Raw genomic sequence first — 54,313 nt, 5'->3', positions numbered from 1 at the left:
TTTGGAGTTCAAGTGATTGTCTTGACCAGGATCACACCCCTAAATGCATTGAAGCAACTGCCATGTGATTGGTTGATTAGATAATTGCATTAATGAGAAATTGAACAGGTGTTCCTAATAATCCTTTAGGTGAGTGTATATGTATGTACAGTATATTCATACAGATTATAGCTGTACTCACTCAATCAACTTCATGAGAATTTACTAAATTAAAAGTTACGTTGTGAGTTACATAGTCCCAACTGTGATTTTAGTAGCATTGAGATATAGATTCGCTATTATACATAAAACAGATATATAAAAACAGTCTGGTAATTATAAAGTCACAATTACACAGAATATAAAATGACAATTGTGAGATTAGGTAGCAATTAATTTTTTTTAACTCTAATTAAAAGTCATCTGGATCAAGTATTCAAAAAAATAATAGTAAAAAAAATTGTTTTCTAAAGAAATGAATTTTATTTTAACTAATAAGCAAGTGCTCAGTAAATTGACCAAAAGTGACAAAAATTATATTTCAAATAAAACATCCTGGAAAATTTCCACAAAAAACATTAAGCAGCACAACTGTTTTCAATACTGATAATAATCAGAAATATTTATTGAGCAGAAAATCATGAGACACTGAAGGCTGGAATAATGACGCTGAAAATTCAGCTTTGCAATCACAGGAATAAATTACATTATAAAATATATGAACATAGAAACAGTTTAAATTGTAATAATATTTTACAGTATTACTGTTTTACTGTATTTCCGATCAACTAAATGCAGCCTTTTTTTATAAAAAATTGTACTGAACCCAAACGTTTGACTGCTATGTACTTTCAAGCATTTAAAGCATAAAACATTTTGATCAGTAATGTTTATAAGACCATGAGAAACAAATTCAAACAAATGCATCCACACTTTGACTGTTAGCATACTGCACCTTTAATATAATACAATGCTAGTATAAGCATCATTAGCTGAGAACACAGGTGGCATCTTCAGCATGAGGAATGGACATATGTCTAATGGACATAGATGGCAAGTCCTCGTTGTGTGTGTGTGTGTGTGTGAAGGGAAAGCAGAGGCTCTTAAGAGACGCTGCTGTGGTGGGGCGCTGCCTCAAGCTCTGTAATTACCCACCGAGACCCGGCTCTGCCCTTAGCCACAATTTGCGGTGCCATGAAATAAATACATGCTCTTCAACAATAAACAACTGCCTTTTCAAATTATAGCACCTCCTCCGGTTTACCCCCACTGTTTTCTCTCTCTTCTCATGAGTCGCAAGTTTCATAACGCAGGCCTCGCACGTCCATGAAGGGCACCACTGTCTGAGAAAATACTGCCATGGTTTTTCACGAAACGCTGCATAAAGCACTGGAGTTTGTTTTGTAAATGTACTGCCAGACTTCAGAGCAAAGTGGTAAATTACAATATTGCACAAGTACACAATTTTAGTTGTTTTAAAAAAAAAGTGAAGAACATGTCACTACTTTAAAATATCTTCTGTTGTTTCTCTGTTTCCATCCGAAGTTGCGAATTTAAAGTCCCCATGAAATCAAAATTGAAGTTGTTTGGCTTTTACCATGAATATGTTATCCTTACTGTTATCTATAAGCTGGTGTGCTCCAAAACAATGACAAAATTCACATTTAGCAGATTTAAGCATTTAAAACTTACTGAATTTTACAAAACTTACAAAATTCTGAAATCTCAATAAGAACCCAAATATTTCTTATTAAATTCTTTCTCACCTCCACCAATATGGATCAATATTTTGATGACATCACTCTGCACTTCAGCTTCTCATCAGATTTTCTGTCCAATCAAATGCTCTCTAGAATCTTAAGTGTCCTGCCCCCACCATTGTAAATAGACGCTGAAGCTGAGGCTAAAATCAGTCACTTGTTCACACATTTAATATTTTCTACATGGTGAATGGCACATAGTACAGAAAACGTATCGGACCCATTAGAATTTTGCACAGAATTCTATATTGTAAAGCGATATGGAGAAGATTAGGAGGAAACTGCAGCTTTACCGAGCTCAACGGCTCTGGCCGAGCTGTGATATAAACACTATAGCACTATTGGCTATTTTAAAAAGGGGAGGAGCTGTTCGATGTGTCCCGCCCTGTCTTCCTGTTTGAGTGGAAATGATGTCAACACATTGAATAATGCTGGTGCTTCAAGGCACTTCAGTGGGCCTTTAAAGGGAGAGTTCACTTAAAAATAAAAATTCTGTCATCATTTACCCACTCTCAAATTGTTATAAACCTGTATAAATGTATGTGTTCTACTGAACACAAGGGAAGATATTTGGTACAATGTTTGTAACCAAACAGATCCCAAGTCCCATTGACTACCATAGTAGGAAAAAAAATAATACTATGGTAACATGGGTTACAATGGGTCCTTTGTGCGTCACCACCATTTAACTATGAGGAATTGCTTCATCAGCCCATTTCACGGCATGGTTTCAGCTGCCACAGAGTTAAATTCGTTAAAGGATTAGTTCACCTCAAAATGAAAATTTCCTGATAATTCCTGATCACCCCAATGCCATCCAAGATGTTCATGTCTTTCTTTCTTCAGTGGAAAATAAATTAAGTTTTTTGAGGAAAACATTTCAGGTTTTTTCTCCACACAATGGACTTCAACGGTAACCAAATTGTTGAAGTCCAAATTAATGCAGTTTCAAAGGGCTTTGATCCCACGATCCCAGCTGAGGGATAGGGTCTTATGTAGCGAAACGATCAGTCATTTTCTAAATCAAATGAAAATTGATATACTTTTTAACCACAATTGTTCGTCTTGTGCTGGTCTGCGACGCGCCAGGCATTACGCAATCACGTTGGAACGGTCACGCTGGACGTAGCGGTCTCCTCCATCTGCCTAAGGTCTTCATCTGTGTAATGTTACTCCGGTTCAAAAAGGTAGGATAGAGCGAAAAAACTCTCATTTTCTCCTCCAACTTCAAAATCGTCCGACATCATTGTTTTACCTTTTTTGTTAGAGGGTTTTTGTATTAGTCTTCACAAGTTCGCTTTGTAAACAATGGGGCGGTACTTCCGCCTACTTCCAGCGTGACCTTTCCAACGTGATTACGTAATGCCTGGCACGTCGCAGAGCAGCACAAGACGAACAATGGTGGTTAAAAAGTATCTACATTATTTTATTTAGAAAATGAACAATCGTTTCGCTAGATAAGACCCTATCCCTCAGCTGGGATAGTGCAGAGCCCTTTGAAGCACCTCAAAGCCCTTTGAAACTGCATTGATTTGGACTTCAACAATTTGGTTACCGTTGAAGTCCATTGTGTGGAGAAAAATCCTGAAATGTTTTCCTCAAAAAACTGAATTTCTTTTCCACTGAAGAAAGAAAGACATGAACATCTTGGCATTGGGGTGAGTAAATTCAGGAAATTTTTATTTTGAGGTGAACTAATCCTTTAAAGCGGACATAAGGCCAAACGAAATCCAAGTTTTGAATACTGTATCAGTCTTTTTATAGACACTTGAACTTGGCAAATAGGATGCACACAGTCGTATTGTGCCATCATCCCATTTCACGGCAGAGTTTCTGGGCTGTCACAGAGTAAGTGTTAAAGCGGACATAAGGCCGTGATATTAGAGGTATACGGCCCTAATGGAAACCACATTTTGAGCAAACAGATCTTTATTAATGAATGCACATCCATACTCTTGTATTCTTCATAGTAACATGGCAGTGACGCACAAAGGGCATAGGACAATGGACAATCATCTCTAACAAAGTGTAGACATTACACAAATAGAGATTCACTGTGTAGTCAGATTCACCGATTAATATAACAAAACTTTTTGAGACAGTGTTCATTGAATGAGTGACAGCTTTTTAGTGATTATAAAGGAGCGTTCTTTGTGCGCTGTCAAGGCCATAGGATAATTAATAGAATATATTCATAATTTGAATAAAACTATTGTTTGCCATGCTTGACAAGAGACCACACATTTCAATACATAGCATAGACCCAGCCACAAATAAATGTGGGATTCGCTCTCAAAATGTAAATGACTGACACTCGGCTAAAAAGATCTCAACAATGTCTTTTCTCAAGTTTGACTTAACTCAAGCCTGCAATCAAAATTCTGAAATCTCAATAAGAACCCAAATATTTCTTATTAAATTCCTTCTGAGATGACACATCCACAAGCCATTTTACTTTCATAATCCAATAATCTATTGTATTTCAGAGAGAAACACATTTAACAAGAAAAATTGTGAGGCAGCCGCAGGATTGCAAGTTCTCATATTTTGATTTAAGATTATAAAAGACAAACTATTTTTTAATCTTGCATGATTCAGGCTGACAAACCATGTATGATAACACAGGAACATTAAGAGCAATATGAAAATATATAATTGGGTAAATAAGGTAAATTTTGTTTTCATGATGCCTTTAAAACAATGCCTATTTTTTTTTTTTTTTTTTTTTTTTTAGAAGAGCGACACAAAACGAAATAAAGAAAATTAAATAAATGGGCATTCATTGAGGCTGTTGCTCAATGCAACTGACATTCAAGTTAACAGATGAAATGCTTTACATGTAATGCTCAATAAATGTCAATTCAGTATAATAAACACACATTTCCTGGAAAGGTCTGACTTGGGTCACGGAGGCCTCTAACCAACAACTGTATTATCAGAAGACTTTCATAAACAATTCATACATACATACAGACCACAAACCACTGGCTCTCCAGGCCACAACAGCAGGCTGGTGGTTGGTACAATATGCTGTAGGTCACATAAGTCTCTTTTTTTTTTTTTTTTAAGTTGAAACTTGCTTTTAGACACAGTAGAATTTTCTCTGATTCTAATGATTCTCATTTGCAATGTGCTCATATGGAACGCCTGTGATCACACAAACCACAGGTCACTTTCAAGTGCTTCTGATGAAAGAAAAGCATGTTGTGATGCTTCAGTTATTTTGGATATTTATAGTCTAGAGATATTTACAGAAATTAAGACGGTAATATTCAGTCACATTATATCAAGATTTATGTTGGAAATTAGAGCTTATTTTTTTGAGTGTAGCCTACTTAAAATGATTCACAGAATCCTGCACAAGAACTCCCCCTAGTGTCGACTGATACACTTGATTTTGGAGTTATTATTCAAAGGTGAGAGGATATTGTTTGATATACCAGGTTATTTTTTTAATAGCCTATAACTGATTGTGTTTGGCTGAAAGAAGAAAGTCATACACACCTAGGATTGCTTGAGGCTGAGTAAATGATGGGATAATTTGGGTGACCTAACCCTTTAATAGCAGTGTTTCCAATTAGTCAAAACAACAGCAAAAAATATTGCACTTATGCTAAGATGAATGTTTGTTTTTCAATGTTTTCACAGGTGCCGTGAACCAATTTATCTGCCCAGTCACACTGAGCCGAACCAACCAAAACAATGTTCTGAATTAAACATGAACATGGCATTTCTTTTCACATGCAGAAAGCTACAAACTCTCTTATTGAATTGCACCCAAAAAAAGAGAAGAAAATCAAGTTTCAATACATTTATTACAATGACTTTTTCCATTGCCGTGCTAAATAGGGGTAAAAAGAAAACATGCTTAGAATATGGAGCAAGAATGTGACTTAAAAGTTGGAACGAAGAGAGAGAAAATGGAGAATGTGATCTTGAATTTAATTATGTGGAGATCAGCAAAACTCTTAAAGATTAAGCAAAATGACAGAAATTGTCACTGTCAGACTAATTTATTTGAACAAGGTATAAAAAAAAAAAAAAGATGAAAAAAAAAAACTAAAAACAAGAATAATGAGAACTACAGCTGTAATCTTCAATCCCAAATCAACATGTGACAGACACACGTAACTTCGCCATTATTTAGTTTGTCCCCTATTTCACAGCCTAAAATAAAAATAAAATAAAATAAAATAAAAGAAACACCTCCCGTTTGTTCATGGGGGACCTCAGCTTAAATATTAATGCTAAAATAACCCGTTTGATAAGAAAGCAAATGCTTTTAAGGCACTCTGGACTGTCAAGGTACCAAAAGTAATGACGTTTAAAGCCCAATACAGCACTAGTGTGACTATAGTCTGCATAAGAGCCTATGCAGTCTCAACTAAAAACTGAGGAAAAAGTCCTAAATAGTGTAATGCACAAAAGTAGCAGATGTGTTTGTCTGGGGTACACTAGGTAAACATTAGTGTTTCTTTGGTTAAGTGTGTCAGAACAGCACAACGAGGTCTTACGAGTTTTCAAATGCATTGCGACAAGAATATTGCTTGATCAATTCATTATCATACTTATAATAATAAAATAAACAAAAATGTGCATGCTGTCCTACAAGAAAATGTCATGAGGTGGAAGATATGACGAACCGTCTCAAACAGCCAACTTCCTTCTCTTCCGCTGAACCAAGAGCAAGAACGTTAAATAAAAGAGGAAGCGACGAGCCGATCAACTTTGAGCTGACGGCATGAAAAGTGCCAAAGCCAAGGCAAGAGTTTCTTGTGTCTCAGAGCTCTTGCCGAATATACACAGAAAACCACATGATGTTCTGCTTTATGTGGAGCAGCATGACACAATCTACAACTGAAACCTGCGTTTGTGATCACATGAATGTAAAACCATGTTCATATTTATAGATAAATGTAAATGATATCTATATGACAATGACAGGCCATTAGAAAATACCATGAATCATCAATACTTTTAGCAACACGACACTGACTCCACTCATCAAACATCTACTCTTGGGGAGGGGGGACAACATCCACCATGGTAAAGTGCAAGACTGCAAGAAAATCAAAAAGGAGAACTGAAAATAATTTATCATGAGTTTGTGAAAGATTCAAACAATTGCTCTAACCCTTTGCAATACTGATATGCCCTCACAGGTCTTGAAATTAGGGCCGTTTGAGAGAAGCAGCCGGGAAAAACATCATTATTCCGATTAGAAATGACTACAAACATGATGAATGAACAGTTGGAGTGTGTTTGAGGTGGTGGAATCAAATCAAAACACACGCAAAATTAAGAAGCTAATTTTCCCTGAATGCCCTTTTCTCTCTCTCTCTATGTAAAAATCCACATGTGGCATAGTATTATTCTTTGGTACGATTCTCCCATCCTCATTTTGAGGGTTTGTGACCTCAAATGCAGTGTGACAGTCATTCTCTCAGGATGAACTCAAATGTCAGACCAGATCTAAGGCTCTTCTTTGGGGTTGGTGGTGTTGGCACAGGAAGAGAGAAGAGAGCGTATGATATGAGAGGCCGTGTAAACCTCAGCAGACGGTGATGCGGCGCAGCGAATCTCTGGCACTCTGCACCACCCAAACCTCACCTCAAAAGAGACACTTTTCCCATAGTCCCGTCTGCTTTGAAACCCCGCGAGGTTCAAAGCACTCTGGCCTCAAGAGAGCTTTCGTAAGATGCTGATCCACAATACTGGTCCTGACCTACAGATTATCAAAGTGAAGATTAGAGTCCCTACAGTCATGCAGTCAACTCCCAGAGTTCTTAGGGAGAGGAAGAGAGGCTAGTGTGGACTCAAGGTTGCCAGTCTTTGCCTCGATGATAGGGAATGTGCTTGTAGCGACACCTATCTCCAAAATGACAGCCGGTGGTCCTCCAGAAGTAACACTCATCTCCGTTGACAGGACCTCTGCGTCTTGGCCTGGAAGTAGTACAGAGTGGTGTGGACATTTCTTTCAAATCTTCTTGAAGAAGAAAATAACTGCATCAAAATATATTACAACTTTTGAAACCTCAATTAATGGAAAGTTCACCCAAAAATTACAATTCTGTCATCATTTACTCACCCTCAAACCTGTATGAATTTCTTTCTTCTGCTGTACACACACACACAATATGTATTTAGAAGAATATGTGTAACCAAATGGTTATTAAGCCCCATTGACTTCCATAGTATGTAAAGAAAAGAAAATACTATTGAAGTCAATAGGGACGATCAACTGTTCGGATACACATATTCTTCAAAATATCTTCTTTGTGTTCAGCAGAAGAAATAAACTTGTACAGGTTTGCAACAACATGAGGGTGAGTAAATGAGGACAGAATTTTCATTTTTGGGTAAACTATCCCTTTAATAGCATAGAGACTGAATTACCCAGCAGCCCCTGCAGGTTGTTGAATGGCAGGTGTCGGGAGGACTTTCTGAATCCGTCGATCTGGATATCTAACCACTAGCCGGGTATTCTCAATAAAATGTCCCTGTTTTACAAAAGGTTTTGCATTCAAGTATATAAACAATACATGGGGCTCAAAAAATGGCTTGATTAAAATACTACTACTACTAATAATAATAATACTACTACATTTTTATAAAATATACAGCTAAAAAAAGGCTCGTTTACAATTTTATTTACTGTAATTATTATTATTTGTAATAGTATTTTAAACAAATTCAAAATCAAAAATGGCTTTACTACAACTACAAACAATCCTATAATACTAACAACTACAAACAATAAATAATAATGAATTATTATAAGTGTTTCACTCACATTGAGGTTCTCCATTGCACGGGAGGCCATGTTGGCATTCTTAAAGTTAACAAATGCACAGAAACGTTCATGCAGAACCCGAATGCTGTCGATTTCTCCGTAACTGGCAAACATCATCATCAAAAATTAAAACCAAATTCATGGGAAATCATTTTAGAACTAAAATATTGCAAAAGCATCAGATCTCACGATTTGAACAGGTCCCGCAGATGTTTCTCTGTCAGTTCTGTGGTCACGTTGCCCACCCACAGGGAATTACAAGGACTTGTGGAGGCGAGTGAGAGAATGAAAAAAGAGAAAAATGAAGATAGGATTAGAGGGAAAGAACAACAAAAACAAATATGAAAATAAACACTGCTATCAGCTTACCTCGGCAGGAGGAGAGCACAGTCCTGATTTGAAGCTGTAAAATATATAGATTTGTTTATTACAACATGATAAATTAGCTTTGAGAAATTAACCATTTAACTGCAGAGTTATCACATATAATGTATAATGTGAAGCCAAGTTTAGTTGTTTATGTTGGCAGAGCAACATGCTCAATAATATAGACTTAAACTGATTTATAAAATAATTGATTTTAGTTGTACTCAAGTCGCACAAAGTTAAGCTTCTTTTGCATTAAAGCCAGACTAATTAATCATTTGTTATGAATAATTATCTTTTGGTTTATATCCATCTGGTTTGAAATAAAAAGAGAAAATAAATTAGATAAAGCAGATTTTATTTGTAAAGATTTTTTTATTATTATTTACAGTATTTACTATACACAGTACTGTATAAAACATAATATACACTTTTTTATTGTATATTGTTTTTATATTTTAATGAAATGAATACTTTTATTTAGCAAGGACACATTAAATTGATCAAAAGTAAAGACTTTTATAATATTAAAAAATATTTCCATTTCAAATGAATGTTTTTCTTTTGAACAATTCAAATTTATTTTCATCAAAGAACCCTAAAAAAAAGCAGCACAACTGTTTAACATTAATAAGAAATTATGTAATGATGAAGTAATGTAATGATTAAGTAGCTGAAGTAATAATGCTGAAAATTCGACTTTGCCAACATAAATAAATTACCTTTTAAAATATATTAAAACAGAAAACATTATTTTAAACTGTAATATAACTGAACCGTTTCTACAGTACTGTGTGTGATAAAATGACTTGTACTGTGAATTCTGGTCATTCATGGCCCATTATTTTTAAACTAAATTGGCTTGTAGCAACAGCACCCTCAAGTGGATAATTTCAATGAAAAATCAGACAGTAAGACAAGGAACTCTTACCCTTCGCTGCAACAACAGCCTGCACTGTATTGTATTTTTCCAGCAATTGAATACTCTGCTCCTCATCATATCCAAAATCCTAATAAGAAAGGAAAGAAGAAGCCTGAAATGATATTCGTTTCTTTTGCATTATTCATGGATTGCATTATTTTAGCTTCCAAAGAAGTACTTTTAAAGCTAACCCCGTTCTAAACCGAAGATCAAAGGAATAATTCCCTCAAAAATTAGAATGATTTACTCATCCTGTTGTTATTCAAAACCTGTTTGACTAATTTTTTTTTCCATGGAACAAAAGCTGTTTTTATTCCAACCAAAGTTATGCAGCTCTAAAAATAACATTTGGATGAGTCATACTGAAATGCTAAATTTTTCCATTGGTGTTCCACTTAAAATAAGAAAAAACTAAAATAAGTAAATGATTTAGGACTAATTATCTTTCGCTTTTATGTGTTTTGTCATGACAATGATCTACAACTTTGTGCATTCAAAATACACATTTTTTCAATACGTTTGGTAGTGTGTTCCATGGGAATCGATCCAAAAACCTTACTAATAGCTCAATGGTATACCAATTGAGATACAATAAGAGATCCAGTCCTTACCGTAAGTTGTTGCACTTTAGAGTACAAGAGGTCATTGACGGCTTCTTCACAATCTCGATCTAGTTTTAACACCTGTTCCATGGCTTTCTCAGCTTCACTGTACCTCTATTACAAACAAACCCACATGCAAAGTTATTGACTCATCTAAATGCAGATTCACTCCAAATGGAGAAAAAATAAATATGCCAATGGGTCGCACCTTAAGCCCCATAAGTGCACTTCCCCTACGGTAATAGCCTTTGGGCCAATCAGGAGCCATGTGAATGGACTTCTCGGCATCTGCGAGGGCCAGAGGGTACTGCTCCAGACAACAGTAGCAGTAGGAGCGATTCCCAAAAAACCTGTTATCAAAATAGAGTGAATTCATGAAAACAACAAAAATGGAAATACATGTGATATGGTTTCAGTCAAATCAAACACTCACCTGTAGTCTTTCGGGTCACATTTGATGGCCTCTGTAAACAGACTAACAGCTTGTGTGTACTGGCCCTCCTGAACTAATCGAATCCCTTTTTCTGGAGTGAAAAGAAAGACAGACTTATATGGAGGAGACTGCATTAGTAAAGAATAAAAAGCACAAATGTTTAAAAATGATTAACTGTGAAACTCGAGAGTGAATACACAGTTCACCTAAAAACTAAAATTTGGTCATTCACTCAACCTCATGTCAGTCCAAACCTGTACTGACTGTAGCTGACTGACTTCCATGGAACACAGTGTGAATGTGGACTAGGGCTGTCAAGGTCCAAAGTAAGGAGCCCCTAATGGGACATGGTGAAGGGGGGGAAAAATGAGATGGAAAGCTTTTGTGTTGTCACGTAAATGTTTTGCGTTTCCCAGAAATACACTGAATTTCCTTGCAAAAGTTGTGTGTTCCCAAGAAAACTTTGAGACTTTCTCAGAAACGCAAAAAGAAACGCAAAGGTTTTGTGAGGGGACGCAAAGGTTTGCCGAACAAATGCCATTTTTCTCTGGAGAACGCAAAGGTTTTGCTAGGAAACCCAAAGTTTCTCAGGACAGTGCAAAGGGTTTCTCAGGCGAACGCAAAGGTTTTGCGAGGAAACCCAAAGTTTCTCAGGTGAGCGCAAAGGTTTTGCGAGGAAACCCAAAGTTTCTCAGGTGAGCGCAAAGGTTTTGCGAGGAAACCCAAAGTTTCTCAGGTGAGCGCAAAGGTTTTGCAAGGAAACCCAAAGTTTCCCAGGAGAATGCAAAGGTTTTGCGAGGAAACCCAAAGTTTCTCAGATGAGCGCAAAGGTTTTGCTAGGAAACGATACTTGGTTACTCACGTAACCTCGGTTCTCTCTAGAGAGGGAACGAGTATTGCGTAAGCTCTGCTTACGCAGCGGGAAAAGCCTTCTTTTCTCGAGATACTGAAACCAAAAATTATCCTTAATTTCATATATTGTCAACGCAGTGCGGCTGCAGGCAGCTGAGCTAGAGCGGCATACTGCGCGCTCATTGGCTGCCGCGCGGCAACTGCTTAAGCCTACCAGTGAGCCTGGCGTGACGTAACGCCCAATGAGGGCGCGCACGACCTTGCGCGTCATAGCCCGCCAGAATGGGCGGCGTCAGAGCGTATATAAGGAAGGCTCGTAGGCTATATTCTCTGTTTTCTGTCGACTGAAGCGACGCGAGCGATAGGCTCAGCACGGTCAGGGAACGCAATACTCGTTCCCTCTCTAGAGAGAACCGAGGTTACGTGAGTAACCAAGTATCGTTCTCTTACGAGAGGTTCTCTCGTATTGCGTAAGCTCTGCTTACGCAGCGGGAACCCTTTGTCCACGCCGTGCGAGCCTAACAATCACATATGACTCATAGAAAAACATAGAGGTGATTAACAGGTGGCCAGCGGTGCGGGCCAACACATGTTCATAAGCACACATAGGGAAAAAACACAGAACGGCACTGCCGGTTCATGTTAACTGATACCCTGAGCGTGCAGCTCAACAGACAAGCTAATCGGAAATACAGCCTGACCCTTGGGCAGGACACGAATCACGACTAGACTGACAGAAGTTTAGCCTGCATAGCGGGAACTTCCAGGTTATAAAACCTAACAAATGTGGAGGGGGACGCCCAGCCCGCCGCCTTACAAATGTCATCAATGGAAATCCCACTGGACCATGCCCACGATGAGGCCATGCCTCTGGTGGAATGAGCCCGTATGCCTAACGGACATTGCAGGTCTTTTGACGCATAAGCTGCTGCAATAGCGTCTACTATCCATCTGGACACTGTCTGTTTCGAAGCGGCGCGACCCTTGGTGCGCCCGCCAAACGAAACGAAAAGCTGCTCTGAGAACCTGAAGGCTGCAGAGCGCGTCACATAACACCTTAACGCCCTGACCGGGCAAAGGCAGTTGACCCCTTCCTCACTGCTGGAGGACGGCAGAGCCGATAGGGTAACGACCTGAGTCCTGAAGGGAGTGCCTAACACTTTGGGGACATAGCCGTGCTTCGGTTTGAGAATGGCTAACGAGTCGTTAGGTCCAAACTCGAGGCACGACGCGCTGATGGACAGCGCGTGTAAATCTCCCACACGTTTAACTGAAGCCAGAGCTAGCAGAAAAACGGTCTTAAGCGTCAAGTATTTCAACTCCACTGAGTCCAAAGGCTCAAAGGGATGCGCTCTTAAGGACTCCAGGACCAGGGACAGGTCCCAAACAGGAACCGTCGGGGGCCGTGGAGGGTTCATTCTCCTGGCCCCGCGTAGAAAGCGGGTAATGAGTTCATTTCTGCCCAGTGCACGGCCGCGCGCCGACTCAGCGAACGCTGCTATGGCCGCGACATAAACCTTGAGCGTGGAGGGGGACCTGCCCGCGTCCAACATCTCTTGGAGAAATTTCAGAACCTGTGGAACTCCACAGGTTCGAGCATTAGAACCCTTATTCACACACCACTTATTAAACACTGACCATTTAGACGCATAGAGCCGCCTCGTCGAGGGGGCTCTGGACTGCGTGATCGTGTTAATTACCCCTTCTGGCAAGCCAACGAGTAATCGTTGATTATCCACGCATGCAGAGACCAGTGCTCTGGATGGGGATGCAGAATCGAGCCTCGGGCTTGAGAGAGGAGATCTCTCCTCACCGGAATCGGCCATGGGGCTGTGTCTGCCAGTCTCATTAGCTCGGGGAACCATGGTTGGTTTTCCCAACGCGGGGCTATGAGGAGCACTGCGCAGTTCAAACTCCTGATCCTCGCTAGCACTTGAGTTAGCATCGAGATCGGTGGGAACGCGTACAGCGGGGCGCTGGGCCAGGTCTGGGCCAGCGCGTCTTCCCGTTTCGAGAAGAACCTCTGGCACTGAGCGTTCTCGCTCGTGGCGAAGAGGTCGATTTTCGCTTCGCCGAAACGACGCCAAAGCGTCTGTATCGTCTGGCGGTGTAGAGACCATTCCCCTGGGGGAACGTTGTCCCTGGACAGTCTGTCCGGGCCGTCGTTCAAACGGCCGGGTACATGAGCTGCCCTTAGGGAGCGCAACGGGCCCTGAGCCCAGGATAGGAGACGCTCTGCGAGCGCGCACAGGGTTCTGGATTTGATTCCACCCTGGCGGTTCACGTACGACACCACTGACATGTTGTCCGAGCGAACTAGCACATGGTGTCCCCGTATAAGCGGTAGAAAGTGCTTCAACGCTCTCTCGACCGCCAGCATCTCTAGACAGTTTATGTGAAGGTCTTTCTCCGTATTCGACCACGGGCCGCAAATCGGACTGCCTTCGTGAGTCGCTCCCCAACCCATGTTGGACGCGTCTGTCGAGATCACTTTGCGGTGTGCGATGGTTCCCATCGACACTCCCCGCTGATACCATTCGGCCGTCAGCCAGGGCTGCAGGGCTGTAACACAGCGCTGAGTCACTCTGATTGGAGTACGGCCTGAAATCCATGCTTTGCGGGGCGTTTCCGTTTTTAGCCAGCGTTGAAGCGGACGCATTCGGAGTAAACCCAGCTGCAGGACAGCTGCTGCTGATGCCATGTGGCCCAGCAACCTCTGAAAAGTTTTCAATGGAAAAACTTTTCCCTCCTGAAAGGAGGCGGCGAGGTGTCGAACACAGCGCGCGCGCTGTGCGGACAGTCTGGCTGTCATTGCCGCCGAGTCCAGGTCTATACCCAGAAAAGTGATAGACTGGCTGGGGGCTAAAGAGCTCTTGTCCCAGTTCACGGAAAGACCCAAGCTTTGCAGGTGACCGAGAAGCGCTTCTCTGTGGGAAACTAGTTCCTCCGCCGAGTGCGCTATAATCAGCCAATCGTCCAGATAGTTCAGGATTCGCATTCCCCTCGATCTCAGGGGTGCGAGAGCCGCATCCATGCACTTCGTAAATGTACGGGGTGCCAGGGATAGGCCGAACGGCAGGACAGTGTACTGATATACCTGGCCGTCGAAGGCGAATCTCAAGAATGGCCTGTGACGGGGTATAATCTGAATCTGAAAGTACGCGTCTTTCAGGTCGAGAGATATGAACCAGTCCCCCGGGCGAATCTGCGCGAGGATTTGACTGGTTGTGAGCATTTTGAACGGCCGTTTCATAAGCGTTTTGTTCAAATATCTCAGATCCAATATAGGTCTGAGTGCTCCGCCCTTCTTGGGTACGAGGAAATAGCGGCTGTATACGCCTGCCTCGGAACCCGGAGGGAGAACCCGTTCTATCGCCCCTTTGCGCAGCAAATTCGCTATTTCTGTGTGAAGCAGATGCGCTGCATCCGCTTTCACTGTAGTCTCGGCCCGAGCGCGATAGCGCGGAGGGCGGCGAGCGAATTGAAGCGAATAGCCCTTTATCACTGTGTTCAGTACCCACTTCGACACACCCTGGATAGCTTTCCATGCATTCGCACTCATAGCTAGGGGTCGAATCGCCTCTGACTCTCGCTCGTCGCGCAGCGCGGGACGGGGAATCTGTGGCGGTGTAAGCGCGAATCGCGCAGTGGCAGTGAGGGGGAACGGGGGTTCGCAGATGGCGGCAGCCGGCTGAACAGCGCTGTGAGAGAGCGCTTTGTGAGACGGCTCGCGGCGCAGAAGCGGGGCGGGCTCGTGGATGTTTATCGGAGAGTGTGCGTGCTGTAAAGCGGGCACAGAGCTCTTTATTATTACACAGCCGGTGGCTGACTTGTGCGTGTTTACATGAGGGTGCGCGCGCTGTGTAGCGGGCACAGGGCTCTTTATTAGCACACCGTCGGTGGCTGGCTCGTGCATGTTTAGTTGAGAGTGTGCGTGCTGTGTAGCGGGCACAGGGCTCTTTATTAACACACAGCCGGTGGCTGGCTCGTACATGTTTAGCTGAGAGTGTGCGTGCTGTGTAGCGGGCACAGGGCTCTGTATTAACACGCGGCCAGTGGCAGAATGTTCCGTTACCCAAGCGTGTGGGACAGAGCGAGCACTGTGTAGGTGTGAGCACTGAAGTGTGGGCACGTGACCTACAGTTATCACTCGAGCGGCCGTAGCGCGCCTTATGTGAGTGCACTCTGTGGTGTACACAGGGGAATTTGTGCTTGTGTGTAGTGATGAGCACTGGGAAGTGGGCATATTTACTACACTCATAACACTGACGGCGTGAGCCGTCTGACCAGACATTACGCTCTTTATTCGATTTATCTGGGTCGCCGTAAAAACGGCGTTTGTGTGCAGGCGAGAGAGTTGCGAAACTGGCTCGTTGGCTGCTGTGGGCACTACTGCAGTAGCCTTTGACAAGGGGACTGGCAGAGGGATACATCTTAGTTTCGACGGTGGTCCGGCCGCGGCGGGAGCCGCCCGTCTTTTCCTCCCGACGGGTGCTAGGAGGACTTAGCAGGCTCGGGCTTCAGCGTTACCTTAGGCCGAGGCCCACGCGGGGGCGGCGGCCTGTGCTGGCTGGTGGAGCGGGACCTGGGGCGGCCGCGCTGGCGCTGCTTAGAGTCTGGGGGTCGAGACGGCCGCTGTGCGGAGCTGCGTGCAGGAGGCTGGCTAGAGCGGCCTGCAGCGGAGCTCGAGCGGCGGGGCAGGAAGAGGTTCATGGCCTGTGACGCTTTCTGTACCTCAGAAAAACGGTCCACGAGGCCGCTCACTGCCGGGCCGAAGAGACCAGTAGGCGAGAGCGGGGCGTTCAGGAAGACGGATCGCTCTTGTTCCCCCATATCGGCGAGAGTTAACCAAAGGTGGCGCTCGATGACGGTCAGCGAAGCCATGGATCGTCCGATCGCTTGGGCTGCTGTCTTGGTCGTGCGAAGGGAAAGGTCCGTCGCACTGCGCAGGTTGGTTAGGGCCGATCTGTCCAGTTCTCCCTCGTCAAGCTGGCGGAGGAGGTCCGCCTGGAGAACTTGAAGGACCGCCATAGTGTGCAGGGCTGAGGCGGCTTGCCCAGCGGCGGAGAAAGCGCGGCTGGCGAACGCCGAAGTAGTCCTGCAGGCTTTGGACGGGAGGGCAACCTTTGAGCGCCATCTCGCGGATGGGGGGCAAAGATGCGCTGCAACCGCCTGTTCGACCGGTGGAATCCGGTCATACCCCTTCTCCGTAGCTCCGTCCACGCGGGAGAGAGTCGATGAGGCCGGAGAGCGGAGTCTGGCCGAAACTGGAGCGTTCCAGGATTTAGAAAGCTCGTCGTGGAGCTCAGGCAGAAACGGCGCCGGTCTAGACGCTGGAGCCTGGCGACCGGTGGTCAGGAAGCATCCATCAAGCCTGTTAGGCGGGGGTACCTCCGGTGCAGACCACTCGAGGCCCAAACGCTCGACCGCCATAGTGAGGAGGTGGAGAAGCTCGGCCTCCACTCCGGCGGGAGCCCTGCTGGAAGCTCTGGTGGAGGAGGTGGATCGGGCGGAGCCGGACCACGCCTCGCTGTCCGACGCTAACAAGGAGCATGTGTCCAGCCGATCGTTGTCGTCCGCTTCATCCGCTGTGTCGACGGCATCGAGGGCGAGAGCCGTCGGCTGCGCGTCGGGGAGCGGGGGCGGAGAGGGAGAGAGCGAGGCTCGCGGGAGAGGCTCCGGCGAGGCCTTGGCTCGTGTCTCAGGCTCCGGTGGGCGTTGTGAGCGGCGTTTTTTCTTACGCGGCCCAGCAACGGCAGGAGCGGCGTCTGAAAAGAGGGCGAGTCGAGCCCGCAGGGTCGACATCTGCAGCTCTTCACAGCATTCGCAGCCGCCCGAGGAAAACGCGACGGCTGCATGATCCCGTCCCAGGCAGAGAGCGCAGAGAAGATGGCGGTCTCCGTCGCTGAGCGGTGAGCGGCATGAGCCGCACGTGGTGCGAGGCATTTGAAACAACGCCTCGTGCTCTTTTAGAGTGCTGCGGAGAAAAGCAATACACACAAAGAGCTTAACACGGAAGGATATGTATCGCCGGATAGCTGAGCTGGCACGGCAGGCTGAAGGCGGCGAAGAGATCGTCCGGCTTCCTCAGGCTGTCCTAAGCTGGCTCGTTAGCTTGATCCAAGAAGGCCACGGCGACGGTTTCCTCTCAGAGACCAGCGATGCGAGTGCTTCGCTGAAAAGACAGAAATCAGAGAATATAGCCTACGAGCCTTCCTTATATACGCTCTGACGCCGCCCATTCTGGCGGGCTATGACGCGCAAGGTCGTGCGCGCCCTCATTGGGCGTTACGTCACGCCAGGCTCACTGGTAGGCTTAAGCAGTTGCCGCGCGGCAGCCAATGAGCGCGCAGTATGCCGCTCTAGCTCAGCTGCCTGCAGCCGCACTGCGTTGACAATATATGAAATTAAGGATAATTTTTGGTTTCAGTATCTCGAGAAAAGAAGGCTTTTCCCGCTGCGTAAGCAGAGCTTACGCAATACGAGAGAACCTCTCGTAAGAGAACCCAAAGTTTCTCAGGACAGTGCAAAGGGTTTCTCAGGCGAATGCAAAGGTTTTGAGAGGAAACCCAAAGTTTCTCAGGTGAGCGCAAAGGTTTTGCAAGGAAACCCTAAGTTTCTCAGGAGAATGCAAAGGTTTTGCGAGGAAACCCAAAGTTTCTCAGGAGAACGTGACGGTTTTGCAAGAACACCCAAAGTCTCTCAGGCGAACACAAAGGTTTTGCTAGGAAACCCAAAGTTTCTCAGGACAGTGCAAAGGGTTTCTCAGGCGAACGCAAAGGTTTTGCGAGGAAACCCAAAGTTTCTCAGGTGAGCGCAAAGGTTTTGCAAGGAAACCCAAAGTTTCTCAGGTGAGCGCAAAGGTTTTGCGAGGAAACCCAAAGTTTCTCAGGTGAACGCAAAGGTTTTGCAAGAACACCCAAAGTTTCTCGGGAGAACGCAAAGGTTTTGCAAGGACACCCAAAGTTTCTCAGGCGAACGCAAAGGTTTTGCGAGGAAACCCAAAGTTTCTCAGGCGAACGCAAAGGTTTTGCGAGGAAACCCAAAGTTTCTCAGGCGAACGCAAAGGTTTTGCGAGGAAACCCAAAGTTTCTCAGGTGAGCGCAAAGGTTTTGCGAGGAAACCCAAAGTTTCACAGGAGAAGGCAAAGGTTTTGCGAGGTAACCCCAAGTTTCTCAGGACAGTGCAAAGGGTTCCTCGGGAGAACGCAAAGGGTTTTGCGAGGAAACACAAAGTTTCTCGGGAGAACGCAAAGGTTTTGCGAGGAAACCCAAAGTTTCTTGGGAGAATGCAAAGGTTTTGCTAGGAAACCCAAAGTTTCTCAGGTGAGCGCAAAGGTTTTGCGAGGAAACCCAAAGTTTCACAGGAGAAGGCAAAGGTTTTGCGAGGTAACCCCAAGTTTCTCAGGACAGTGCAAAGGGTTCCTCGGGAGAACGCAAAGGGTTTTGCGAGGAAACACAAAGTTTCTCGGGAGAACGCAAAGGTTTTGCGAGGAAACCCAAAGTTTCTTGGGAGAATGCAAAGGTTTTGCTAGGAAACCCAAAGTTTCTCAGGTGAGCGCAAAGGTTTTGCGAGGAAACCCAAAGTTTCACAGGAGAAGGCAAAGGTTTTGCGAGGTAACCCCAAGTTTCTCAGGACAGTGCAAAGGGTTCCTCGGGAGAACGCAAAGGGTTTTGCGAGGAAACACAAAGTTTCTCGGGAGAACGCAAAGGTTTTGCGAGGAAACCCAAAGTTTCTCAGGTGAGCGCAAAGGTTTTGCAAGGAAACCCAAAGTTTCTCAGGTGAGCGCAAAGGTTTTGCGAGGAAACCCAAAGTTTCTCAGGTGAACGCAAAGGTTTTGCAAGAACACCCAAAGTTTCTCAGGAGAATGTGACGGTTTTGCAAGAACACCCAAAGTTTCTCAGGCGAACGCAAAGGTTTTGCGAGGAAACCCAAAGTTTCTCAGGCGAACGCAAAGGTTTTGCGAGGAAACCCAAAGTTTCTCAGGCGAACGCAAAGGTTTTGCGAGGAAACCCAAAGTTTCTCAGGTGAGCGCAAAGGTTTTGCGAGGAAACCCAAAGTTTCACAGGAGAAGGCAAAGGTTTTGCGAGGTAACCCCAAGTTTCTCAGGACAGTGCAAAGGGTTCCTCGGGAGAACGCAAAGGGTTTTGCGAGGAAACACAAAGTTTCTCGGGAGAACGCAAAGGTTTTGCGAGGAAACCCAAAGTTTCTTGGGAGAATGCAAAGGTTTTGCTAGGAAACCCAAAGTTTCTCAGGACAGTGCAAAGGGTTTCTCAGGTGAGCGCAAAGGTTTTGCGAGGAAACCCAAAGTTTCTCAGGTGAGCGCAAAGGTTTTGCGAGGAAACCCAAAGTTTCTCAGGACAGTGCAAAGGGTTTCTCGGGAGAACGTAAAGGTTTTGCGAGGAAACCCAAAGTTTCTTGGGAGAATGCAAAGGTTTTGCGAGGAAACCCAAAGTTTCTCAGGACAGTGCAAAGGGTTCCTCGGGAGAACGCAAAGGGTTTTGCGAGGAAACACAAAGTTTCTCAGGAGAACGCAAAGGTTTTGCGAGGTAACCCAAAGTTTCTTGGGAGAATGCAAAGGTTTTGCGAGGAAACCCAAAGTTTATCAGGACAACGCAAAGGTTTTGCGAGGAAACCCAAAGTTTCTTGGGAGAATGCAAAGGTTTTGTGAGGAAACCCAAAGTTTCTCAGGACAACGCAAAGGTTTTGCATGGAAACACAAAGTTTCTCGGGAGAACGCAAGAACACCCAAAGTTTCTCAGGAGAACGCAAAGGTTTTGCGAGGAAACCCAAAGTTTCTCAAGAGAATGTGAAGGTTTTGCAAGAACACCCAAAGTTTCTCAGGCGAATGCAAAGGTTTTGCGAGGAAACCCAAAGTTTCTCAGGCGAACGCAAAGGTTTTGCGAGGAAACCCAAAGTTTCTTGGGAGAATGCAAAGGTTTTGCGAGGAAACCCAAAGTTCCTCGGGAGAATGCAAAGGTTTTGCGAGGAAACCCAAAATTTCTTGCGAGAACGCAAAGGTCGTCTGAAGCCAGTTGATGAAATTTAATTAGTTTTCCAAAGAGTGTCCAGGACTTTTTCAAATTTTCACGTTCTATGCTCCATGGAAGAAAGAAACCATAGAAGTTTGAAACAACATAACAGTAAGCAAATAATGACAATTTAAATTTTGGGCTGAACTACAAAAAATAATAATAATAATAATAATAATAATAAAAAAAAAAAAAAAAAAAAAAAAAAATAAATAAATAAATAAATAAATAAATAAATAAATAAATAAATAAATAAATAAATCACATACTGGACATACATCCTTTCTCTGATCTGACAAGTAATGTGTTTTTTTGTGTGTGAGAAAGAAAAAGAATTACACACCTACTAGTAAGGCACTTCTTTTAGTTTTAGCATCTGATAAGCCAATGACCTGTTAAAAAAAAAAAGTTCAATATATTAATTGTGGGTTAATGATATATTACAATAATATACAAGGATAATACATTAATTACGGGTTATTTTCAACAATGTACGTGCATCACATAGGCATGCTACTGATTACCACTGAAATAACTGACTTATCTATTTTGTTAAAGCGAAAAGGAAGCACATTTAAAGCTGCATGAAAGACATTCAAATATGCAAATACCAAAAGTATGAACAAACAGTGCTGTGTGACAAAATCAGGAAGAATGTGACATAACCCAAAAGCATTGGCTGCATCTCAATTCTAATAGTCTACTCAATGTGTAAGGCTTTATTCTACATTAGAATTCAACCAAGCCATGTAATAATTATAATGGATTATAATTACCACATGCCAAATCATAATTTACTACCGTAGTACAATGTTTTTGAAACAAATTTCTTATGTTCATCAAGGCTGCATTTATTTGATCCAAAATACAGTAACATTGTGCAGTACTGTGAAATATTTGAAAACTTTGTTAAAAAAAAAAGTAAATTAGTTATAACACTTGCCAACAATGTTCAAAATGTATGCATATTACAAATGGTTCATAAGCCATGTTTGTGGCAAATAAAGTTTAAGTATCATAGTTAAAGTTGACAAAAGGAAGACTAAGTGTTTCGTGTAAACAGAATTATGAATGAATGTACCATTGTTTGTCACACTGTCTCTCTTATTGCCTATTCTTGGGACATTTCTGTCAGGGACAATAGTCATCATTGCATCATCTTTTATTTTCAGTCTCTAAAAAGCCTGTGTCGAACTATGTCTTGTTTATAAACGAATCCACAGTAAAATGAAGTGCGTCTTACTGGATTTGACTGGAACTTTGTTAAAAATAAAGTTCATACACGTTTCCTCAGATGTTAAAGGGCAAGTTCGGTATTTTACACTTAAAGCCCTGTTTACAGATCGTTTCTGATGAAATAGAACGGTTAAGATTAAGATTTGGACACATGCTGCTGTCCCGAGAATTTTAGGTTTCTTTCGCTTTCCCCAAAACCTCTAGAATGGGTGTATAGGTGTCCTGGAACAATACTTCATAAAACGCATTAAACTTTCGTTTACAAAGACCTGAAACTCACCGAGTGGTCATGGGTTTTCACTAATATGCTCACACAAAAATCGCTGCAAAAGATGCTTTTTAAGTCTATTTTAATGTTGATATGTCATAAGAGCACAACGCAACTGAAAGAAATGAGACCCTGCAATAAATCAAACTGATGCCGGGTAGAGACACTGCACGATTTTAGCCCCCATTTTAGCGACAGTTGTGGAAATAAACAAATGTGCAAAATCAGGAGGCAACCAGGGCTTGTTCATGTGACAATTGCATAGTGTATGATCAAAGAAAATATTTGAAATATCTGAAATATTTAGACTGCTAAATATCTGGACCTGAAAAGTGTGTGTTGATTGGAAATTAAATACGTGATGACCTACAGCCAATAAGAGAGCAAGATACAGGGCAAGAGAAAGTTTACAGGGAGATTCATAGACCTGCAACAGAACATTACAAGCATGGATTCTGCAAGCAACCATTCTCTCATTTGTATTCTTTTTTTTTTTCATCATTTCAACAAGAAGTCTAGTCTCGCACAAGAACCCGTCCCACACGTGATTTAATGCTATTTCCTGTGTGTGGTTATGAAACGTAGACCAGACAGAGTTGTCTGCAATTCTTCCTATTGAAATGTTGTGTAATATGTGACCCCCTGTTGCTATGTAATGTGCACAGAGCAGAAACTAAACAGACACTAGTAGGGAAGGGTATCGTTAAAGGTTTTAACGGTATTACTACTCTTAACGATACTCCTTATCGATCCGGTACTTTAACGGTATTCTTATCGGTTCTTTTTGTTATATTAAAAAGGAAAATAAATAGAACGTAATTAATTATGCTTTATATTTTGAAATGTATACTTAATATCTATAGCAAAAGAAAAAGCAATGCTTTAACAAAACAAATAAAACATGTATGTTATGCAGAAGGGTGCAGGCTTTTGTGTTTTATATACAGAAGACATAGGACACCAAAAACAAAGTACAAACACATGGTCAAACAAAAAAAAAAGTATAAAATAAAACAAATTATATACCCAGTGCTTTAATTTCAGTAATGTCTACTGACATTACTGTTCAGGAGTAATATGGACTAAAAAGACATCTAATAAAATCAGATGTAAAATAGCACTGCATAGTTTATCATAAACCGATTAAAGCTTATAAAAGCCAATATTATTCATTCAAGAGCTGCGACTGATTTTCTCTTTGCCTTTTGTTGTTCGATTCACATTAATGGAGCAATCGTCCGCAGGTTTATTAGACTGCTGCCTCTAAGACCAAATGTAGATCTAATTATCATTACGCATCATTTTCTGAATTACAATGAGAAATGACAGCACACCGCTGTGAAGGGAAGGAAGTTGTGCTAGACAGAATGAATGCGGCTTTAGTTTTTAATGGTTATACCTCAAATATCTTTTTTATAATCATTGGAAGCCAAAATCTAAATCTAAAATAAAATTTGTTTAATATCAAAGATCTAAAGTGTAACCGTTTGAATGTTTAGTTCTCATCGTCACTCATTAAGCAGGGCTGTTGTGTTGTGCGCGCCGTGGCTCCGCGTGAAAGATCGCTATCTCTCTTACACACACACACACTCTCTCTCTTTAGCAAAAATGCACCACAGACAAATGGTTCAATATTATTATATATAGAAGTGGCTGGCGAGATAAAATTTGCAAGATAATAATTTCTTAATAGCAATAATAAATAGCACTTCTCCAGTACCGACAGCAGAACCGATAACGTCCGAGCTTATCGATCCAGCGGTCTTTCATAATTCAGCACCGGGGCCCGTTTAATACCGGGTTTCGGTACCCATCCCTGGACACTAGACTGTATTGTAGCGTGTGAAAATCGAGCAGTGTACATCCAGCATAATATGAACTGGGCTTGCTGGGTAGATGCATAGTATGGTGAAACATGCAATCTGTCACAACAGTGGCAGCTCTACCAGCTGAAAGAATAAAAGCTGTCATTCAAAGTCGACAGTGACAGCACCTTACAGATTTTTAAACTACTTTAATGCCCAATAATCCCAACGCCCAGGTTCAGCGGGCTCCACCTTTACAACACAAGAGTATGTTCAGCCCCACAGATGGCAACAAACCACAGGACACTGAATAAACACTTAAACTCACTTCTCCAGTCCTGCTCTCATTTTCCTTGTTCTCTTTCGACTTGTGAGCTCCTTTACTTTTAGCTTTGGGTCGAATGTGATTGACAGCATTGGCAACAAAAGCACTGTTCACATCCCATCCTGGGTCCTGAACATGAGGAAACAGTGTCAGAGTCAGCAATTTAAACAATAAAACATTCAAACAGCAAACTCTGGAAGTCCATCAGCTATGGCAGTATGGTTGTCTCCATGTTCATACCTCCTCACTAGAACGGGCCGTCGGCTGCCGGTTGCTTTTGTTCCCTGAAGCCAGTGGAGGTCCAGAAAGACTTTTACTTGGAGGAGCGACTGGCTTCTCTTCCACCTTTGAAAGGCCAATATCTTCCACCTCCTCTGGCTCAGACTCCTCAGACTCGTCGAGCTCAGAATCAGCTCCAGCATTCTCATCCTCCTCCTGAAAGAAAAGAAATATCACATCACATTTTTAAAAGTGTGTGCTGATAGAGCTAGGGGTGTATACATAAAATGTACAGTATATTAAAGTTACAAAAATGACAGAATAGACAAAGTGCCTCTGTTATAGAACTAGTAAGCTGCATTTAAAGGCATCAGCGTCACGCAAATGTCTGGCCTTCAAAAATATCCTGTTCAAAAATATAAAAAGTTCAATACAATTTGCATGTATTTTAAATAGTTTGAGGTCAATAATATTTAAGAATCTTGAAAAAAAAAGTAACAGTTTCCACTAAAATGTTAAGCAGCACAACACTGATGATAAGAAATTCGTCTTGAGGACCAAATCAGCATAAAGATTTCTGAAGGACCATGTGACACTGAAAATTCAGCACTATCACAGGAATAAATTACATCGTAAAATCTTAAAATAGAAAAAGAGCCATTTTAAATGGTAATACTATTTTACTGTATTTTTGATGCAGACTTGGTGCGAATCAGACATTAAAAAAAAAAAAATGCATGCGTGTAAGGAAATTAGTTTATAAGGAAATTACGCCTCACCCCCAGTTAATTCTGATTGGTCCATTGTTTTAAAGGGGTGGTATAATGCCCTTTTCACAAGATGTAAAATAAGTCTCTGATGTCCCCAGAATGTGTATGTGAAGTTTTAGCTCAAAATACCCCACAGATTTTTTTATAGCATGTTAAAGTTGTCACTTTTTGAGGGTGACCAAAAACGCTCTGTTTTTGTGTGTGTCCCTTTAAATGCAAATGAGCTGATGCTCCCGGCACAGAAGGCGGAGCTTCAACAGCTTGTTCTTTGCAGCTTCAATTACCTCACACTGAAAATTTCTAAATCTTTTAGCCTTTTATGTTAGTCAGACAAAGATGGAGAGACTAAAGAAGAAGAGACAACATGTAGACAACATTTCTGAATGGTAAGTTGATGAATTTATGTAGCTTATGTGTAGTTGTCTTCAAGTCATCGATTAGCATATTCTGTCTTGATAATATATAAATCGTTTTCCGGGGGCGGGGTTTATGTAAATTTTAGGGTTTGTGATGTCACTAACCTGGGAGGAATGTCGTGTAGTCCCAACCAGCCGTTTGTTGTAGGTCTTATACAACTACTTCTTTAAAAGAAAATATCTCCCTTTGCTTTGAACTTTGAGCGTTGTAACTTTTAACCTGCTTTTTTTAAATACTCAATAACTGTGGTTGAAAGAGAGGAAAAGATGAGATGCATTGATCTGCAGAAATGTATTAAAACATCCTGTGTCAAAGCCTTCTCACACCATCCTAACCATTAAACTAGTTTCAATTTACCTGTTCAGCACTTTCATCCTTTTTAACCCGTTCTAGTTTCTTCCGCTGCCGTTGACGCTAAAAAAAAGAAAAAAAAAAGAAGAAATCTTTTTTTTTTTTTTGGCCAGCAACACAATGCTTGCAATAAAATCCATCTTATTAATGGCTCTGTTCACAATAAGAACAAAATTTTAAAAACAATGCATAATAGATCTGCCCTGACAGTAAACTGTGTTAAAGGTGATTCATTCTTATACTTAGTGTGGCAAAGTGAAACTCCTCTCACCTTCCTCTTGGCTTTGCGCCTCTCTGCTTTCCGTCTGGCCTTCTCTTCCTCACTAAGACCCTCCTCACCATTTAAGACATCCTGTAGAACATACACAAACCCAAATGAGACAGGGTATCAGGAACAAACAGACACGCAGGTACTTTATTTGCTTCAGAAAAAAAAACTGAGCAAAATAGCAGCAAACAGAGGTCTGTTTCAGAGTACTGCATGTCCTTAAAAAAGGAATTTTACCCTATTTGAGAAAGTCTTCTTTAGTTGTAGGCACTAAAACAAGGTTGAAAATGTTGCAAAACCACTGTGGGGGACTTTGGCCTCTATAAATCCATATGCTGATTGACAAAGCACAAATGTTTGAAGCCAGTGTTGTGCTCACTATGAGTGGTTAACCAAATAAAATGTAACTCAAAGCTTTAATTCTTAAAGATGACTGCAGTGTAACAGTTTTGTGTGAGCAGACAACTCTTACAATGTCTGATATTATACAGCCTGTAGAAGAATGCACACTATCATGGGTAGATAAGCCATTTGAAAGTATCAGCAATGAATGTGATGCATTCACTAAATAACAGTGTTTCTTGGAACAAAAGAGCCTCAAAACAACTGCAAAGAATATGCTGGGAGTAACTCTGTTTGGAGCATACCAACCCGACCTTGACCCAAATGATTTGTTGAGACATGACTAAAAGATAAAGTTCATTCACTTTTTTTTTTTTTTTGGAAAGAAGTCTCTTATGCTCATAAAGGCTATATTTATTTGATCAAAAATATCATCAAAACAGTAATATTGTTTTACTGTTATTACTGTTATTTTTAAATATTATTACAATCTAAAATAACTTTTCTAGTTTCATATATTTTACAATTTAATTTGTTCCTGTGACGTCAAAGCTGAATTCTCAGCATCATTACTCCAGTCTTCAGTGTCACATGATCCTTCAGAAATCATTCTAATATGCTGATTTGCTGCTCAAGAAGCATCTTTATTATTATCATCATCAATGCTGATAACAATAGTGCTGCTTAATGTTTTTGTAGAAATCTATCTATCTATCTATCTATCTATCTATCTATCTATCTATCTATCTATCTATCTATCTATCTATCTATCTATCTATCTATCTATCTATCGCTGGTCAGAATTATTTGCCGCCTTGGTAAATATGATTAAAGATGGCTGTAAAAAAATAAATTTGCATTGTTTATCCTTTTGATATTTTATTTAAACTAAATGCAAAAATCTAACCTTTTATTGAAGTAAAAGAATTGAAAGTGGAAATAAAAAAAAAATGTAAAAAATAAATTCACATTATGAAATAAATGTTTTTCTCCAAAACACATTGGGAACAACACAGTATCGTTGTTTCTATTACATAAATTCAAATTATCACATAAGTACTGGGATATTAAAATGTTATAGTTCAGATATAAACACTGATCTCTACGGTACCGGTCAAAATAGAGAACAATCACCTTATGAAAGCAAGTTGGTGCTTCAAAAAAAAAAAAAACTATTGTATTGTTACATCACTAGGTGGTGACAGCTGACTATTAAAAAAATGTATAAGTGTCTTTGAATCATTCACTCATGAGTTGTTGTTTTTTTTTTTTAAATGCTGTTCATCCAGTAATGAAGCAAGTGAAATGTCATCGAATCATTCATTCAAAACTGATTTTTTTGAAAATAAATTCATTCAAATGTAATGTTTGAATATATATATATATATATATATATATATATATATATATATATATATATATATATATATATATATATAACACATACTTACAATTTTCAGATAGCCTACACTTTTAAGGCCACTATACATGTCGCTATGCAGCAATCAATCAGGTATAGTTAAAAAGATAGCCAGATAGTAAAAGACCTGAATTAAGTTCATTAAATTTCAGACTTAAAACTAATAGTCAGAAAACATATGAAAGCAGTTCATTCAAAAACAACAGAGAAACATGCAGGTCTTTTGACCTCTCATTCTCATTTCTGATTTAATGTAACAATTCATGAAAAAAGCCCAGTGTTCTTGTACCTGTGAGAGCATGTGGTCATTCTGAGCACCTGTGTCCATCTTCTCTGGCCTTTCATCACTGGAGCCTGTGGAAAGATCCAGAGAAAACAATCCATAAGTCCAAAGTCCCCCAAATCAAGCAAAGAGAATGACTTTAGCCTTAGCCAACATCACACTTTTTGAGAATTAAAACATTCAATAATGCAGAAAAGAGAATCAACACAAGCCACAAATCCCAACATTTAGGCCTACCATTTCCTAGTTCTTTATTCACTCCAAATGCTCACGACACACTCACAATAAGAAAATACCATTCATTTCATTGTGACTATGAAATGACATTTCAGTCAAATTGTTACAAACCCTTGAAAACTTTCCTCATAATAAAGTCTTGGTTTTTACTTCTCTAATTGCATTAGCCACAGAGGCCCATGTCATAGGCTATATTTTTAACCTTGACTGCAGATGGTTTTGTTTAATTAGCATTTGCAGGGTCAAGCTGTGCAAAGATTTTAATTTCACATCATGTCTGCCACAGAAAAGCCAACTAAACCACTGGGAAAAAGAGTTATCAGCAAAAAGAAAAACACACTCCCTCAACAAACATGGGACCTAAAGCCCTGCAGGATTGCAATTCATTTGTCAGCTATCTTAAAGTTTCCTTGCTGCAATGGTAAAATTAGACCTTGCAGACATTTCTCTAAGCTACACGGCCTCACATGAACTACACAGCTCAAAACATTCCACAAGAAAGCCATTTAAACAACGGCCTAGTAAAACAATACTTTCTCTGAAGATCGTCCAATGACAGATATTTGGATTTTGCCATTAGCTAATCTAAGCAAATGGTTTTCAGACCAGTTTTTAGGTTTTGTTTTCTTTTATGTGATTCATGATAGCTCAGTGATAGTTTTATCCTTGATTCAGCCCAGGGTTTTGATGATCACAATACGCAACCATCTGCACAATGTCCGAAAACCTACATAAACAACACAAAATGACCAAGTCCAATTTTTTTTTCTTTTTTTTTGCATTTCTTAGCCAAACAATAACATTCCTGTTTCAGAAAGAGACAGAATGTTGCAAGCTTGTTAACTGATTCCTTTCGTACAGAGAAATGAAGATACATTAGGTGCTCAAAAAACACGTTTTCCGTGTCTTCAACCACTCCTATTAGCCATTACAACACTCTTAATATACCCACAGAAGTGTTCTCATACAGCAAAGTGATGCACACAGTTTGCCTTCAGTTATAAATCACAGCCAAAGTAGCACCACAAATCTCAGGCAAATGCAAATGAAGCAGGCCGTGATCTGAGACGAGTCCTGCGGTTGCAGAGAAGTGATGCATCGACCAGCAAACTTCCCTTTAGTGACACATCTCACACTTCGATGGCCTTGTGACAATGGCGGTCAAAAAACTGATTTACCTAGGTAAGATACAGAAACCGCAGGTGGCCCCTGGCTAGTCACGTCTTCCTTGGATCATGCAAACTGTTCCATGCAAAAGATCCCCACTGATACGGTTTTCACTGGCACCAGTCAGAATGCTGAATCCATTTGATTAAAACAGCAGTGGAAAATCTTGATTCACACTACAAATAGGTGGCCTAAATACTTGCATGCAGAAAAGGACCGTAAGGATGTGTCACAATGTTAACAACGATGTTTATTTAAGCTACTTGGTAGATACCCTGCCAACCTTCCACATCTCTGATAATTTTACTGTGAATGCAACAGACAGGCAAATAGCAATTTAAAGCAACAGCCCTGGTGGGAAAAAAAACTATGTACACTTCAGCATTTAATGATGGACCATGCTCTTAAGCATATTTACATTTCTACCACCAACTTTGAGTACAGACCAATATTAGACAACACAAACTAGCAGTACTTCATGTAATGACAATGCACGCACACACACACACACACACACACACACACACACACACACACACACACACACACACACACACACACACACACACACACACACACACACACACACACACACACACACACACACACACACACACACACACACACACACACACACACACACACACACACACACACACACACACACACACACACACACACACACACACACACACACACACACACACACACACACACACACACACACACACACACACACACACACCTCAATGAAAAAAGGTTCCAATTAAAAGCTAAAGGGGCTTTACAGCCTGATGTCATTGGGGAACCTTTTCAAGTTCCCTAAAGAATTTTCATTCTCTAGCTTTTTATAAAACCATCCTTGTATTCGTTCTTTAAAGAGCCCAGACACCAAAACTCTGGTCTGAAGAATCCAGTTTAAAGGGTTAGTTCACCCAAAAATGGAAATTCTGTCATTATGACTCACCCTCATGTCGTCCCAAACCCGCAAGACTTTCGTTCTTCTTCGGAACACAAATGAAGAACTCTGAGAGCTTTCTATCCATCCATTGACAGCTACGCAACTGACACTTGATGCTTCATAAAGGGATCGTAAAACTAATCCATATGAATTGAGCGGTTTAGTCCAAATTTTCTGAAGAGACTTGATCATTTTATACGATGAACAGATTGAATTCAGGTTTTTATTCACATATAAACATTGATCAGCGAACATTAACAGCAGCTCAAACGAACCCGATTGACAGACCAGAACAAAATGCTCAAACGTGATGCGTAACACGAGAATGAACCTCATTGGTTCTCACCTGTCAAGCGAACATGCTTGAGCTTCCGTTTACCACAAATGATGTGCGAGTTGATATGTGAATAAAAGCCTAAATTAAATCTGTTTATCACATAAAGAGATTGAGTCTCTTTAGAAAATTTGGACTAAACTGCTCAATTCATTTGGATTAGTTTTGCAATCTCTTTAAGAACTTTTTGAAGCGTCAAAGAGGTAGTTGCACAGACTGTCAATGGAGGGACAGAAAGCTCTCAGATTTCATCAAAAAACATTAAGAGGTTTCTATCTGATCATTGGCTGGCCTTCCCATGTAGATGCCACCACCCAGGACAAGTCATCGACATGTCAGCCATCTTTTCAGATGCTGTCATCACTCACAGTTGCCACAAAATTTCTCAACTCTGGTTGTAAAAACCTCTGAGATTTGAAATTGGATAACCTTTCACAGATGGGAATGTGTTGGTTTCTGTTTTTTTAAGTATTAACTCAATATTACTGGGTTTTAAACTATGGTAACTTTTTAATGTAATGTTAGCCAAAGCCTTTGTCTTGTTGTGTCTAAGTTTCGTAAAGTCATCTGCTGAAGTCTATTACAGATTTAGATATTCATACATGCGTCTAACTATGGTTGCAGTCAACTTGCTCTCAAATGTTCACAAACCAGCTTTGACCGTTCCAACATGGAGAACGGCTTACGTATAGTGGCCAACAGCTGCTAATGAGGCATCTATATGCCTCATACACATATTATGTGTATGTGTGTGTGTGTGTGTGTGTCATATATATATATATATATATATATATATATAGACACTATGGGTCTACCAGCCACCACATTCCAAAAACTAGGAACCAGTGATCATGTTCCAAACGCAGCTCCCAGCTAGGATTTTCCAACATAGATCAAGAACTTGTCAAGAAAGTAATCAAAATCTCCAAAGAATAATACGGGTAACTCAAGAACCCCAAATGGTCTTTGATAAGAAGGATTGTTGATTATCCTAAAGAAACAGAAGAACCTTTATGTTTATTATTGTATGAAAAGGCAATTTTGCCATTAGACTTGAGGCAGCCTTTAACTCCAGTGCGCTTAAATTTGCAAGAATATTAAAACCATTACAAATTATAACGCATCTGAAATGGTTTGTCTGAAAAAGTTTATTCTTAATAAAAACACAATCAAACAGGAAATCATCAGCAGCTAAAACCACATTTAGTGTCTGTGATTCTCGGGCCTGTTGCATGTGATTTATTTGAATTAAATTCAAATAAAAGCCTGTGGAAAACGTAAATTATACATTTAATTTCTTTAATTAATCAAATGTAAATAAATTAATATAGAATGTGTGAGAGATTAGGCTAACAGAGTTTAACTCGAGTTCGTTTGCTAGTCTTTGTAGGCTAATAATATTAAACATTAAATATGGATTTGACACATATTAAGGCTTAGACAAAATTCCCATCGACAAATAAAAGCTAACCGGGTGACAACCGCGGTTACATTGAGCCTAAAAAACCTTCGCAAGTGGCATCATGATTTCTTCAATACGCTTTTATATCTATATAAAACTGACTCACATTAGATATCACTGTCACTAAAGTGCGTTACGGCGAGATAAGCATATCGTGCCCTTTGTTTTACGCTCTGATTCATGGAAAACTAACTTTATAACTCGGACAGACAGAAACAAAGTTTACAAGCAGTCGTGAAACTCACCGCTGAGCCCCAGTAACCGGCCGAAATCCAAACCGAACTTCATTAGTCCAACCATCCAGCATTATTACCCTCAATAACACCACAGGAACATATACACGACAGAATACATGTTAAAACAACAAATGAGTCGACATCTTTAAACTTGTAGTGAGCTGTTTCTCTTCCTGGGCGTCGAGCGGAGCGTCAGGCGGGTGTGTTGAACTGCACTCAAGCGCCTCCCAGAGCAAGCGTCTTAAAGGGCCGCAGGGGCCATAGTGTGCTGGAGCCACACTTCTCGCCAGTCAAGTCAAGAGCATTTTATTTGTCATTTGCACAATTACTTTGGGGAAACTAGGCACTGAAATGCTTGTGACGATGCTCAGGCTTACTTAAGCAATAAGCCCCTTGAAGCCGTGTTTTAGCCTACAGTGGATTTAGAACAGCTAAGGGGCGTTGTTAAAAAAAAAAAAAAAAAAAAAAAAACGCGTAGCCTACGCCCCTTAGCTGTTCTAAATCCACTGTAAAACACGGCTTCAAGGGGCTTATTGCTTTTATAAAAAGGTTACTCCATAAAAAAAAGAAGATTCATTCATTCAACAAAAACAAAAAAAAATACTAATTACTAAAACCCCTTTTTTTTACAGTCTATGGTTAAAACCACTGATCTATATAATGACATTCTATATAGATCAGTGGTTAAAACACATTTAAATCCTCCGCCAAGCAATGTAGTTCCAAAGAGATCCAACACATGTAGCCAAAAAAAAAAAAAAAAAAAAAAAAAATCACAAATGGCAGTTGCGTAATGCGCACTACTATGTAATGCGGTCACTTGTAGGCTACTATTTTGTTGAATAAGTTACTACGGCTTCGAACTCGGCTCAGCCAATCAGAATCAAGGACCGGAACTACATGTTTCATAAGATTAACAGGACCATACACACATTTAGTAAGCATAACCACAAATATAAACTCAAAGTAGTGGGCACTGGAATATTAAAGTGGCATGCTATGTCGTAGGCAGAACAATAAATAAGTGGCAGTAACAAATATGATAAAGTAAAAAAAGTAAGAATAGTAAGTAGTCTTCTTGAGTACGAATACTGAGGTAGAAGTCTCAGTGTCTGAAGAAGCGGCAGTAAAAAGTGTCTGTAAAGTGTTGCTGAGTTAAATTAATAAATAGCCTACAGAAGGTGGCAGTGACAAATACAATAAAAAAGTATTAACACTGTGGCATAAAAATGCTCCTTAATTTCAGAATCCTGTCTGTCTGGATATTTCCGTCATAGGTTAAGGACAAAATCAAGTCCAGGCCTTCTTTTTTTTCCTGGTTCAACTTCAAGAAGCAGTTTCACTCGGATATAGCCTACATCACAATAGGAAAGAAGACACCATTGCATATTGCATTTCATGCTGACTTTAATCCAGTTACCATACAAATAAAAATAAAAACATTTTTAAATTCACTATGTTGCAGATTTTGGCAAATCAATCAAGATTAAGATATGTTAAAAACCATGGCTGAACTTTAAATCACACCTGAAATTACTTTTGTGCTATGTGGTCTGTTGTTTACTGCACATTTGGCATGTTTACTGAATGGATTTTCTGGATTTTCAAGCATTCAGGACATTTGCATGCGTGTGTAGTTTACATAATACTGTTTATACTGTAGAAATAGGAAGAGTTGTACTCAGGTTAGAAAGTTATAACCAACATAGCCTTAAATTAATATTTAAGTCGAATATTTAAATCGAGAGTCTTGCCTGCGTGCTGTTATGTACATTGAGAAATGACATGCATTAAAGAAATCATTTTATATTATTTTATGCAATTCATTTATTTGAGATGAAGTCTGCAGTCCTGCATCACTGGCTTCACAGAGCAGAATTGCAAAAATTAAGAATTTAGAGGAAAACAATAAAGCTTCAAAGACCTTTTACTTTCATAGCACCAAATTAGTTTATTATCTATTATCAAAATGATATCATTTAAGTTTTTATAAAAATAATGTCATCGCTTTTTGTCAGTTATATTTATTATAATTGACTACATGATCTCAAATTTCACAAAAATAAAATAAAAATTAGATGGAATAGGGTAACATTTTGGGAGTGTTTCAAAAACTGTGCAAGACAGAAAACATATTACACAATGTCAACAACACAGGGGATAGTTCACCCAAAAATGAAAATTCTGTCATAATTTACTCCCCCTTAAGTTGTTCCAAACCTGTATGAGTTTCCTCCTCCTGCTGCACTAAAAAGAAGAGATTTTGAAGAATGTTGGTAACGAGACAGTTGAAGGGCACCCATTGACTTCCATATTGGAAAAAAAAATACTATGGAAGTCAATGGGTGCCGTCAACTGTCTGGTTACCAACATTCTCTAAAATATCTTATTTTGTGTTCAACAGAAGAAAGAAATTCATACAGGTTTGAAACAACATGAGGGTGAGTAAATGATGACAGACTTTACATAAATTGGGTAATCTATCCCTTTACTGTTTGTCTTCATCTCTCTTTTCATTGAAATATCCCATTGGAAAGGTACATTCCCTAGCGAAGGCCGAGATCACAGTCGCTTGAAATCTGCCAGAACATTGAGAGCTGAATTCCAGCCGGCTGCGCCCATAACACCTCCACCTGAATGAGACAAGCTCAGATAAATGCAGGAGAACACAGGGGAGGTCATGCATGTCAAGCTCAACATTTACCTGACCTGGTTTTATGATACGTGATATCACACTGATAACATTTCTAAACCCAATACGTACTGTTTAAGCTTTTATTTATTCAGGCACAGACCTGGATGGCTGCCACTGCCACATAAGTACAATCCTTTGACGGGTGAGCGGTAGTCTGCGACAGAGGGCAAAGGTCTCGCCAGGTAAAGCTGATCCAAAGACATTGAGCCATGAAATATATTCTGTTGCATAAAAAATACATGTAATTAATGTTTTGAATGATATGACAAGCACATTTACTGACGTTTTGAGACAATATTATATATTATATTCTGTAATAAAAAAACTATACATTTATAAAAAGTCCATGTCAATTTCTATTAAATGAATTAAATGATATGTTCATACCCCTCCAGTGAGACCAAAGACCCTCTCAAGATCAGGAGGGGTCAGGATGTCTTTGCCCACTATTGACTTTTTAAATCCAGGTGCGTAACGTTCAACCCAGTCGAATGCTGTGAAACGGGAAACAAAGAACCTATTACAACAAAGATCGTATTACTTCAAGGCATGTGATATCACTGTGGTAGCACAAACTGTGTCACTGGGTTTAAAAAGCAGGTAGTTCATGCCCGCCTATCAGAGTGGGAATGTTGGGGCGTTCTTTAAAATGCAGAAAATATCACATAAGAATCTAGGCAAGAAACCCTGTTCTTGTATTATACATTTTATATTATACATTTCTGAAAGATCATGTGATTTTACTGTATTTTTACTCTGTTTTTGATTGTATAAATGCATGCTTGGTGAGCATGAGACTTATAATAATTTATTATAATATTTTGACCGGTAGTGTATATATTACAGTGTTGGGGTTAACGCATTACAAGTAACTTCATTTTATGTAATCAGATTACTTTTTTTGATGTAACAAGTAAAGTAATGCACTTTACTTTTTTTAGTTTAATTAAAATGCTTAAAAAAAATTTTGCTGCTGATTTAAAATTCTCTCTTTCAATAAAAAGAGTTGTACAGTATGTAACATAATCCGTAATGTTAAAGTCTCCCTGTAGTCAATCATTTGATCTCTTAAAACTTATCTTTGATCACCAAAAGGACATATTTAAAAGTTTTTTCCTTGAAAAAAATTCTTCATGCCTTAAAATAGCTTGAATGTAACTCTACACCCTTGCCTAATTTAGTATATGTGGTCCTATAAATATGCATATCAGCCCCGCCTCCACTCACTCGCACCAGCACAGAGATCCACTCGTTGATGATCACACGTTGACGTGATTGGTTACAAGGTAGTTTGACGTCAGAAACACCGGCGGTTTCAAACCGCATTTTTGAGACTGTCTTTGGTTCACTGCAGTTTTAAGGAGAAATACTCAGCAATGGTGTTGACATAAATTTGCACATGGTTTGTCTTAAAGCATTTTTAAAACACCACATAGACATATAAACAACATTAAAAGCTTGATTTTCACCACAGGGGGACTTTAAGAGGTCTTTTGTTTGTCATACATAGTTCTAGGGGTCAGGAAATATTCTAAGTGGTCAGAATATAATAATATTCTAAATGTGTTTTAAAAGAAAATGAAGGTGTATGTTATTTAGGCTATGTTTAGGCATTACTGCATTAAACACTTGCAAAAAAAGAACTTCTCAGTAAAGAAAAAAAAAACATCTGTAAGGCTTTTAAGAGAGCGAGCCTCAGCCAGGAGAGTAAAAGTAACGTACAAGTAATTTAATGCATTACTTTCCATAAAATGTAACGTTCACACTGTCCGTTTTTGGGATTGAAAACTGCATTTACTTACAGGTGTTAGTCTTGAAGTGTCCTGTTCAAACAGCAACTTATAGTGTCTTGAATACTGTCTGTATGAATGTGCAACGCGAGTCAAGCCTGTATTCTATGAATTATAGCGACATTGACCAAATATCAAAGAGGGCGACGTCCATAAGACTGAAAAGTCTTATCACTCTTGATACGACAAGAGTCCAATCAAGCCGCGAGTTCATCCATTAAATGACCATTAACCAATAACAGCTTTTATATCTGGGTGGAGAGCAAAGCATATGAGTCGCACTTGAAAACTACACGTGAAATCCACACGTACCAGATGTGGGCCGGATCTGGGCCGACACTATGTTGCTGTCTGGGCAGTCTGCGTGACATCATTAGATTTAGGTGACATCATCACAGGTTTGCGACAATACGGTTTCGGAAAACAGTCGTGACAAGCTAGTTGATTTCTTTAACGAATAACGATGCATCACACTTTGGAAGTTAAGCAGCAAGTTAAGTCGCTGTACGGAAAACGCAAGTCTTTATAACAGACAACTGGTCTAAAATGTACGGGTGTGAATTCGGTTGTATTATGCAGTTATCACTCTTATATAACTGAAGTGTAAACATTAAGAATTTAAACACAGGATTGACAACTGTATTCTGCAGCTGTGTGAACGTGGACTAATTAACGTTACTTTTTTAAGGAGTAGCGCAATACTGTACCATATTACTTTAAAAGTAACTTTCTCCAACACTGTATGTAAGCCATCTAAGACCTTTTACATACATAATCCTTATTATGCCTGTGCCAGCAAACGGTACACAAGAATGCAAATAAGGCACTAGGTACTTGTGTCAGCAAATCTCTCCCTGTCCTCGTCGGTCCAAGAGCGGCGACCCTCCATCAAATATGGCGTAAACTGGATGAAGAGAGACGCCACATGACAGCCGGGGGGCGCTAGAGTCGGATCTAGCACTGAGGGAATGGTCATTTCTATCATAGGCCTAAACAAAAACACCAGAAGATGAATCAGGATATAAAGTAAATTGCTGTGGTTTGGTGCAATGAATGGAAAACCATCACCATAAACCCCAAACCCAGAGCAACAGATTTGCTGTCTGTGAAACCCTGGTCATGACTTGCAAATTCACATATCCTGACGCCTTCATGTGTGTGTAATGTGCAAATATTAGTTTTTCCATTATATGCAGCACTGCAGGTTTTGCTGACCTGGAGGATGGGCGTCCCTGCTGGGCCTCCATGTAGGCCTCCTCCAGAACCTCCACACTCTCACAGTTCAGGTGGATTGAACACTGATGATGTGGACCTGGTTTTCCATCCGCACTGTTCGGAGCAGCCAAGAAATTAGGCAGCTTGTCCAAAGCCACTGTGCATTTGCAAAAACAGAGATCAGATAATCCCAATCAGTAAGGAATCGACAGCTTTTGCAAGGCAGCACTGTTTATATTCCTAAAATATTCTGCTTAGAAATTTGTTCTACATATCAAACAGCAACTTATTTAGACCCAAATGCTCAACATACAAGTATGTAATTTCTGCCTGAGGTGTTTTGTTTTTTATTAACTTTGTCCCCAGGTTTCACAGACAAGGCTTAAAAGCCCACTAAAGTGCTTTATAATGCGCAGCTTTGTACGATGCATTGACGTAATTTCCACAAAAACAGGAAGCTAAGGCGGGACATATTGAAAGGCTCCTCCCCCTTTTCAAATAGCCAATAGCATTTAGTTTACCTCACAGACTGCAAGTCGTACTTGACAGCATCCGCATGGAAGCGAATCCGAGCGCTGATGATACGTTGGATTCAATAGTAGAGGTGTGAATAAATTCTAGCCATTTAATTTTTAACCAACGTATTGGAAAATGGAATAAAACTCAAGCGTTTAAGCAACCGAACACACATCTCCAACCCATATTGCTCTGTGACGTGTCAGCGGTATTATAGCATAGGGGGCGGGATGCTTTAGATTCTAGAAAGCTGAAGTTGGCGGTGATGTCATAAAAAATCCGTGATCCATTTTAGCGGAAGTGAGAGACTGTAAATGTTGAATGCTTATATCTCCTAAATGTAAATTTTGTCATTGTTTGGAACACACCATCTTATTCATAACCTTAAGGCTAACATATTCATACTAAAAGCTAAAAAACTTACATTTTGATTTCAGGGGGCCTTTAAATAGTCCCAGACTAAAATGCATTATTGAGCTGTTTTAACTGAAAGCAATTTGCACTGACATATCTTGAAATATGTCAGTGCCATTGTTTTGTCTCAAGATGCACATCAGTAATGTTTTTTTCTAAGGCATGTTTTTGAACTCAACTAAGCTTAATCTAAGCCCTGTCTGTGAAACCAGGCCTATACTTTTTATTATAATACTAAAATTATAATTAGTATAAATGATTGAATTATTCGTTAATTATGAATTCATATATATTTAAATTAATAATTGGAATTAATAATTATTTAATTAATAATTATTTAAATTAAATTAGTGACTGAATATTCACCATTGAAATTAAACGACAATGAATTCCAGCTGGTATTCTTTCATGCTTCTATTGCATAATGAATTATCTTTGATCTTGTCTTGTTTGTTTGCTGAGTGTCAAGATAACGATAAAGTTTCCTGTATTTACAAAGAACCAACACTCTTCTTTTGCTGCCTTGCAAACATGTTTTTTAATGAGAAAATGCACATTTAGTTCAATGAAATTAGTCATTAAATTATCTGTAATCATACCGTTTATCTTGGTAACAGGAGAGGTGTAGTCGATCTGATCTACGGCTCTGATGAATGCCTCTGGCAGGACACCCTTTACCAGGACAACCACAGACATCAATTATTCAGAATTGTCATTAAGATTTAAGTAAAACGGTTGTTAATTTTTCCACATTATTATTAATATTATTTTTACATTGGATTAATAAAAAGTAGGTTCAATGGGATTCTTAATTTTTGCCTATATACTGTGTGTGTGTATATATATATTTCTACTGTAAACCGAACTAACACTTGCATGTGGACAGTCCAGTCAAGTCACATTTATTTATATAGCGCTTTTTACAGTACAGATTGTTTCAAAGCTGCTTTACAGAGATAACAGGAACATAATGCAAAAAAGTTTGTTTCCAGAAGAAAATAGTGTCACAGTCCAGTGATGTTTCATTTTTGTTTTAAAAAAAGTTATTAATTTAGGAGCTCTGGAGTAAACCGTAATGTCATCGTCCAGCTCAGTTCAGTTCTTGTATTAATAGTGTCAATGCAGGCAGATCAATATTATTGTTGAATATTAAATTAAATGTTAAATTTAATGTCCCAACTAAGCAAGCAAAGCCAATGGCAACAAAGGTGTAAACTGGTGGAACTGAGTGTTGTCAGTTAAAGAATAAGGTCACTCCTTGAGTAAACAGATAAAGTGACTCTTGCTCAAGGCAACAACAGAAGTTGACAGAATGGGATGACAGTAACTGTGGAAGGAATGACCTAGAAATTTCTATAATCACGAGGTCATGACCATATCTAAATGCACTGATGTAAAAACAAATGCTCTTCATTACTTTTAAACATTTAAAAATGAGCAGAACTGGCATGATCTCGGGACATACCATCAGGGCTGTACCTGTGGGGTGAGCTGTTTGAAGGTGACGTAGGGAGTGGCGTTGGACAGAACCACTTTACTGCGGACTTCAGTTCCATCTGTCAGCACAACACCCTTGGCAGAACCACCCTGACCGATAAGGACTCGTTCAACATCCTACAGGCCCCAAGAAAGGCGACAGATTAATATCCGTGGGACAACCGGTTGCTTTGAATCAATATGGCTTGCACGGAAACAATGGCTCAAGAAAACGGTCACACCTTCTTCCTGAATGCTTACTCTGTTTGTAAAAATATCTGCTCCGAGAGATCGGGCGGAGCGGGCGATTGATTGAGACACCCCACCCATTCCTCCCTCCACGTAACCCCAGGCACCTTTCTCCTTCTCCAGCTCACCCATCACATGGTGCAGCAGGACATATCTACAAGATTAAGCACAGTTTATCATACATTCTCCACAACGTCAATTACAGGATATTCAGTTCAAACACAGAAATGCCAAACTATCCTCCTCACCCACTTCCAGGATTATTTGGGCTTGTGTTTGCGCCAATCACAGAGTCAGTGGCTAATGTGGCTATCAACGGCTCTGATTCAAACCAGCGATTGAGCACCTACAGGCAAAAAAACTCAAATTTCAACAATACTGTGTGCATTTCTGGAAACATCCTCGAACTTTAACTTATTTATCAGGCAATGCTCAAAATAAATGATGCATATTTTGATCTGTATTTTTTTTAAATGTATTTTAAGTTTCTTATGCTCACCAATAAACACAATAAATAAACACACACACACACACACACACACATACTGTATATATATATATATATATATATATATATATATATATATTTGTGTGTGTGTGTGTGTGTGTGTGTGTGTGTGTGTGTGTGTGTGTGTGTGTGTGTGTGTGTGTGTGTGTGTGTGTGTGTGTGTTTATTTATATATATATAAATATAGTAAAAAATCGTAATATTGTGAAATCTGTTAATCTGCATCCATCAGTAATCAGCAGCCATTAATCCAATACAGTGACAGACATATTTTAACCTGAGCACAATCCCAACAATCTGAGGACAACAGACCTGATTTCAAGATATTGATATGAGCAAATGTAAATGTACACTGCTTGACCACTAGGGGACACAGTCCTTAAATTTCACAGAGACACTCAGACCACTTTTTGTTTGGCTTACTTTGTGTCAAATTTCTAAGAGAAAAATAATCACATAATTGTTTTTGGATTGACATAGGGTCTGGTAGTTATTCAGTCAAATATATTCAAAAATGGCATGTATTTCTTTTCTGTCAAGGTCGGGAGGAGGCATAACCCACCTTCATAACTGGAGCTGTAACAAGTTCATAGAAATTTGGTATATTCTTTCCCAACTTCAACCCTTTAAACACAGAAGCACATGGATTTTACTTTATTGCTTCAGTTTTATAAGCCCTAGTTTTACAAGACTTGCTGGCTTATTTCAGCAGCAGCAGAACAATTGTGGAAAATCTGGTTTATTGTCTGTTATATAACCATGAAGCATCATTACCAGACTTCACCAAAGGTTTCAAGCTCCTCAGGGCAGATATTCTCTTTCTCAAAGGGCCTTGAGTCAGTCCTGGAATGTCAACGGGTGGAGCATCTAAAAGAGGGTGGATGGCACAGGCCAGTGTTTCCAAATAGGTTAAAAACTCAGGATAGACCTTTAGTGATAGGACAGAGAGAAAAAAAACATATAAAATTCATATTGAGTTTTGCTTTTTACTGTCACATGCAAGTTCATGAAAGTGCTCTTGACATTGACATAAAAACCTTGGCATCTTTCTCGGAGAATTTGCCAATCTCTTTCTGGGTCATTGCCATGTCAGCTCCAAGAAGTAAAGACCGTGGTGTCCGCCCTCCTACGCCCTCCTCCAGCATCGGGGTAAATGAATAGGGGTCCCTCATGTACACCTTCAGGCTGTGTTTCTGCACAGAAAGACACACTGCTGTCATCTTAGATTAAAAGAAAAAAGCAATTAATCAAAAAATAAGTGTGCTTTTATTAAGGTGGGATACGTGTAAGGTTAGGGACAGGTTTGGTGGAACGGGAAGGTTTAAGGGAAGACTCAACAGTGTAATTATAGATGTAATTACAGAAATTGATTACAGCTGTAATGACATGCAGGTGTTTTTTTAAAAGTAAGTACAATGTAAAATATGTACACAATAAGTGCAATGTATCAAATGATTAATTTAAATGATAGTGCATCTTTAAAGACACCTCATATGTGACCCTGGATCACAAAACCAGTCTTAAGTCGCACGGGTATATTTGTGGCAATAGCCAACAAAACATTGTATGGGTCAAAATTATCGATTTTTCTTTTATGCCAAAAATCATCAGGATATTAAGTAAAGATCATGATCCATTAAAATATTTTGTAAATTTCCCACCTTAAATATATAAAAAATGTATTTTTGTGAGTGGATGCAGCACAATCGCCTATAGAAAGGGACAACTTTAAAGGCGATTTTCCATTATTTAGATTTTTCTGCACCCTCAGATTCCAAATTTTCAAATAGTTGTATCTCGGCCAAATATTGTCATATCCTAACAAACGTAATATCAATGGAAAGATTATGTATTCAGCTTTCAGATGATGTATAAATCTCAATTTAAAAAAAATTACACATAAGACTGGTTTTGTGGTCCAGGGTCACATATAAAGCGGGACATTTGTTTCTTCCCCTTTTGAAAAAGAAGTGTGCTTATTGTATTGAATGTGCACTTGTAGTGTGCTTTAAATCTTAAAAGTATATGATTTAAAAAAACTTGCAGATAATGAAATAAAAGGCCACAATTTTAAGGTGTCTTTGTTACACTGTAATTATACATTTAAGTACTGAGTAATATTAAGCAACTACACGTACTTACCATAGGGTTATGATTAGGGTTTGGTGTGGTTTAGGGTTAGTTGCATGTCATTATGCATACTTAACTGTTATTACTATAGTAATTGCATGTATCGTGTAACAATGACACTGTAAAATAAAGTGTTACCCAATTTTTTGACTGTTTCTTAACTCACTTAAATTTTACTTTTAAAGTACATTTTAAATCATTGTTTTAATAATATTTGATCATTCTTTAAGTACGCTTATTTTGATGTGTTGGCAAACATACTAAACTAAATTTGAGCATAATTTGAACAGCAGTGTGTTATTTGATGTTACATTTAAAGATAATATATTTTACATGTATTAAATTGCAACTTTCATCATTACAAATGTGTAATTACAAATGCATTTCATTACAGTTTCAGTAGAAATAACATTAAAGTATATTTTAGTTTACCATTAGTTTTTGTCAGTATATTCAAAAGTACAATAAAATCATATTTCAAAGAAACCAGGAGAAATTATTAAATTACATATATTTACTTAAAGTCAGCATAAAACCGAAGTTGTGATAGTCTTTATTTCCCTTTTGTGACGTATATCCGAGTGAAGCTGCTTCTCGAACAAGAAAAAATGTAAGGCGGGACTTGATTTTGTCCTTTGGAAATTGATTGGATGGTTGTGGTTTGCTATTGCTGTGATGTCATGTGAGTGACAGGTTGCCACGCCCTTACGCCAGTAAACACATCATCACAGAAGAGAAGAGAAGAGAAGTCACTGCAAGGGTAGCGGAAGTTATTTTGATTAAATATTACCAGAGCACATGAATTAAAAAAAATTATAATAATGATGTTCACAGATAAATCATTTATAGTAAATACTGCAATATTCCATAAAGAAACAAGAATTGTCAATTTGGATTTCATGGAAACTTTAAGTCCAATTTAAGTATGTCAAAGAAAAGCACACTTAAGTTCATCTAATTGCAATATTTACAATTAAAACATTACATTCAGTTCACATTTAAGTTTGGTCTTTTAAAGTATGCTATATTATTTTCGTAATAAGTAGGCTACTCCATTTAAAAGTATGCTAAAGTGTGCTTCTTTTTCACAAGGTTTGACAGGTCTGTCTAAAGCGCTACACTAGAGATAGTCAAAAAAGGAAGAAGAGAATGGGGCATGGGGCATGTAACACCTTGAGCTCCAGGTCCTGGTAGATGTGTGGACGCAGCAAACTGAGCAGATACGAGGCCCTGGAAAAGTGGAACCCTGAACATAAAAATAAACAGCCCATTACAGTCATGCAAACTACAGTGATCCAAAGCAGACACTCTTTTTAATATTTCTTTAGGGTCAATCATCAACTTAACCCTTTCATGCATGAATTATGATAACCTCGGTCAGGATTTTTTTCCTATGTGTTTTTATTGCTCTTAGGGCATGAAAAGCAAGAATTGATAATTATATGATTTTTTTTACAAATTTTTCAAAGAGATCTTCAGATGTCCACTTGAGTGGACAGCATGCGGTTATGGTTTAAACTGAAGATATACTGTATTAAATATAAGACAATAATCAAACAGATAAAGTGTGTGAATTTAACAAACTAATCAATACAATTATATCAAATCATGTGAAAACTATCAAATATACACAAAAAATATAAATGCAAAATATTGCAAAGGCTTCATACAACTTCATACAAGTTGCACTTTGCGTATCTTTGATATTAGAACATGAGGACGTGATTCCATCATAATTTTCTACAGTCTGTCAAGGTACAACTGTGGAAACCACTCAGATGCTCCCTCCAGTGCACCAGAGTATGGAGATTTACCCTTATTAGCTGATAATTCTGATTATGTTCAAGATGGACATGCACATTTCTATCATAGCCCTCCTCTGAGAAAACCTATACATTTTTTCAATCTCATCTGAAATGATCAGTGTTGGGGGTAACGCATTACAAGTAACATACTTGATGTTACAAGTAAAGTAATGTGTTTCAAGTAACATGCATTTCCTAATCAAATTACTTTTTGATCTAACAAGTAATTAACTACAAGTAATGTGCATTACCTAATCAGATTATTTTTTGATGTAATGAGTAAAGAAACGCATTACAAGTAACATGCATTACCTAATCAGATTACTTTTTGATCTAACAAGTAATTAACTACAAGTAATGTGCATTACCTAATCAGATTATTTTTTGATGTAATGAGTAAAGAAAGGCATTACAAGTAACATGCATTACGTAATCAGATTACTTTTTGATGTTATGAGTAAAGAAACGCATTACAATAACGTACATTACATAATCAGATTTACTTTTTGATGTTATGAGTAAGGAAACTAGTGGTGGGCCGTTATCGGCGTTAACGTGCTGCGTTAACGCGAGACTCTTATCGCGCGATAAAAAAAATATCGCCGTTAATCTATTCTCCAAGTTGGGTTGGAAGCTGGCTAATAAGCAATGCTGACGCAATCTACCCGCGGCCGCGAGGAACACCCGCCTGCAACGCATCATATTCGTCGTCATCTTAAGTAAACACGGCTGAAAGTGAAAGCTGGTGAAAAAGATCGGTGCAACGAGCAGCAGCAAACTATATAGACAGAGTGTGTGGGGTTAACAGTTCGGTAAGTTAACACGCGACTAATCCGTTCTACCACCTCAAATTCAAAACGAAACATATCACTGAATACCAGCGCGCGCGTATTATTCCCAATATATCTGAGTGGTGTAGAACATAATCTCTGTCTGCGCCCGATTTTGAGAATCGTTGTTGTGTTTCTTTTTAACTGAAAAGACATCAGTTAGACAATATTCTAATTTTAAATTTGGGGTTTCATAAGCTCCAAGCCATAATAAACATTAGACCTACTTAAGTCTCTGCAGCTAGTGTACAATATATGTACTCAAAACTACATACACCCTTTAAAAAAAAAAATACATTTAGCAGTTGTTTAGCAGGGTCTGTGTAACCTGTTCTAAAATGGTTTTATTATAATATATATCGTTATTGCAAGAGGCTGCAATGTAGGCCTATATCACAATATGAATTTTAGGCCATATCGCCCATCCCTAATAGATAGCCTAGTTGATAATAATAAGGCCTACCTAATGTTGCCTACGGACGTTAACAGTACAGTAGTAACTTTTACAGTCTATGAGTAGAACAGCTTTCTCAAGCAGTTTGTGATGCATTTTGGAAACAGGAGATGAGCCCCTGGTCTAATGCGCCACCTGGCTTGAGAAACCCGCTCTCAAAGACTTACTTTTATAGTCATTATTTGGGTAGCACACATATTCTGAATGCCTTCGGCAGAATTCAAATGAGCCATTTTAATCTAGATTAATCTAGATTAATTTCAAAATTAATCTAGATTAATCTAGATTAAAAAAATTAATCTATGCCCACCTCTAAAGGAAACGCATTACAAGTAACATGCATTACGTAATCAGATTACTTTTTGATGTTATGAGTAAAAAAATGCATTACAATAACATGCATTACGAAATCAGATTACTTTTTGATCTAACAAGTAATGCATTACAAGTGTCATACATTATGTAATCACATGACTTTTTTCGATGTCAATGAAAATTACATTCTAATAATACAAATACATTTATTTACAGTAAAAAAGGTTTTTAAGTTTTAAGTTTCAAAAACAAGATTCACATTATAATTATGAATCGTAGCTGAAATATAGCAATTGATGCATGACGTCCACTACAGTGCACATGTGGAGTTTTCTCTCAATCTAAAATCAAAACGTGGAAAATTTTACTGTGATATGACTCATTAGATATTGCTTGATGCTGCAATATTGTTTTTACCTACAAGAGTCTCCTAGGATAGAAGGAATGGGTGGATATTCCGGAGCAACTTGGCATGTCTGACTGACCCTTGGCCATCTTGGTTTGGAGGGGAAAAAAATCGAAACACAAAGGCTTGCCACTTGGTTGCAATTTATAGGATGATGCACCAGGGTCCAATGAAGAGGCTGATGTGCAACTTTTAAAAACCCGTGCAAATTCAAGAAAATGCTTTTTTAATAGTCAAGTCAAGTCAAGTCAAGTTTATTTATATAGCGCTTTTCACAACACAGGTTGTATCAAAGCAGCTTCACAGTAATAAATTAGAACAATACATCAATGTTTGTTTCTAGTGGAACGTCTACGTTCGGTAATGCTGATCAATAGTATCGTTGATTGATTAATTTAATTAAATATCCCCAAATATCCCCAACTGAGCAAGCCAAAGGCAACAGTGGCAAGGAACCGAAAAACTCCATCAGGTGACCTAATGGAGAAAAAAAAAACCTTGGGAGAACCCGGGCTCAGTCGGGGGCCAGTTCTCCTCTGGCGTTTATGAACTAGAGGTCGGATTTAACTGTAGGATTAAAAGTATTATATGAATGCCTTGCTGAAGAGATGCGTCTTTAATCTAGTTTTAAACTGGGAGAGCGAGTCTGAGCAACGAACAGTATCCGGAAGACTATTCCAGAGTTTTGGTGCTAAATGTGAAAATGCTCTCCCTCCTTTGGTGGACCTAGATATCCTAGGTATGACCAAAAGTCTCGAATTTAGTGACCTTAAAGAGCGCGATGGATTATAGGGCGATAGAAGATCGGTTAAATAGACTGGAGCTAAGCCGTTTAGGGCTTTATAAGTCAGTAGCAATACCTTGTAATTAATACGGGACTTTATAGGTAACCAATGTAGGGATGATAAAATCGGTGTTATATGATCATATTTTCTTGATCTAGTTAGAACTCTAGCGGCGGCATTTTGGACTAACTGTAGCTTGTTTATTAAGGATGCAGGACAACCGGCTAATAACGCATTACAGTAATCTAGTCTCGAGGTCATGAATGCATGAACTAACTTTTCTGCGTCAGAAACTGACAGCATAGTACGTAGCTTAGCAATGTTTCTAAGGTGGAAAAAGGCTGTTCTTGTAACATATGAAATATGATTTTCAAAAGACAGGTTGCAGTCTAATATAACACCCAGGTCTTTTACTGTAGAGGATGAAGTAACAGGACATCCTACTATGTTAAAGTTGTATTGTGAGAGGTTTTGTGGGTGGTTTTTTGAACCGATAAGTAGTACCTCTGTCTTGTCTGGATTTAATAAAAGAAAATTATGCGTCATCCAATCTTTTATATCTTTAACACACTCTGTCAATTTGGATAATTTAGCGTTTTCATCTGGCCGTGATGAAATATAGATTTGAGTGTCATCAGCATAACAATGGAAACTAATTCCATGTTTCCTTATAATATTTCCAAGTGGTAGCATATATATTGAGAATAATAGAGGGCCTAACACAGATCCCTGCGGCACTCCATAGTTTACTGGAGTTATGATAGATTTTTCTCCATTTAAATAAACAAAATGGTAGCGGTCAGATAAATACGATCTAAACCAGCTTAATGCTTGTCCTTGAACACCAGTATAATTTTGTAGTCGATCTAAGAGTATTGTATGATCTATAGTATCGAACGCAGCACTAAGATCAAGTAAAACTAATATTGAGATACAGCCTTGGTCAGAAGCTAAAAGTAAATCATTTGTGATTTTAACGAGCGCAGTTTCAGTGCTATGATGCGGCCTGAATCCAGACTGAAACTTTTCATAGGTGTCATTTTCTTGTAAGAAAGAGCCCAGTTGAGCGGACACAACTTTTTCTAGTATTTTAGACATAAAAGGTAGATTTGAAATGGGTCTATAATTTACTAGATTATTCGGATCTAATTGTGGTTTCTTAATGAGAGGTTTTATAACTGCCAGTTTAAATGTTTTTGGAACATAACCTAAAGATAAAGACGAGTTAATAATATTGAGGAGAGGCTCTTCCACTACAGGTAACACTTCTTTCAATAGTTTAGTTGGTATGGGATCTAATAAACATGTTGTTGTTTTAGAGGAAATGATAAATTTATTTAACTCTTTTTGTTCTATAGTTGAAAAGCACTGTAATTGTTCTTGCGGCGTGATAATTGAGGCTGAATTATAAGGCGCGATTGAGGATTGAACGTTTACAATTGTGGTTCTGATGTTTTCTATTTTCTCAGTGAAGAACTTCATGAAATCATTACTACTAAACTGTAATGGAATACTTTGTTCAGGAGACATCTGTTTATTTGTTAGTCTCGCCACGGTGTTAAATAAGAACTTAGGATTGTTATGGTTGTTTTCTATTAGTTTGCGTAGATGCTCAGCCCTGGCCGCTTTTAGGGCCTTTTTATAACGTGACATACTGTCTTTCCATGCGATTCTAAAGACCTCTAAGTTGGTTTGTTTCCATTTACGCTCTAAATTACGGGTTTCTCTCTTTAGAACACGCGTAGTACTGTTGTACCATGGTGCTTTACTTTTCTCTCTGACCTTTTTTAATCTAATGGGCGCAACAATATCCAATGATCCAGAGAGAATGGTGCTCATAGTGCTAGTTAATTCCTCAAGTTCATCTGTTTGTTTGGGTTCACTGAGCAGCTGAGACAGATCCGATAAGCTGTTTGAAAAATTATCTATGGTGGATGGAAGGATTGTTCTGCCTAATCGATAACGCGGCGCAGCATGATATATTACAGGAGTACGTAATATGCAAGTTACCATGTAATGGTCAGTGACATCGTCACTTTGTGGAATGATATCTATATCGGTTGGATCGGTTCCATGTGATATAATTAAATCGAGTGTATGATTAAATCGATGAGTCGGTCCGGTAATGTTTTGCTTGACCCCAAAGGAGTTTAATAAATCTGTAAACGCAGCCCCTAACGCATCATTTTGATTATCTACATGGATATTAAAGTCTCCAACAATTAATGCTTTATCGAAGTTAACTAATAGGTCTGAGAGAAAATCTGCAAACTCTTTTAGGAAATCAGCGTAAGGCCCAGGCGGTCTATATACGGTAGCCAAGGCTAGAGATAATAGGGATGTTTTTCGAACATCTAAGAGCGTAACATTTAGTACAAGTACTTCAAATGAAATAAACTTATAACCCGTTTTCTGAGTAACATTGAGAAAATCTCTATAGATTGTTGCAACACCGCCGCCACGACCATTCAGACGGGGCTCGTGCTTATAGGAGTATCCTGATGGAGTAGACTCATTTAAACCGAAATAATCATTTGGTTTAAGCCAGGTTTCAGTAAGGCAAAGTACATCGAAGCTATTATCTGTGACTATTTCATTTACAATAACTGCCTTAGGTGTGAGTGATCTAATGTTTAGAAGACCTAGCTTTAAAAATTGTTTTTGATTACCAATAGCAACATTTTCTGGTTTAATAACAATTAGATTTTTTCTAGATCCTGCAGTAGATTTATGATTTGATCTCACTAAACGAGGAATAGACAGTTTCTATGCAATGTTCTACACTATTTATATCAGTTAAATTGGTGCAGCAGAGACTATGATTTGGACTTTTGTTTACTAGTCAAAAGGTATTTAACATTTTGGAGATGTTATCTGACAGAAGATCCGATCCGAATAGCTGTCCACTGTAGTGACCACTATGCGTGAAAGGGTTAAACCAAAAATTCTTAGACTACATACTGTATGAGTTCTGAGTTTGTAATTACTGATGAAAACAAAAGTGTTTTGAGAACCAGAACTTGGCCAACCTTGGTCTGGGTGATAAACCAAAACTCACACCTGGAACAATCTCTTCAGATACGGCTGCTCCTCCAAGGACATGTCTGCGCTCCAGGACTGCTGTTTTCAACCCTCCCTTCTGCAGATATGCTGACTGGGCAAATTACAACAGAACGTTTCTTGAGATGAAACTGTTGTGCAATCATTAGGCAGCAACATATGTTGAGAACATATCTAGTGTATACTTACAGCGATAAGGCCATTGTGACCTGAAAAGAAAGAAAAGGGTTTTAGGCTGTTTTTAGGCTGTTCAAAAGAGTCTAAATTCTACAATCTTTTAAGGGCTGCCAACTCTCACGCAATTGACACTTTTCACACGCTCTCACGCCACACATCCATTTTCTCACGCACAGAAAAATTGCGGAGCAAAGAGTTACTTTTAATATCAAACTAATTGCCCCTCAGTTCAAGTGTACGTGAACCGATCATCTAGACAGACAGATAGATAGATAGACAGACAGATAGACAGACAGACAGACAGTCAACTTACTGAAAGTATACATAATATTGACCAATTAGTGTTTTTCAACCACAGAAAGAGGTCAATATAACAGCAGGAGAACAATTATGTCACATAACGTTACATTTACCTCAGGAAAGCCATTTAATGACCATAGCATGCTAACTGAATAGAAAAAAATAGCTAGAGAGGAGATTTTGCTGAGCACTATTACATATTTATTATATTTTTACTTATGTCATTAAATAATTGTTATTATAACAAAAGCTGCATTATATTTAATTTAATTTGTTATTTTTAACCTTTAGTAATACCAGCAGATTGGGCCCTCTATGTTTACAGCATTAGGTGAGATAATTTTTTTAAATAAAATTTAAAATAAACATGTATCCAAATTAGTCAATTTTGAATCAAAATCGGAATCAAATCACAAGAATGGAATTGAAATCTTGAAATTTTTGTCAAGCAATAATAAAAACTGTATCCTACCAGTCATTGTACAGTGTAAACATTGTAACATGTTGTCACTAAACTTCATAAAATTCTATTTAGTTACCAAATGTTTTGACAATCACAATTACACTTATTGTGATGCAATGTTTGTTTTTACTCACTCCAAGCTAAACTCAAAAGTTGGCAGCCCTGGAATAACTGGTTTTGAAGTATTGAATGCTTGCAAGTTTTGCATTTGATACAATAGAGATTTCGTAGCTGCAACAACTCATGAATGCGGCATTATTTTCTCCTGAAACATGATGATTGTGAAAGAGTGAGTGTGGTTTAAAGTATGCAGGAGTTTGAGACAACATTTTTAGAAATGATTTTTAAAAAAGTATAAAGGGTAGAACACTGCATGTTTTAATTTACAGTACGCAAACTTTTATTCCTGCAGGGGGAGCATGGAGGCTCAGCAAAGCGAATTACATATTAAATCACATTCAAATCTTTGGACGTTTTTGGTCTCACTGGGGACGTTTGTAAATAGAAACCCTTAATCGTTTAAAAAATATCGAACCCAAAGATTAGTATATGGAATACACATTTAAATTCCCTCAAGTTTATATGAAATTATTTTAACAAAAACAATCCTCACAACGACTCAAACACGATCGTGATTGGCCCATTCTGAGGAACGATGAGAAAAGTAACAGGTCCCACGTGACTAAGTTGTCTATGCGATACTTCCATAACAGACTGAATAATAATTTATAGTCAATAAATAGTAAATTTATAATAATTTAGCCAACGACACTGGAAAATGTAAAAAAAAAAAAAAAAATACACTATGAGGAGTTCACATAAAATAATTATTTACAACCATGTTATATGACCAATCGGAGAAAACGCACGGGCAGTAAGCCCCGCCCACTCAAGCACTCAATTTCGAGCACATTGCCATGCTACATTTTTATTGTGTTTCTTTAGTCCGTGTATTAATGTCATAGCATACCTGCGCCGATAACAATCGCGTCATATTGAGGTTTGAGGGCAGTGCAGCTGTGGTTACCGCGCCTTGACACTGAAATAAACCCTCTGTGCGCGCGACATGCCCCGACAGCCGCAGCCATGATGAATCCTGACAGCCCTCAAACCCGAACCCGAAGCTTTAGCTTAAACTCCTCAACTCCTCCCCTCAACACTCTATATTGGGGGAAAACTCTTATGGAAAACTCCCAAGTCCAAGGTGTTGTTCTCCTTTTCTGAGAACATCCCGCCCCCACATGTAAAACAATTCTCAACAATCAGAGGCTAAAGATCAGGGGCCCGCGCTATAAGGCATCTGTGGAAAAGCAGGGTTAAAATGTAAAAATAAATAAATTACACAAATAAATAACATTAAATTAAATATTATAAAATTATTAATATATTTTTTTCACAGTAAATTGGCTCTATATGCATAAAAATATATACGCTATAGGCCTATTTTTACATTTTAGCATGGATTATCACTTCACATTTGGAGATAATGCTATTAGGCACATAACAAACAATATAATACATAATACATACCATGCACCATGTATGTTTTTTGAACCAGGGCTGTCATTCACATTCAAGTTTGGTGGTGACCTCACTTTAGTAGCCTATAGCAAGGTTTAATAAAAGGTTGCTGCCTTAAATTTTTAAGTACAATCAGCTTGAATGTTTAAGTCATTTCAACTTAAATTAGTGACTTAAAAATTAGTTGAATCTAGTATAACTTTAAAAAAGTAGCAAATTGCTTAACTTGTTTTGATGAGTTAAAGCAATGTAAAAAACACATGTTGTCATAACTTATTGATCACTGTAAAAAATCCAACTTACGTTTTGTATGACAAACTCAGTTTTTAAAGTTTATTCACCTATTTAACATGAAAAAAGTTTA

General features: G+C 39.1%; 2 protein-coding genes across 4 annotated transcripts; both read right to left on the bottom strand.

Annotated features, from left to right (window-relative positions):
• Positions 1–4,477: 4,477 nt before the first annotated feature.
• On the bottom strand, positions 4,478–33,074 carry LOC308682231 (uncharacterized protein). 3 transcript variants are annotated; one of them, XM_081351782.1, is made up of 16 exons: positions 32,850–33,074; positions 28,450–28,514; positions 26,402–26,482; positions 26,137–26,193; positions 24,614–24,808; positions 24,377–24,502; positions 21,083–21,131; positions 10,856–10,946; positions 10,631–10,772; positions 10,432–10,536; positions 9,830–9,908; positions 8,902–8,935; positions 8,722–8,796; positions 8,533–8,635; positions 8,136–8,239; positions 4,478–7,682 (listed from the first exon to the last, which is right to left on the bottom strand). In XM_081351782.1, exons 1-16 carry the CDS (start codon positions 32,902–32,904, stop codon positions 7,556–7,558), a joined length of 1,488 nt encoding a protein of 495 aa, XP_081207908.1. In that variant the 5' UTR covers positions 32,905–33,074; the 3' UTR covers positions 4,478–7,555. The 3 variants fall into 3 exon arrangements, with proteins under 3 accessions (XP_081207908.1, XP_081207909.1, XP_081207910.1); XM_081351783.1 differs by having other exon boundaries at positions 5,537–7,725; XM_081351784.1 differs by having other exon boundaries at positions 5,537–7,722.
• Positions 33,075–34,229: 1,155 nt separating this feature from the next.
• pyroxd2 (pyridine nucleotide-disulphide oxidoreductase domain 2) lies at positions 34,230–53,579 on the bottom strand. The gene is made up of 16 exons (XM_081351968.1): positions 53,399–53,579; positions 51,678–51,697; positions 51,489–51,582; positions 45,006–45,079; positions 42,741–42,896; positions 42,478–42,631; positions 42,266–42,327; positions 41,444–41,541; positions 41,208–41,349; positions 40,950–41,084; positions 40,070–40,142; positions 38,541–38,697; positions 38,160–38,314; positions 35,923–36,029; positions 35,636–35,756; positions 34,230–35,473 (listed from the first exon to the last, which is right to left on the bottom strand). Exons 1-16 carry the CDS (start codon positions 53,514–53,516, stop codon positions 35,403–35,405), a joined length of 1,737 nt encoding a protein of 578 aa, XP_081208094.1. The 5' UTR covers positions 53,517–53,579; the 3' UTR covers positions 34,230–35,402.
• Positions 53,580–54,313: the final 734 nt, after the last annotated feature.

The sequence above is a fragment of the Scardinius erythrophthalmus genome (genome assembly GCF_964197995.2).
Source record: "Scardinius erythrophthalmus genome assembly, chromosome: 21".
NCBI lineage: Eukaryota > Metazoa > Chordata > Actinopteri > Cypriniformes > Leuciscidae > Scardinius > Scardinius erythrophthalmus.
Note: the sequence above shows the minus strand (reverse complement) of the source record. Positions and strands in the feature narration are given on the sequence as shown.

Bases quoted from the DNA above. Each gene is read 5' to 3' on its own strand.
- LOC308682231 (XM_081351782.1), bottom strand. From the start codon at position 32,904: ATGGTTGGACTAATGAAGTTCGGTTTGGATTTCGGCCGGTTACTGGGG. The intron at 24,503-24,613 runs GTATGAACATGG...CCTCATGTTCAG, and splicing joins CGGCCCGTTCTAGTGAGGAG to GACCCAGGATGGGATGTGAA. The intron at 8,636-8,721 runs GTGAGATCTGAT...GATGTTTGCCAG, and splicing joins CTGCGGGACCTGTTCAAATC to TTACGGAGAAATCGACAGCA.
- pyroxd2 (XM_081351968.1), bottom strand. From the start codon at position 53,516: ATGGCTGCGGCTGTCGGGGCATGTCGCGCGCACAGAGGGTTTATTTCA. The intron at 51,698-53,398 runs GTATGCTATGAC...CTTTCTTTTCAG, and splicing joins CGCGATTGTTATCGGCGCAG to GTCACAATGGCCTTATCGCT. The intron at 42,897-45,005 runs GTGTTACATGCC...CTTTCTGTGCAG, and splicing joins ACCAGGACCTGGAGCTCAAG to AAACACAGCCTGAAGGTGTA.